At 36.3% G+C, this 72,089-nt stretch overlaps 1 protein-coding gene across 1 annotated transcript; it reads left to right on the plus strand.

Moving 5' to 3' along the window:
• Positions 1-39,150: 39,150 nt before the first annotated feature.
• On the plus strand, positions 39,151-45,843 carry LOC113294978 (protein ALTERED XYLOGLUCAN 4-like; the record flags this gene model as incomplete). The annotated part of the gene is made up of 5 exons (XM_026543342.1): positions 39,151-39,238; positions 39,332-39,760; positions 41,835-41,839; positions 42,018-42,033; positions 45,082-45,843. Coding segments are annotated over 5 exons (1,194 nt in total), but the record flags the coding sequence as incomplete, so codon positions are not given.
• Between the last annotated feature and the right edge of the window lie 26,246 nt (positions 45,844-72,089).

Raw genomic sequence — 72,089 nt, forward strand, 5'->3', positions numbered from 1 at the left:
TATGCTCTAACACAATACATGAATATCGACATATGAAAGACTTAACTTTTGACAAGTTTATCTGTACTTCTTATGAACTCAACACAAATAGAAATTTTAATTGAAAGACACGATCATTCAAGGCTATTGTGCCATAAAAAGTTATTACATCAACAAGACATAAACTTTAAGTCCAACAGTAGAAGTTTAAACAGATAACAACAAAATAGAAATCTACTTAGATAAACAAAGATACTAGATATCAATCACTCCTCCCATAATGGTCTCTAGAAATTTCATAAAATTTCTCAATCAAATTTGGATTTTTTGCTTCAGCATATTCCAACTGCTCTTTCATGCATTCAACTTCATCTTTAAGGCGAGCAAGTTCAGCGGTTGTGGAAGCAGAGGTACTTGCTGGAGTACTGATTGAAGATTGTAACATCTTTTTGATGTTGGCCTTACTCAAAACTTTTGGACCTCCACTCTCAGTTCCAAAAGGAGCAATATTGAAGTGACTGCAAATCCTTGAGATAAGACAAGGAAATCCTGGAGTTTTCTTTGAAGTTTGTATCACACTTATCATATGATTAACAATAAGTCCACAGAAGTCGATATTTTTCTCTTCAACAATATAGCAGATAAATTCAGCAAGAGACCTGGACCAGAGATTGTTGTCTATAGTGCTTGGCATCATGTTAGTCACAATAAGTTTTGCAGCAACTTTGAGTAACAAGCCGGTACCTCCAACAAATATCTTTCCATCTCTCCGAGAAACAACTCTATCAAAGAGACGACTTGACATCACTTGTGGAATCAATCTTTCATTCTCAGGAGGGGGAAACCGAACATTACCCATATGAGTTAAATCTAGCAGGTAAGCAACAACATATCGATCTACAGTGAAGGTATTACCACCAACCATGGTTTTGAACATGCAGTTGGCTGGGTCTGGATCATGAATATTAACATAAAATTGCGCAGTCATCTCAACACGGGCAGTTCTTATAGGTTTATGAATAATACCCCAGCAGTGTTTTTTGAAAAAAATTTAGATAAACCAGGTACCTTAATGTCTGACTCATCATAATATCTTTCAAAAATTGGTGTTTTAATATTATACTCCAAATAGAGTACACGAGCAGCAGGGTTAACAAACCTAGCATAGATACTAGGATCGTAGAACGACTCATCCCTTGCTTGACCACTCGAACTCCCGGAATGACTAACTTTTCTATGTGCCATATTTGATGATAAGTTACAGAGAAAAAAAGTTAGGAAACTTACTTTGTTTAAGAACTGTTCCTAATGGAAGAACACCACTCGATTATCAAACACAAAAACTGCTCTTGACCCAGTATACACGAGCTTCTCCTGAGACCAAAGGTACAAACCAACTTTGATTTGGTTAGGGGGAGAATTTGATGGAGCAAAGGTATGAGAACTGTTTGAGTTTCTCTTGTGTTTTCGAACTGAGAAGAACGAAGAGAAGAGTGATGGAACCAAAGAGATTCTCTTATCTTTTATGTGTCATAGAAACCATTTTGACACGTCCAGAATAGAGATTCGTCCATGAAACGGTTTTGGGTTTGACGTATGCGAACCACACATGTGCAAGTGAAGGACTCTTTTGGTACAAACAAGGAGCAATAGCTCAACATATATTTGTTTTGAGTAATTTTTGTAAGTAAATCTTGCACATCATAACACCAAGAGAGAGCTTCTTTACAACATCTTTCATATTTTCTAGTAGCAAGAGAAATCCAAGAACATGCCTTTAACAGTGTGTCCAAGAGTTTTGAGGAAAAACAAGGAAGTTTGTTTTTCTGATTTTTCTTGTTCCGACTTAAGGAACGTAACTTCAGTATATAGTTTTTAGTACTGTAAGGTGAGACTCTTTTGACAAAAAGTGACAACCTATCTTCTTTATAATAGAAGCTACTACTACTATCTTGATATGAAGTATTAGGGATTGAGTAATGAATCAATTAATCCTTTGAGGTGATGTACTCGGATAACTGAGATTTAGACTCTTCTTGTAATCTGTACAGTTTGTTACAACTAGTTGGATCACTTAGAGGAGGATTATTGCACTCACTGATTAGCAAATCAATATCAACCTCAACATGAATATTATTCATCATAACATGATTTAGCCTGTCAAGAGACTCTTGCTTTTCTTGAAGAAATAGAGCAACATCGGAAGATAGGCTTTCAAGTTTCTTTTCAATTCCTGAAAAAACTTCAAGAGATTTTAAATCTGGTGGAGGTTTAGCCAGAATTTCTTCTATGGATTTAATTAAATCAGACATGGAAGCAACTTCAGGAATCCCTGGATCTGGTGGTGCATTTATTGAGATAGCACTTCTGTCCATAGAGTCAGATCGCTACAAACACAGACTTATAGGGTCTTTAAACGTGTTTGCCTGCTATGATACTAATTGAAAAAGCGGGGGTACAACAACCACACCCAATATTCCGATTAGCAATCTGTATGGACTAAATCCAATATACTTTCAAGAGAATCAGCTAGACTCAATCTTAATAAAGTATATCAAAGAGTTATATCTCTCTTTCTTGATTCAATTCTTAGTCAAGCAAATAGAAATCTGCGAGTCTAATTGGATACAAGAGAAATCACTTTAACGGTACCAAAGACCAATGTTCAAGGATCAATCAATTTGAATCAACAACCAAAGGTCGGATTTCCCAATTGATTGATTCAAGCACAACCTGTGATATTTCAATTATATAACAAAATATAATGCGTAATAGAAATAACAGACACCAGAAGTTTTGTTAACGAGGAAACCACAAATGCAGAAAACCCCGGGACTTAGTCCAGATTTAACACACACTGTATTAAGCCACTACAGACACTAGCCTACTACAAACTAACTTCGGTCTGGACTGTAGTTGAACCCCAATCAATCTCACACTGATCTAAGGTACAATTGCGCCCTTACGTCTCTGATCCCAGCAGGGTACTACGCACTTGATTCCCTTAGATGATCTCACCCACAACTAAGAGTTGCTACGACCCAAAGTCGAAGACTTTAATAAACAAATCTGTATCACACAGAAAAGTCTACGGTAATAGATAAATCTGTCTCCCACAGAAATACTTACGAGTTTTGTTCCATCTTATGATAAATTAAGGTGAACATGAACCAATTGATAACCCGGACTTGTATTCCCAAAGAAAATCCTAGTATTATCAATCACCTCACAATAATCTTAATCGACGCGGCGAAAGAAGATATTGTAGAATCACAAACGATGAGACGAAGATGTTTGTGATTACTTTTATATCTTGCCTATCAGATATATTGAAAAAGCGGAGGTCTAACAACACCACCCAATAATTTGATTAGAAATCTGTATGGACTAACTCCGAAATACTTTGCTAGAGAATTAACTAGGCAGTCAGACTCAATCTAGATAAAAGTATCTCAAGGAGTTAATATCTCAATCTCTCGATTTGATCTTTACTCAAACAAATAGAAATCTGCGAGTCTTTATCAAAGAGAGATAACTTGGATGGTACCAAAGACCAATGTCCAAGGATCAATCAACAACCAAAGGTTGGATTAGAGAAGTTGATGATCTTAACTCACAACCTGTATTATTTCAATTATATAAAATATAATGCGGAAAAGAAATAACACAGACACCAGAATTTTGTTAACGAGGAAAACCGCAAATGAAGAAAAACCCCTGTACCTAGTCCAGATTGAACACACACTGTATTAAGCCGCTACAGACACTAGCCTACAACAAGCTAACTTCGGACTGGACCATAGTTGAACCCCAATCAGTCTCCCACTAATTCAAGGTACAGTTGCACTCCTACGCCTCTGATCCCAACAGGATATTACGTACTTGATCCCTTAGCTGATCTCACCCACAACTAAGAGTTGCTACGACCCAAAATCGCAGGCTTAAACAATAAACAAATCCGGCTCACACAGACAAGTCTATCAAAGGATAAATCTGTCACCCACAGATAAACCCTAAAAGAGTTTGTTCCATCTTTTGATAATAATCAAGGTGAACATGAACCAATTGATAGTCCGGTCTTATATTCCCGAAGAACAACCTAGATTAATCAAGCACCTCACAACAATCCCAATCGACTAGCGAAACAAGATGTTGCGGAATCACAAACAATGAGACGAAGGTGTTTGCAATTACTTTTTATATCTTGCCTATCGAAGAACTCTCACGATCTCTAGCCAATCAAAGATTGTACTCATACGATAGAAGATGCAAGATCAGATCACACAACTACGATAAAAGTAGTATCGGTCTGGCTTCACAATCCCATTGAAGTCTTTAAGTTGTTAACCTAATTTTATAGAAGAAAATAAAAGGTTAATGGAGATCGACTCTAGCTAGCGAACTAGTATCACAGAGACGTGTGGGTATTAAGTTTTTGCTCTAACTATATGTCTCCTATATATAGCCTTCAAATCAGGGTTTTGCCTTGGTTCCAAAGCAATCCATATTCGCCGTTAGATGAAAACCTGATTCAGATTCAAGATAATATTTCTCAACCGTTAGATCGAAAAACATAGCTTGTCATACACACTTGGTAAATGTTTACTGGGTTTGTGAAAACCGTGCCCAAATGTGTACTAGTGTATTGGTTCAACATAGTAACCCAAAAGGTTAACCATATGAGCATTTCATATTAACCTTGTTCTTCTTCACCATAACTAGTTCAATTGACTCAAATGAAATAGTTAAAGAGTTGTTCAACTGCTATGAGATCTTATGTAACTACACAAGACACAATTGAAACAAATATGATTTGATTCGATTGAATCGGCTCACGAACATTATAGCCACGGTTTGCATAAAACATTCCTTAGTAATTTAATGTTTCATGTTCAGAGCACATCTTTAGATCATAACCTCTTAAGCTCATAAACAAGTTCGCGTACTTAAGTAAACCGGCGGAGTTTTCCAAACTCAGCAGAAATTCTCGGGAAGAGAACTTCCGCCAGTTCGCGGACTTGGCAAGCCAATTCCACAATCCTTCCGTTTTCTCTTGATCAACAAAGTTCGAAAACTTCGGTTCAACGAATACATTATTATGTAATCTAAACTCTAATTTTAACCATTGAGACATTCTTAGAGGACGCTATATAACCGTTATTCACAGATCGTTTCACGTCAGAGCAATTCTCAAAGTGATTGAAACTATTCATGAATTTCGTCACTAGGTGAAGATAAACTTGATCAAAGCGAAACGCTTTACCAACACATGATTTAGAGATATAGATATGCGAGATATACTCAGCTCGAAATATCAAATGTGCATTATCTAGTCCATATAGCATACGACTTTTGTCTCATAAGAAGTAGGAGATAGAATAGATAGACTTTTGAGTGATAAATAAGTTCAAGTATTCACATACCCTTTTGTTGGTGAAGTTCCACGGTTCCTTGTGTAGATCTTCGTCGTTGTCGTTGAATCGCCATGAAGTTATTGAGCTCAACTACACTTTTCCTGTCCTAGTCCGAGACTTAGCTAATAGGCTAGAAATCAATACTTATAGTTTTGATCACTAACATTGACAAACATGCTTGATATAGCAACGCATGCGAGGTCGACCGAGCTATGCTCAATCTCCCCCTTTGTCAATTTTAGTGACAAAACTATTAACACATATGGAATACAGAAAAGATAAACTTTAGTGGATCCTATTCCATAGTCTAATCTTCAACGTTCCTTGAAATCTTCGTCCTTCCAAGTACTCCAATTATCCCAAAGGTTGTAAGTTTAGCACCATCGTTGTTGAAGATACGTAGCTATAACAATGAGAGAAATCGAGATTCTCGATCATTATTATACAGTGTCATAGTATCATAATGTAACATCAAAGTCCAATTGTATCACGACTTTAAAAACAATAATATGGTGATATGTATCACTCCCCCTTAGTCAATACTCTATCTCGATCATGGAAACCACTCCTCCTTACACAATGATCCGGAAACCATATGTATTTGTAGTGTGAACTACATTATTTCTCCCCCTTTTTGTCAATAAAATTGGCAAAGGTAAAAGAACGGGATCATAATGAAATTTCCACAAGAGACATTTCATACACCAAAAGAAAAAATACACATCAACTTAATTTAGATGCAATCTTATAGCCGAAGCTAAGAGCATTCATCAAGGAGTTTTAAGATACAAGATAACCCCTATAAAATTCCACAGCCGCACACCCCACAAGATATTACCATTAAGCACAAGTTCAAAAGAACTCTCCCCCATTTGATGTCATTCCCGAAAGAACAACATGAGCGACCTTAATTTCGAAAGAAAAGAAGGATTTTTAGATTGGACACCAAAAACTATAGGAATGATTTTCTATATCCAAAACTCAACCAAATTAATCACAAGTAAACCCATGATTAATTTAATTGGAATACGCAACTAAATCAAACCACAAAAAGTGATCAATTTAATTGATTGTGCTCAACATAAGTAAACTTACGGAGCTACGACTAAGTTAATCACACGGAGATGACTAACTTAACCGTTCATATACTCAACATAAGGAAAACCTTACGGAATGTACGACCACATTAACCACTAGAACATTATTAGTATAGCCATTCATATACTCAACACAAGGACTTGTGGAATATATGAAAACTCAACTAGATTAATTACAAGAGAACCTATAATTAATCTAATTGGAATACAAATAACCAAACTAATCACCGAAGTAATCAATTTAATTATTTTGGGCTCAACACAAGAGAACTTATGGAACCCCGACTAAGTTTATCATAGAACATGACAACCTTAACCGTACATGTACTCAACATAAGAAAGAAGGAAAAGTTATGGAGTACAAACTAAATAACCAAACTAGTTGATTAATTTAGTTCCTAATGCTCAACATATAACATCTTACGGAACAACCAACAAAGCCAACATTCATCGACTTAGTTGTAAGGTGCTCGACATAAGACACACAATGGAGCCTTCACGGTAAACAAAAAATGGATCAACGAAGATCAATACCGTGGATAAACATACAAGGATCCATTCTATTTTCCATCACTATATGCATAACGACATAATAGACTTTATCCTTGCCAACAAAAGATTTCATCCTTTTTTCCATCAAATACATGACTGCATAGGTATAACTTTTGTATTTGTCAAAAGTCCATTCGTCCTTAAACCAATAAATGAATATCGATCATGAACGACTTTACTTTTGACAACAATATGGGACCTTCAAGTTCACGGATGCAAACAATACATATCCCATAAAAATATTGCAATATATCAAACCAAAAATACTGCAATAAAAATCATCCTCCAAATATTTTTAGAATTTTAATACCAAAACCTAAAAAATAACATAAGAAGATGAAACAAAAATATCTATGTGTAGTCACAATCTTCACTATTTAAAACCCTAGTTATTCTTCCAACTAATTCCAAAAAGAAGACATACTAGGTATCTAAACAAAAACATTACTCATTATCTTCATCATCGGACAATTTCTAGGATGCTTGAATTGAATCCAACTCTTCCTTGAGCTCGGGAAACTTGGTTCCAATCAACGACACTTGTTCCTTTAAGCACTTCATTCTTGCATTAACCTTACACATACCCTTGTGAATTTTTTGCATAAGCCTCAAGGTGGTAGGGTCTTCAACATCAAGAGGAGCACCTCTTTGTCGCTTCCGAACATTTTCCCTTATACGCTGGAAGGTACACGGACGGACAAGTTTAGGAACACCAAGAGAATTTCCAATAACATTAAGTCCACGATCATGACAAATTCGGCTAATCAAACATGGGTAGCCTAGCATCTTGATGTGAGAAGTCATAGTCATCATTTTAAAGATGATAAAACCACATATATCAAGATTTGTATTACCGGATACAAGTAGGTAGGCCAACTCCGCAAACTCATAACTCTACCATGAATTTTCAATTGTGGAGGGGCAAAGGTTAGAAATGCGGAGTTTTCCAAAAGAAACTAGAGCAACGCTAAGATCATAAGTTTAAAAATTTCCTTGATTCCAAACAACCTTCTTCCACAAAGTCCAATAGAGAATTCATCATACGTTGGACGTTCATCACTTGGTCTAGGTACCCATACATATCCCAACGATATTTTTGTAATCCTTGAAATTAATTCTCTATCAACAAGGAACCTTTCTCTACCAATCATGGATTTGAATTCCATCTTGTCATAATTGATATCATGAATATTGGCATAGAAAGCCCTTGTGAGAGAATCAAACCCTTGACCAAGTCCATCAAAGATATTTCCAAGCATGAATTTTGAAAAGTATACCAAATCCTCTTCATGTCCACTAGAAAAATCCAATTTCTTTTCTAGAATAAAACCTTTTGAATCAATCCTATCAAACATTCTAGAACAAGAATCATCCACAAACCTGATTCTATTGGAGTCTAGAGGAGGATTCAAGCTAGAGGATTTTGAGCTTTTAGAACTCCTTTTTTTGTTTCTAGGATTCATCATGAATAAGAAAGGATCAAGAGTAAAGTACTTACTTGGACTAAGACTTGAACACCCTTTCTTCCAAATTCTCCAAAGAAGCTTTAATGGAGGAGAAACACAAAACCCTAGAAGTTCACGTACGCGGTCGGGAAGAAGATGACTAGGGTGCGTGAACTTCTTCTTTATAAAGCCGCACATGGGCTTGGGCCCGTTTTTAAACCGCGACCAATGTAAGGAGACTGGGATTTTTCTTTGGCCATTTGTACACTAAAGGTTATGCAACCGGTGACAACAAAAAAGTGACACGGGTGCAATAGAAAGCTAGATGAATTTTTAACAACAAATCTATACACAACACAACCAATTTTTTGCCCCACTATAAGATATATACAAATGGGGAAGTTCCAGTCTTGTTACCAAGAGGCAGAATGTGCAGAGATATTCTCATGCGACATTTATGGTTTATAGGTGTGAACAGTCCCTGTGGTATAATCAAAGTAATGATGATAGTCAGGGCAGTTTGAGCTTTCTATCCTTCGTTTGTTCTGGCCAGAAGAATGATACCTCCGATTTCTGGGTTGTTCAGTATTAACAGAGTTAACACATGCAGACCCCTTTTCGGAATCATTCTTAAACTTAACAGATTTGAGTTTTTCTAAGAATTTAAAAACGTCTTCGAACGCTTTGAACAAATCTTTATCAACTGATTCTTCTCGATGGTAATCCTCAAACAGATCAAGAGTTAATCTATTGAGTTTCCATATCCTTGAGCGTATAGAGCGTTTCTTCGGTATTTCCTTCCTTTTACTTTTTCCTTCTGATTGATTCTTAACATCTAAAAATCCCTTCTTAGATGATAAAAGATTATCATGAGTAACCAGAGGTTTTAGCCATAATAATCTTCGAACAATGTTTAAGGATTTCTGGCGTGCGTTACAGATGCCAAGAGCAAATTTTCCAAAGAAATTTCCCATAGGGCAATTTATAAGGAACGAACAAACACTAACTTATTAGGTTTATAGTGTTTGCCTGCTCTGATACCAATTGAAAAAGCGGGGGTCTAACAACACCACCTAATAATTCGGTTAGCAATATGTATGGACTAACTCCGAAAAACTTTGCTAGAGAATCAACTAGACAGTCAGACTCAATCTAGATAAAAAGTATCTCAAGGAGTTAATATCTCAGTCTCTCGATTTGATCTTTACTCAAGCAAATAGAAATCTGGGAGTCTTTATCAAAGAGAGATAACTTGGACGATACCAAAGACCAATGTCCAAGGATCAATCAACTACAATCAACAACCAAAGGTTGGATTAGAGAAGTTGATGATCTTAACGCACAACCTGTATTATTTAAATTATATAAAATATAATGTGGAAAAGAAATAACACAGACACCAGAATTTTGTTAACGAGGAAAACCGAAAATGCAGAAAAACCCCGGGACCTAGTCCAGATTGAATACACATTGTATTAAGTCGCTACAGACATTAGCCTACTACAAGATAACTTCGGACTGGACCGTGGTTGAACCCCAATAAGTCTCCCACTAATTCAAGGTACAGTTGCGCTCCTAAGCCTCTGATCCCAGCAGGATACTACGTACTTGATTCCCTTAGCTGATCTCACCCACAACTAAGAGTTTCTACGACCCAAAATCGCATGCTTAATAATAAACAAAGTTGTCTCACACAGACAAGTCTATCAAAGGATAAATCTGTCTCCCACAGATAAACCCTAAAAGAGTTTGTTTCGTCTTTTGATAATAATCAAGGTGAAGAGGAACCAATTGATAATCCGGTCTTATATTCCCGAAGAACAGCCTAGATTAATCAATCAGCTCACAACAATCCCAATCGACTAGCGAAACAAGATGTTGCGGAATCACAAACAATGAGACGAAGGTGTTTGCGATTACTTTTTATATCTTGCCTATCGGAGAACTCTCACGATCTCAAGCCAATCAAAGGTTGTACTCATACGATAGAAGATGCAAGATCAGATCACACAACTACGATAAAAGTAGTATCGGTCTGGCTTCACAATCCCAATGAAGTATTTAAGTCGTTAACCTAATTTTAGAGAAGAAAATCAAAGGTTAATAGAGATCGACTTTAGCGAGCGCACTAGTAGCACACAGACGTGTGGGGATTAAGTTTTTGCTCTATCTAGATGTCTCCTATATAAATCTTTCAAATCAGGGTTTTGACTTGGTTGCAAAGCAATCCATATTCACCGTTAGATGAAAACCTGATTTAGATTCAAGATAATATTTCTCAACCGTTAGATTGAAAAACATAGCTTGTCATACACACTTGGTAAACGTTTACTAGTGCCCAAACGTGCCCAAACGTTACTAGTGTATTGGTTCAACATAGTAACCCAAAAGGTTAACCATATGAGCATTTCATATTAACCTTGTTTTTCTTCACCATAAATAGTTCAATTGACTCAAATGAACTAGTTAAAGAGTTGTTCAATTGCTATGAGATCTTATGTAACTACACAAGACACAATTGAAACAAAGATGATTCGATTCGATTGAATCGCCTCATGAACATTATAGCGACGGTTTGCATAAAGTATTCCTTAGTAATTTAATGTTTCATGTTCAGAGCACATCTTTAGATCATAACCTCTTAAGCTCACAAACAAGTTCGCGGACTTAAGTAAACCGACGGAGTTTTCCAAACTCAGCAGAAATTCTCGAGAAGAGAACTTCCGCCAGTTCGCGGACTGGGTTCGCGGACTTAGAACACAAACGAGTTTCGGAAAATCCCAGCAGAAATGCTCGGTCGAGAACTTCCGACAGTTCGCGGACTGCGGACTGGGTTCGCGGACTTGGCAAGCCAATTCCACAATCCTTCCGTTTTCTCTTGATCAACAAAGTTCGAAAACTTCGGTTGAAGGAATACATGGTTATGTAATCTAAACTCTAATTTCAACCATTGAGACATTCTCAGAGGACGCTATATAACCGTTATTCACAGATCGTTTCACGTCAGAACAATTCTCAAAGTGATCAAAACTTTTCACGACTTTCGTCACTAGGTGAAGATAAACTTGATCAAAGCGAAACGCTTTACCAACACATGATTTCGAGATATAGATATGCAAGATATACTCTGCTCGAAATATCAAATGTGTATGATCTAGTCTATATAGCATACGACTTTTGTCTCATAAGAAGTAGGAGATAGAATAGATAGACTTTTGAGTGATAGATAAGTTCCAGTCTTTACATACCTTTTTGTGGATGAAGTTCCACGGTTCCTTGTGTAGATCTTCGTCGTTGTCGTTGAATCGCCATGAAGTTCTTGAGATCAACTACACTTTTCCTATCATAGTCCGAGACTTAGCTAATAGGCTAGAAATCAAGACTTATAGGTTTGATAACTAACATTGACAAACATGCTTGATATAGCAACGCATGCGAGGTCGACCGAGCTATGCTCTAACAGATATCAATCTCAAGCCAATCGTTACGATTGTACTTAATACGATAGAAACAACAAGATCAGATCACACAACTACAAGAAAGCAGTATCGGTCTAGCTTCACAATCCCAGTGAAGTCTTCAAGTCGTTAACCTATAGGGTCTCGGTAGAAACCTAAGGTTAAAGGAGAATCGACTCTAGCTTATACAACTAGTATCACACAGGAGGTGTGGGGATTAGGTATCCCAGTTGCTAGAGTTCTCACTTATATAATCTTTCAAATCAGGGTTTGCAATCAATGTTAGCTTAGTAAGAAAGCATTCAATATTCACCGTTACATGAAAACCTGATTAGATTCAAGCTAATATCTTTCAACCGTTAGATCGAAAACTTAGCTTGTTATACACAAATGAAATGCACGTTTTAGGTTTGTGTAATCGTACCCAAACATGTACATTTGTTGGTTCAACAGTAGTTAACCAAATGGTTAGCAATATGAGCACTTTCATATTAACCTTATTCTTCTTTACCATAACTAGTTCAAATGACTCAAATGAACTAGCTAGAGAGTTGTTCAATTTCTTAGATCTTATAGAAGTATATAAGACACAATCGAAGCAAAAACGATTTGATTCACTCGAATCGATTCATGAAATTTATAGCCACGGTTTTCAAACTTGCATTACTTAGTTAATATAAGTATAAGTTCACGAATAATCATTTTTAGAAAATAACCAACCTAAGTACGCGGACTAGGTACGCGGACTTAAGAACCTGGAATAAGTTTGTAAAAGTTTACAAACTCCAACAGATTTTCTCGGGAAGAGAACCTCTGACAGTACGCGGACTGGGTTCGCGGACTCTGTTCCGGTTTTCCTGAGAAGTAAAGTACGCATACTTTGGTTCAAGGAGTAAGGACTTATACATGTATGTGTTTCCACAAAATGCTTATATAATCTAAACTCTCATTTCAATCATTGAAACATTCTTATATGACGTTATATAGTTGTTATTCACAAACCATTTTTCGTCAAATCCATTTTCAAGTGATTGAAACATAATATGACTTTCGTCACTAGGTAAAGATGAACTTAGCCAAAGCGAAAGCTTACCAACACATATTTCGAGAAATAGATAAGTGTGATAAACTCTGCCGGAAATAGCAAATGTGTATAATCAAAGTCTATATAGGAAAACGACTTTTGTCTCAAGATAGGAGATAGAGTAGATAGACTTTTGAGTGATAGATAAGTTCAAGTCTCCATATACCTTTTAGTCGATGAAGTTCCACCAGTTCCTTGAGTAGTTCTTCGTCTTGTATGATGATCACCATGGAGTTATTGAGCTCAGCTACACTTTCTATCCTAGTCGGAGACTTATCTATAGTATACTAGAAATCAAGACTTATAGTTTTGATCACTAACATTGACAAACATGCTTGAGATAACAACGCATGCGAGTTCGACCGAGCAATGCTCTAAAAACTTTTATGCTAAACCAAAAACGATTCAACATATTGTGACTTTTCACATATTAGTTACAATCGGAACCCCTTATGATCCTTTGATAAAGCCTACCAACATGGGCGAGAACTCAATCCCGCTAAATCAAAATTTCACCCAAACCATAAGGGTTCATACAGTATGAGATCGAATATTAAGGTTATGAAAACCGAAATCAAACATCCCATAAACACATAGCAATAAAATAAAGCATTCAAGCACAGGCTATGTAATCGAAAATTATCACAAGAAAAATTATAAAATAATAATTTTATTCATAAATAATAGATAATTTTATTCAAAATAGACCTTATACAATTATTGAAAGAAATCAAAAACTGGTGTCTATTTTCCCTTGGATTAAGTATTACAACAAATATCTTAATCTTTAGTGGTGCTCTTATTGTTTACTGAAGATTCTTCGGAAATCAGGTTCTTCTGTCTTCTCTTTTCTTTTAGAAGATTGTATCTTCTCTTAAAGAGGTTCACCTCAACGATTAACTTCAAAAGAGTTGATTCAAGCCATTTTTCATTCTTTAAAGAAGCTTTCAATTGTTGTTGAGCAATTTCAAAGTCCCTCATTAAAAAGAACATGAGATCACGAGATATGTGATTCTTCTTGTGTTCCCTTGAGAAATAGCATTTAATCTCAGCGGGAGGACATGTTTCAAGCTTTTGTAATTGTGAACCAATATCAATAATATTTTTATCCATCTTGAACCTCAGCAAAAACTTGAGAAAGGAATCGGTTCTTAAGATGGTTTTTATAAATATCAAATAGAACTTGGTTTCCAAGTTTTACTCATACCTCATCAAGGTATTTTTATTTGATAAATATATACTTACGGAAATAACATTGAGAGTTTTTCCAAATTAATGCAATTAAGAGGTTTTGACATTATCTTGCCCAATTTTGTCATGAATTCTCCAACATCAAAAGTATGTTTCTAAAAATAGAATAAGTATTCCAAATCTAGAAAAATTCTTTAGATATTCATGATACAGGTAGATTGTGTAGTATTTTACCTCATTCATGTTCTTGTGCTCTTTTTAAGAAGTTCCCATTTATTTGAATCGAGCACATCTAGGGAAATTCCGATCACCAACATCAGTTGTTGGAGTGAGCTTGTGATAACTCAAATTTTGTGGAACATGATCCATCATGATATTTTCGAATATCTTTCTTTTTGGGATTATTCCAAGAATAAACTTCTTTTAATAAGTCATAGATGGAGTGATCTGATTTAACAGAATGATCAGTTTGATGAACAGCATCATAAGCGTGACATGAATTCTTTTGAGCCATGAAATAATCAGAACTCTTATATCGACCCAGGAATTTCTTGGAATATGACAACATCATTTGATGAGATTGTTTCCTGGATTCTGTTTTAGACATTTGATCAATAACAAAACAACATGATCTGAAATCATTAGTTTTTGTGCACTTGTGCTGATCTTTTCCTCTGCCTAAGAGATAGTCATTGTCATAATGTATGACAGATAGTCTTGACCGGATATGAGTCATAGGATGACCCCTTGAGACACATCTGTTTTGGTTCTTATAAGCGGTTACACTATTAGAATCATGATGTTGTATGTTAGTTAAGATATTCTGGAGATTAGAATCACATATCCTTGTTTTAACTAATATATCATTTTTTTCTTGAACAAATTCATGTTCCTTAGATTTAGCTTCTTCATGAATCCTAGTTTTTATCAAAGATTCTTTGATAAGCTTCTCAACATAAGGATAATATAAATTATCTTTTAGATTGTATTTTTCAGCAAGTTTTATGAAAAATTTAATCTCATCACTGTCATATTAATCTAACTTGTTTGTCACAAGTATTTGGTTTCTTATTAACACATCATGGTTAATATTTCCTGAGTTGTGTTCAACTAGTGAACTAACAGTACAGAGCTGTTCATCAGGTTTTGAAACCAAACCGCCTTTCTGAAGTATATCATCTTCTTTCTCTAGGTTAAATGAACCAACCATTAGATTCAATTCTTATAGTTTGGATCGCACCAAACACAGATTGTTAGATATTTACGTGTTTGCCCGCTCTGACACCAATTGAAAAGACGAGAGCACCCAAATATACCTCAATCTAAAACTTTTCCACCTATAAGTCCTTTCTCCGAAAGTGATTGTCTATGGACTGAGTCGAGACAATACAACGAATCGGTTCACACTTCGTGTGATCGTCTATGGATACGAGATCGAGACAATATAATAGCGAAGTATGATTACTTGATAATAGGTTCGGACTTAAGAAAACACTATAGGATTGCTATCAAGTAATTAGGAATTAACGTTTGTGTATATTACTTCTAATTATAATAAAACAATTATAGCTGCAGAAATAGAAAAGTAAAAGACAAAGCAAGATTTTGTTAACGAGGAAACCGCAAATGCAGAAAAATCCCGGGACCTTGTCCAGAATTGAATACTCTTAGAATTAAGCCGCTATACAAAATCTAAACCAACTTCGTATAATTGAAACCAAGCAACTAAACCTATAGTTCACCTAGTTCCCTCAGTCTCCCTGCGCCTCCAACTTGTAATAAGTCACGTACTTGGAACAATTCCTTTGGTTCGTATTCCAAACAGTAAAGGAACAACAAATCTGTTCGGTAACAACTCTTTTCAAACAACGTGATATGAGTTTGAGAAAAGGCTCTTCCGTTTATCCCAATAAACTTCTTTGTCGGGTTCTTAGATCTATCTAAAAATACAACTACCAAAGTAGTTGGTTTTAGATGTTGCAATCAATACTCTTAGTCACAAAGACAATATATTGACGCTGATCTACACAACTAATCAATCCAATCTATCAAAAGATAAACCGATTATAGTTGGATCCCCAGACGATCAAGTTTTGTGCACACCAAAGATTATGAACTCAAATAAGAAATCTTCTTTGTCTTAAAATCTTCTTAGATATTCAATAAACACCTGCACACAAACAACTTGAATCTCTTGTGATCAATCACATACATAATGGAGTCTGTTAACGATGGATTATCACAAGACGTCTTTAGATCTACAAACAGTCTAAAGATCCTCATCGATACTTCGATCTAGTTTGAGTGAATCTTATATCAGAATAGAAGATTCTCAAGCATAAAGAAACTAGGTGCAATTAAAGTTCAACGAATGTTAGTCAATCGAATCAATCGAAAACTACAATTATCTAGTTTCCCACCAACGGTACTCATAGAGCTTCTCAATCCAAAAGAAGTCTTTAAAACGACCGGTCGTAAGAGATTTCGCCTAATTAGGGTACTTTCCTCTCCGAATAGACGGCTCCACCAGTAACAACACAACTAGGTAGTTTTGCTGGCTCTGAGGATTAGTTTGCTCGAAATGCAAACTTCAATATTTATAGACCAAGGAAGTTTGGACACCAAGGAATTTCGGAAACTGAATATTCTCAAAGATATGCAATAAAGCCAAAATCGTTTTTCATAATTCCTGGAAATGCACTGTCCAAAAATTGACCGAAATCTCAGTAGAAAATGCACATTACCAATTTTTATTTTCTAAAGATATGCATTTAATTGCTGGAAATTAAAAGCATATAAAAACTAAAAAGCTTAATTAAAAGATATTCAATTTATTTCGATCTGGGATTCTCCTTTCGTTATTAAGGAATATCTTTGAACAATAATAGATATGAATTACTACACATGTTCAAAGTATGTCGACATCTTTACTTTGTAAATCCTTTTTCATATCTACAATCTTGGAACTGATTTTCCACACTTCCAAACAAGTTTAGAATTGGTTCATCTGACTTCCAACAACTATGTGATTGATTATCCTATCAAATCACCATTAATGAGTTTCACGGTGCTACCAAAACACAAAGCTTCGGCTCTACCTCCATGTGGGTACTAGGATCGGTCACACTAGATTTCCAAAAATTAGTTTACTAGGTACTAGGACCGGTTACCACATTATTATGGTATTTACTTGTGAGCGGTTGCACTTCTTACTAGGATCGGTTACCCAATGTCTAGAGTTGGTCATACCAATTCCAAAATATCGATCATACCATCTCAGGTGATTACTTAAGATCGATTGCACTAATAAAAGTCATACCAACACAAAATTCAGGCATTGTGAATAGTTTTACCAAGATACATAAACAAGTTATGAGCGGTTATAATAAACACACATATTAGTAATCCAAAGATTTGTAATGAATAACAATACCAATAAGCCTAGCGATTTCCCTTTAGGTTCACAAAACAAGTTTATGAATTGTACTTCCTTTAAACGAATGTAAAACATTGTTTCCTAGGAAAAAATCTTCACCCTTACCCATACATAATCACAATAGCATTCATACGATTAAGTCGATGTCTTATATACGAAGTTCAAAAAATAGACGTTATAATTCGTATTATAATTCCTTAATACTATGTCTAACTAGAGTATAATCATTCACAGCTTCGCAGTTATGTTTTCAATATGCACGACTTGAAAGATACGTTAGGAATGAAACAGTTCAAGTCAAATATTACTAACCTCAAGAGGAAGGATGATGTCGTCGTTGTAGCCCTTTACTTCTTCACATTCTTCAAGTCTTCGAGTAATACTTGTCTGTCTCATATCCTAATAACTTTCTAGCTAACCTATACGAAGTTGACTCTAGTAAATAATCAAGCGACTCTTTAAATGAGTTTTGGTTTACTAAAATATGACAACCAAACTTGACATACCAACGCTTGATGGGTTCAACCGAGCTATGCTCTGACAATAAGGATGTCTCTCCATGCTGGTTGATTTCGTTGTTATGAAGTATATTTATTTGTCAATTGTTATGAGGGAACAAAAAAGACTCTGAGAAGTAGCCAATGAAGATGTTAATGAGTATCCATACATCATCATCCGTATAATTCAGACATGGAGAAAAGTTCAAGTCGTGTCAATGGGTATATGAGATTTTTGGAAAGACTGCAATAACACAATTGGTGTATAAAGACGATTGAATCGAGAAAAAACTTTGAACTAAGAATCCATGTAAAAACTTGGCTTTGTGTATCAGATTGTTTTGACATCTATGGGATCTTAACATAGTACAATTTAATTCATAACACGAACAAATTGCGATGATATGTCAAATATGGAAGTCTTAGGAGGTAATGTTCATGAAAAATTGAGCTTGAAGAGATATTTATTATTGCTAGACGATATGTGTAACTAGAACGCGACCACAAACTTCATGTCAAAGTTCATGTTAGGATAAAAGAGACCAAAGGGTAACTCCTATGGAACAAAAAATCATCCATATCTTTGTGATGATCCACATTTTATGGACCAAAAAGTACGACCATGGGTGAATTTACCATCCACGTCTTTATGAAATCTAGATGCTACCCCTGAAATTTAAGAGGGTGATTGTAGATAATCCATAAGATCATTGGATGACCGGATATGACAAAAGGTCATCCAATAATCATATATACATATATATATATATATATATATATATATTATTTTATTTCTTTAATTATTTCCCATCCAGTCACTCAATGGCCGGATATAGATATATTATTTCCATTTTTTTCATCTGATAATAGATTGACAATGGTAAAAAATAAATTAGTACTTTGATATAATAACAACAAATAAGAAATATGTGGGTCCTTATTAGTGGATATTTAAATCTCCGTAGTAGGATAAATTAATTTCCATAAAATTATGATCGTCCCTATTTATAGGGATTTTCCTTGAGATGTGGATGTTTTAACATCCATATTATAAGAGTTGCCTTAAGGTAATGACATAATTTCTTTTTTTTATTATCCATCCTTAAAGGGAGCATACTTTAACCTCTAAATTTGTGTTGCAAGATAAAATAAAATACTATAAACAATTTGATACTCTGTGCATCCACTCTGGATAAGAAGGAACTTTAATTATTGGGTCTTCAACTGAATAGGATTTTGAGTTGCACGGGATTTTAGTATCAAAAAAGTGGATAGGGGAAGACCTAATGTGTCTAAAAAAAATCAGATTTAGGCTTAATCATTAAACTAATTAAATGAAATCCTAAAATTAATCTAAACCTAAAACTAATTAAAATCAGATTTACTATCACACTCTCGTATTCTTCTTTTCAGATACAAAACCCAACCTATCCAAAAACTCGTGTTCCCTTTTCTCCATCGATTCTCTTCAACAAGTCTTTTTGATCCTCCAAACAACTGACATTAATTATCAAGATGACAACAAAGATCAAGAGTTACAAGATCATGCCGATCGAATCCTCATTCTGAAATAGGCCAAGTTGTTAATGTATATAATGGAGATTTGGTGATTGAATCTGTTTAAACACCAGTGAGTCCTCCAGAAATGGCTCCTACTAGGTAAGAATCGAAAAAATCTGTTCATTTATTTTAGCTTTAGATTGGATAAGTAGGTTAGATTGATGAGGTTAGGGTTCTCAAAATTGGTTTTCTGAAACGAGTATAACTAAGTGTTCTTATCGACCTAGCCGAGAAATACTAGTTACAGTTGGGACAATAAAAAATACCAAACATAATGCTAAAAAAATGCGAAATCCCAACTGTAATGCTCAGTTTAGAATAAATGAGAAAGCTCTCAGAAGAGGGAAAAAGAATACATTCTAAGATTTTCTTTAAGATCTTTTGGCTCCAATTTTATCATGAATATTCCGAGTTATTTCATGCTTTCTTAAATTAGCTACTTGTAATATTATACAAGTTAACTCTATAATAACATTGGTTTAAATTCGAGATAATAGGAAAATTCATGATAAATATACATACAAGATATCTTCACTAATCGAATTCCCAATTTTATTTCCACTTTACCTAGTTTAGGTATCAATCAAATACTGATTATTCTTGGTATTTCAGAAACTTGAATTTCAGGGTTCTCACTTGATATATAATCTCTTGAACAGATTATTTTTTCTCCCAAAATTTGTTCAAGATGGTTGAAGAAATTGTTGATATTGATTCTCAATTACAAAGGCTTGAGACATATTTTCCAATTGAAATTAAGTGTTATTTTTTAAAAGAACATAATTTAGATCAGTTGTCTCTTGAACTTACGTGCATGCTTCTGCGTGACTCGGAGATTGTGAAAACGCAGGGGATACCAGATGCACCTAACTTTTTCATTCTGCAACTTTTATAGACAAAAACTTAATACAATATCAAGTAGATCAACTGAATGACCCTTGAAAATATGTATATAGAGTTTATATCTCAACCTCTACTGAATCAATATATATATAGTATCCAAGATCAATCTAGTCGTATCTAAAATAATCCAATCGGAATTATGCCAAGTGGTTAAACTTGTTATCTATCTTTTAAGATACGAATTCTACAAGAAACTAGTTTTGTAATCGATTACAATTAAGGAGACATATTTACTTAAATTGAATACATACAAACCTGTGTAAATCCAATTATAAATATGAACAATATAATGCGGAAAGGGAAAAACACAAGACACCAGAAATTTGTTAACGAGGAAACTGCAATAGCAGAAAACCTCGGGACCTCATCCATATTGAAAACCATAATGTATTAAGATGCTACAAACACTAGTCTAGTATCAGACTTCGGACTGGGATGCTATTCAGACCGAACCCACACTCCAAGTGATTTAGTTACAGTCGCGCTCCTTACGTCTCTTGAACCTCGCAGGGTTCTACGCACTTGATTCCCTTAGACGACGTCTTTTACAACCTAAGAGTTTCTTAAGCCGAAGTGAAGACTTTTGATACCAATATGCCTCTAACAGATAAGACTATTTGATTTCCGTTTAGATCAAGAGATCAAGGTGTGTGGAAATCTGTTTGCAATAGACAAAGCTAGCAAACCTCACAATCCATAACACTTACACTCACTTAAATGAGAAGCCAATATCTTTTACCACTTTTCAACAAAAATCGAAGAAAGATCAATTAAGACCAATCTTTAGATATCTATCTTGAGGAATCACAAAATCTGAGATGAAGAGAACTCTGCGATTTCTATCTATTTTTCCTGAAAGAGATTACGAAAACCTTAGTAACAGCAAAAAAAGATCAGGATACACGAACTATCAAGGTAAAGATAGTTGGACCTGGCTTCACGAATCCCCAAAGCGAAGTCTTTTAGTCGTAGATCTAATTATGTTTCTCAGAAGAAACCTATGTCAATAGACGACGACTCTAGAATCAACTAGGACACAAAGTGCCAGGGATTGAATTTTCCAGTTGAAAGAGCTTCTCTATTTATAGTTTTCAAATACAAGAGTTAGCTTAGAATCAAGTTAAGATAAATTGAGAACCAAGTAAACACTTTTAGGTATTCAAAATACAATAGAAGAGTATACATAAAAGTTCGGTTACTGTACCGTGTATAATGAATGTTCGGTTTTGGCAAGTTAGCCAAAGAACTGAAAGCTATTTGATGTTCATTCAAACACTTAAGAATTAAATCATGACTCACACACATAAGTGTTTAAGTGATCAATGAAGTCTTAGAAGCGTTTAAGAAAGTTCTATCAATACTAAACATATTAAAATAATAAGTCTTTAAGCATCTGCTAAACATGTCTAGACAGTTGGTTCAAGGTTCATGAACCGCAGGTCTTGTTCACGAGTCAGGGTGCAACGGTTCGTGAACCGATTTCGCTAACCCTACCAAACTCCGGAACTCAATTGACTTCATTCGTGAACTGGGTTCGCCAACTGCTAGCCAATTTGTATCCAACTTAAATTTCAGTTCACCATGGTTTGCCAACCGGGTTCGTGAACTGTATCCGAGTGAACTTGCAGTTCGCCAACCTTCCCTTATTTCTGCAAATCAATATATTTATGGTTTGCGAACTGGTTCGCCAACCTACCCTGAGTATAAATATCAGTAAGTTCATATTTCTCTATTATGATGTTTGAAACATTCCCATGTGACAAATCATTTGGATGGGAAACTTTCAATTGATCCACAAATTCATTCATAGAACTAATATTATTAAAGGACCATTGTACATCTAATTGCTAAATAATATTTCAAGATTTTCACAGGATAAGCTAGACTCGAAACTTCTTTTTTGTAGCTGCTCTACCACAAGTCATACGACATAGTCTCAATAGATAGAATAATTGTATAGTGAGTAAAATAAAATGGTTCAGTCGTCACATACCTGATACAGAAGTTCTCCAAATGTCTTCGCCGAACTTCATTCTTCAAGGGTGATCTCTTATACTCAACTACAATTATAACCCAGTCTGAGACTTGACTTGGTAGACTAGAAACCAAGATATAGTTTTGATCATCTAATATTGATAGCAAGCTTGAGAGAGCAAAATTTGTGGGTTCAACCGCGCAATGCTGTAATCCTCCCGTGTCAATTTTAGTGAAAAACTATTCAATACATTTGGATAAATAAATAAACTTTTCAAATCAATCCACTATGCTTGATTTACTTGGTTCTTCAACATACTACTTGAATTCTTCGTACTTCAAGTTCTTTCAATATTCTGCATGTGTTCGTTCAACTCTTTGTTATTGAAGATCCGTAGCAATAACAACTTATGAGAATGCTTGATAAGAGTTTTTATAGAATGTGATTGATACACTCTACTTATATAGAAAAATGGTATTGTTACATTCCTCAAAATTTAATTACACCACAATTTTGAAGCAATACTATGGTGATATGTTCTCCCCCTTAGTCAATACATACTACCTTTTCAAAATTGGTAAAACCTATAGATAATAATCCACTCCTCCTTACATGATGCTCCGTAAAGCCATATGTAATGTAGTAAGATACTACTTAATGATTCTCTCCCTTTTTGTCAACAAAATTGGCAAAGGCAAAAAACGGATAATAATGAATTAATCAAAAGAGTTTCAAGACTTGAGAACACATACCAACTTTTAGTTTGGACGATTTCAACCAAGAAATCTCGCTCTGCGTCAAGGAGATAAAAGGCGCAAGCATCTCCTACAATTCCATATTCGTTCTACCCACAAAGATATTACCATTAAGCACAAGTTCAAGAAAACTTTCCCCCATATATGCCATTCCCGAAAGAACGACATGAGCAACCTTACTCTAATCACAAGAGAAGGATATTCTTGGACTTTAAATTTAATAGGCTAGTTACGAACAAATTAAATTTGTATCCAATATTTTTCTCTCTTCTTGCCAGTTACGAACAAAGAAGTTAAAAACAACGATCTTAATGTTAGAGGTACTAAGATACAATATTTTCGTGAGAAAAATCATCAACACAAATTATTCTCGGGAAAATTAATAAACTAACCAGTTTCCATCCATATATTTAATAAACCGGCCAAAAAATTTAAAACTTTCATAAACTGACCTTTCCGTTAATTATTTCACTTGGTCCCACCAAATTGGTCCAACATGTGGACTTAGTCAATTTTTAGGCCCTAAATTACTACCATATCCTTAATATTCTCTTCCTCCTTCATTAACCTGCGGCAATGGGTGTTCTTCAATGGTTGTTCTTACAAGATAACTCGATCAATTTGTACCCAAACCATTCCCGTTTCTCCGCTGACCATTTAACATCAACCATTTCTTATTCTCTGTTCCTCCAACTCTTTCTTCGACCACCAAAAATACTCTTGATTGGGGTAAAAAGGTAACGGTAAGCTTTTAATCCAGTATTTCTTTCTACTGATTCAAGTCTTCTATCTGAGAATCGAATTAAACTCTGAAGGATTTGATCATGGTGATAACAAAAACCACTGAAGTTGGAACAATTTTTTTTTGAAATAGGAACTAATTAGGGTTTGTTTCTGTTGATTTCAATGATTATTCTTTCTGGGTTTCTAAGTTTGCTGGTTTATGTTGTGATTGAACAATTGATTAATGAATAATTGAAATCTGATTAATTTGATTAAGTTTTTCAATTGAGTTTTTATTGATTGTTAATTTGTCTCTCTTGTTTGCGTTTTATCAGTTAGGGTTCATAATTGTTCGTTTCTCAGATGACCTTGTTTTTTTTCTTTAATTAAGATAGGTTAATTTGATGGATGTATACAAATTTTGGTAATGATTCGTTGAATTTGATTGGATTTCAATAATTTGTTAGGGTTCCACGAGAATGAAAAAATCACAGGAGAAGAACATAAGAAGATGAAGAAGAAGATGAGTCGACTCGTGAGTTGACTAGGATGTAAAAGGTCTACAATACCCCTGAGTCGTGTTAAATTAACTGTCGTTACTGTTTTTTTGAATAAAACGGGACAGAAAAGTCTAACTCGGCCATTTTATAAAAGAATTCAAAAAAAAAAACGACCACTTTCTTAATTATATGTCAAAAAGGTGGTCACTTTATTAAAAAACCCATTATTCTCTACTCCAGTTACGAACAAGAGAACAACTAGTGCGATATGACTCAACATAAAAATTATAACATCTCTAGCCATGTACTTATTCAGCACTTATTCCCTGGTGGCAAGGAAGTAAGTCGATCCCTAAAGAACATCTTACGGAATCCTGTAGCAATTTATTTACAGAAGAGTAATCATCAAAACTGCAATTCTCAAAATAGTTTTCTCCTCTTTTTCAAGAGTAAAAGACATAACCTATGAGAAAATATGAGATATATTCTAATCACCAAAGAATGATAGCAAAGAACAAATCTCACGAAATAAGCAATACATATATATAATCTATGAAGAATTAGGTACTGCAAGTCATCTTCCAAAATAAAATTTAATTAAATAAACTTTAAGCATGCAAGATAATATTTGGAATAGCTAATGTATTACATAAAAACTACTCCAAAACCTAGTATTCCTCCTGAAATAATAAGAACAAAATTCCTACAAGGAGTTAACTAGTGCAAAGAAAAACAGATAAAACATGTTAGCGAATTGCTTGGTTGAAACCACTAGCGTTGGTATGTCAAGTTAATTTTCCAATTTAGTTGCCAAAACGCATTCTTAATATAGTATACTAAAGTTATTTTTGGACTAGATTAGGTCTAAGAAGTGGAGTACAGAATCAAAGCTATCCTTGAAGAATGGAGACTGAAGCCTATAAGAAGACATCCATGAAGAACTTCAATAAAGGTTAGTAACAAATACTTGATTCTCTTGTTCACTCTACCTCTTTATCTATCGAAACAAGTGCTCACTCTATGTTATTCAATTTTTTTTTTGATTAAGTAGGAGTCTTTTGAGGATTTATTTTTAACATTTTTAAAAATCAACCACCTATTATGATGAAGCATATCCTCAAAATACTCTAGGGAACCTTATATTTTTAGGATTTTGTTGATTCAAACCCTTAACATCCATCAGAAATCTGATTTTTTTAGCATTTACGGCTGAGAAATAACGTCGATCCCGCTGTAATTGCAGTTCACTGTTGGGAATAACATAAAGTCTGAGCTGTATGTCATATTCACGGCTGGGAAATGAAGAACTCCTACACGTAAGCTCATTCCATAATCACATGAGTATGCATTATGATTTTTTTCTTCAAATCCGTTAAAGTATGCAAAATTTAGACTTTTTCCACTATTTACGGCTAGGAAACTAGTGCAAAATAACCGGAACCAACACTTTACATGGGGTAAATAAAAAACTCCCAGCCGAAAATGTTTTTTTTTTTAATTTTTTTTATTTTCAGAACAACGTACGACTATAAACTATAGTGCCACTACTTGGGGCCTGTAAGGATTTTAAAAACCATGAACAAGACATGCAAGTCTTCTAATTCAACCCGTGAAGAACTAAAAAGGATTAAATGTCATCAACAAACTGTAAGTGTGAGGCCATTATACCACCACTTGCGACCTGAAAACCTCCAAACATTTGAATCCTAACAGCTTCATTCAACTACTTTCTTAAGATTTCAATCACTAAACAGAAAAGGTGAAAGAGTGTCACCTTGCCTAATGCTTTTATATGTATTCATTATTTTAGTTGGACTTCCATCTACTAAAACTGAGAATTGGGCACTTTCAAATATCAACATATCAAACTAAACCATCTGTCTTTAAAATCATTCTTCTTCAATAAAGCAAAGAAAGTTCCATTTATATTGTCAAATGAGTTTTCCATGTTTATCTTGCACAATAATCCAGGAAATTTCAATTTGAGCTTGTTATCAGTGCATATCTGTGACAAATTCACCCTTACGATAAAACATTGCTCGATGGAAGTCACAAAACGTTGGTATGTCAAGCTCGGTTGTTAAGTTTAGTTCGAATTGCTTGAGTATATTACTAAAATCAACTTTGTTAGGTTACACTAGGGACATAAAAATACCGAGACTTGTCTAGTGGATCATGAAGATCTGAAGACGTGTTGACGACAACAAACACAACATCCTTCAATTTAGAGTTAGTAACTATATACTTGACTTGTTCTATTTTTGTATTTTTCTTTCAAGTATTTATTCAACGAAAACATAACATGCGAAGTTAAGTTTATTATAACGACTTTAATATTAGTGACTTGGTCATTATACTTTTTTCTTTTTTTGAATCAACTTTATAAAAAAAAGTCAAAAGAAAAGAAAAAAGAGTGAATCGAAGCCTGACCTCTAAAGAAAAGAGAAGAGAGAAAACCTAAAAAGAAAAGAAATACATGTTACATATTATCTAAAGAACCCACAATTGGGGGATATCAAAACAATTGGGAGATATAGCTACATGACAAAATAGGGATCCAATTTTCAAAGTTGGGTCACCCCTTATGTAATTAATTTTTTAATTCCTAATCTAGTCCTCACTAATCACGTTTAGTGGTTAATAATGATTAGTAAAATCTTAAGTATTTGGGGATAAATTAGTGTGTATTTTTACTTGAATTTGTGTGAGTGAGGTGAGAGTAGAAGGAGGGAAAAAATATTTGAGAGGGAACGTTTTTTGGTGAAAATGGAGGATGATTGTGAAGAGAGATCAATTGCTGATAAGAGGTTGAAATTTTGTTTTTTTTATTTGAATCCACCATTTTTGCAGCTGAAAAAGCTCGGTGCCGACATGGTATTCAACCAAAAAACCATGCCGAAATTTGTTGGAAATTTTCATAAATGTTTGCCAAATTTTGTGGTTTTGATCTTCAAAACCTATTTTTTTTGGTTTTAATCAGTCCATTTCCGGCACAGTTTCATAATTATCGAGCATGCCGGTACTGTTTCCGGCATGGTATATTGCTTGAATTTCTATGCCGGCACATGATGTAAAGTATCCAGAAACTTGAATTTTTTTTCACTTGAGTATCGGCATTGATAAATTTCTATCGAGCATGTCGGCACTATTTTCCGACATGGTATTCATCAATTCCGGTGATGTAAAAAAATTATTTTCGGCATGGTATTCATCACTTCCGGCATGGTCTTCATCCCTTCCGGCATGGTCTTCATCATTTCCGGCATGGTATTCATCACTTCCGGCATGGTCTTCATCATTTCCGGTATGATATTCATCAATTCCGGCATGGTATTCATCACTTCCGGCATGGTCTTCATCATTTCTGGCATGGTATTCATCACTTCCGGCATGGTCTTCATCATTTCCGGTATGATATTCATCAATTCCGACATGGTATTCATCACTTCCGGCATGGTCTTCATCACTTCCGGTATGTACAAAAAAATTCGATTTCAAAGAGAGGAGCCGGCATAGAAGGAGAAGACAATTTGAAAGGGAGGGGGGAAAATTTAGAATTTGAAAGGGAACGGGAATATTTAGGTTTCAAATCCTTACCCCTAAAAGAGATTAATAAGAGGTGAAGATGGAAATGGGGGATATGATTTTGTTTTTTGATTTTGATTTTGAGAGAAGGGTATTTTAGTATTTTTGCCCTCAAAAACACCCCTTGAGAGACACTATTGGTTGGGGGAAGTAATTCATATCCCCCAATTAGTTTCCATATCCCCCAATTGTGGGTTCAATCTAAAAGGATAGCAGGATATACTTGATCTATCACTTCCCAAAGCAGCACGAATGAACTGCGGTGGCTCACTCCACCATTAAGAGCCAGTAAAGGGTCATTTTTTATGCTAAAAAATCTGCTACTGAGTTACCCTCTTTGTAAGTGTGAGAATATCACAAAGAAGATGTGTGAAACAGTAAGTATACGTTGTGCACTAAGTGGTTTGCCAAGGAACAATGCTTAGGTAGTTCTTGAATCGACAAGCTTAAGTTGGAGTTTAAATATCACAAGTCTAAATCAATTTGTGAACTGTCAAAACAGTTTTTAATCTCAAAGTCTTCTCGTAACTTAGGAACATTTTGAAATTGACAAGTCCCTGAACTGTCAAAACAATTTGTATACTTGAAAACAAAAGGTGTACAAGAAACATTCAATACTAACCATTTCCAAACTGCATAAATCAGTTCGTGCATTATTGAATTAAAAAGTATCCATGATTATCTAAAAAATCGACTAGTGAACAGTTTGTGAACTTTAACTAACTTGACTATTCCGTATTGCTTGAATTTTATTTGGAATGTCATCATATTACTAAATTCATACAGCATGTATCAGTAGATAAAATAATATATAATGTGAGTAAATAGGGTAGTCAATCTTTATATACCTTTGTTGATGAAGTTTTCGTTGTCGTCGATGTTATTCAATCTTCAATCTTCAAGGTCAATTGAATAATTCTGATATACCATGCTTTATTCCTAGTCCAGGATGATTTTAGTAGACTTTATATAAAGTTATAGTTTCAATTACTTAACTAAATATAACAATAAGCTTGATTTACCAAAACTTGTGAGTTTGACCGAGCAATTCTCTAACATAGGGATATGTGAAGGACTGAGTAACGAGGGATGTTTACTTAGTCTCAACTATACTAAATTTTGGTAGTCAATTTGTATAGCGGCCTAATTCTGAGAGTATTCAAAAGGGGACTACGCCTCGGGGTTTTCTGCCAAGAAATTTTCCTCGTTAACAAAATCTTGTGTGTCATGTCATTACTTAACTTTCTGCGTTATGGTTGTCACTTGTACGTTAATCATATCTTGGTAAAGGTTCAATAATTAATTCGAATATAACTTTGATTATTAATAAGATCGCCTTATTGAATAGTCTTGAGGTCGTTATTGTTACGATAAGATTATATAATGCAGGTGAGTTTGCATAGACTGACGTCGAAAAGATTGTGGTGTACTTGATACCTTTGTTATTTTACTTAACATTTTATATCACTCCTGACATCACTACTTTCATTCTTTATGTTAAAAGTTTGGAAAAAAATTTATAACAATCAAGTTAAGTCATATAATCTTTGACAGTTGCAGAATCTTCCTTCTTAGTAACTCACCCGATCAAATGACACAATAAAAAACTAATTTTAAATACATTTTCCCGAATGAGTTATATTTTTTTTTTTAAATTCACTTTATAGTTTTTATCATCTTAGTGTTATTTAGTATAAAAATGTAGTTGGTTAAACAAATATGGAAAGGATCCAATGACATGGTTGAAAAGACATCGTGATGCCATTCTTTTCTTAAAATTCAAAGGCCACTGGCTTTTGAGTTAATTTTTTGGTGAGATGTTCCTATTATAATACTTTAACTCCTATAAACAAATAATCACATTCGGAGATATGAAACATCACCAGACACATGTTTTAATTTTAACCGTCAATCTTGAGTGCTTATTTTTCAAACTAGTGGATTGTGGACATATATGTCCCGAACAAAACTCATTTTTGGTAAAAATATATAGCTTTACAAGAAAAGTGTCATCATAAAATTATCAATAGGTTTATTGACGTTTGAGTTTTATAAAAAAAAATGGTGCCAAAAGATAACTATGTTGTTGGATCTTTCCCCAAACATAAGCAGTAAACTATGAAAACATAATTCACCTTACAAAAAACAAGGAATTTAAAATAGAATGATTTTTTGGGCACCACTCCATTTTGAAGGGGGGCCATGATTTTTTTTTTAGTAGGTCATTTGGAAATAAAGTAAAACACCCTTTATACAAATATTTATCTTAATGCTAAAATTACCCTTTCTAATTAAGTTAGTGTAATGATTAGTGAGTTAAGTTAAGGTAAGATAAGCTAATTAATGATTAGTGAGATTAAATTAATTAGTTGATTTTTTTTAAAGGAAGAATTATTGAGAGGGAGAAGAAGAAGATGGTTTTGTAAAAAACAAATAGATCTTTTTTAACGAGCCACAACCAGAGTACGATGTTTTGCGTACCGAGGGATACTTCAAATTTAGTTAATGATGCTCGAATTGACCGAAACATTCCTAAAAATAAAAAATTTACAAATTGATTTCGGTTAGGTTAAAACAGTTTGGCTACAACATCCAAAGAACATGTAGCTGAACTTATATGTAAATGTAGTTCGACTAATTTTTCAGTTATCGCTGGTAGCCGAACTAAGATTTAATCGAGTTTTCGCCACCTGACTATTAAGTTCAGTTACCTTTTTCGCCTCGAGCTTTGGAAGATATTTGTTCGCCTTGTTCGCAAATTTGCCTATATAGCCTAACTTTCTATTTGGTTTAGTTGAAAAAATATCGACTTAATCGAACTCAACATTCGCTTATACAAGGAGGAGTTTTGTTAAGAGAAAAAACTACGACTCCACCGAACCCGACATTTTCCTGTACATAAAGGAGTTCGGTTAAGAAAAAAAATTTGCGAGTCAACCGAACTCCTAAGTTAGGTTAGGAACAATTTTTTTTTTAATCGAAGTGTTCTTTGTGTTCTTCATCTACGAAAGTTCGGTTAGCAAAACTAGGGTTTTCTAATAAATCTCTTAACGAACTACTATCTATATCTTCCGTCTTCACCCTATTTTGATGATTACTATTCAAATTTTATGATCAAAAACGAATTAGAAGTATTGGGTTTGCGGGAAAAAATTTTCAAACTCAGAAAATTGGCGACGACGAGTAGCGACTGAAAGAGAGAAGAAGAAAAGAAGATGAGAATATCTTTTTCAAACTTAATAATTGGGAAGACCGAAGGGAGTCCCTTCTATACTTTCACTAGGGAAGCTAAATTGTAGTTCTTTGTGACGTTTTTTATTTTTATTTTTCATCGCCAAAATTAGACGAAAATTCGCACTTAATCCTCGATTACGGTTAGGCGCAATCCAAACAATGCAAAGTCGAACCAATTAACGGTCATGATGCCATAATATCAAGATAATATCATTCTAAGTCAGATTCTTTTGCAAACAAAAAATACAGTGGTATTATGAATACACAATAATATATGCACGTGCTCCGATCAATGTCTAACAAAACATATGAAGTTGGAGCACATTAGTTAGGTCACACCTTAGTGTACTCGATTACACCATAACCTCACATGCATGTGCAACAGGTGGAAAAATAATTGGGCATTTAGGTCAATTACTCGACTTATCTGCATAACTAAGGATATCTTCGATCTTCTACCTCCTCCATCGCTGGTGCTTGATTTTCTCCTCCCAAATTCTTCTTCTGTTTTTTTTTTTTAATTGGTAATATTTAGTTTATAGATTTTGTTATCTCTTTATTTGATGGTGATTGAAGAAATTAATAGAAGAATGGTCGATTCCACACTAAGATTGCAGTGAAGATAGATTTCAATTTCATGTATTTGCTACTGCAATTTATGGAATTCGACAACACTGGTGGAATTTCCCAAAAGATGATAACTCTTGGCTTTAATTTTTTTTTAATTTCACTGAGGATGGTATAGTTTTTGGCTTTAATTTTGATTTTGAATATGGAGAACATGGTTGTTTGTTGGGTAATAATATGTAAATTTTATTACAATCACAGTAAATCTAATAGACTTTAATAATTGGGGTAATAGGGTTGTTGGCTTAGAAATTGTCTGATTCTGTTCTAACATGGCTGTTTTTTTGGCTCAAAAATTGTCTGATTCTGATCTAACAGGGTTGTTTTTTGGCTTAGAAATTTTGATTCTGATCAAGAGATTTTTGATGGGTATGATTTTAAACTCCGTAAAATTACCTTTCTATCCACATTTAATTATAGAATGGTAAGATGAAAAAGTAAATCCGAGGGTAAATTCGGAAAACGTTTTTTGCAGCTTCACTTGCTACAGTAAGGGGAGTTCCCCTTATATAAGAATCCTATTATTGGGGCTTAAGAAGGGTGGGTTTTCGGGGGATTTTTGGGTCATGAAATAACAACCTATATGACCCCTTATCTATATTTTTCGCTAATGTCTAATCTACCCTTAATTTGATTAGTGCTAATTAAATTGATTAAGCTAACTAATCAGTCTTAGTGAATCGATTAGACTAATCCAAACATTAATTTTTTGCAAATCTAAACTTCATTTTTTTGAGTTTTAAAGAAGGAAAAATGGTGATTTTGGTGAAATTTTTTTGACAAATTTTGAAGACAAATGACGAAACCCTTCATCACAAAACTCAAGATACCCTTATAATCAACTCCCAACATCAATTTTATTGGTTCAAATCCATCGAAAATCTGAAAAAAAAATTTAGAATTTTCTGCTGTAACGGCTGGGTAAACTTTTCGACCCGGCCGAAAATCAACACAACGGTTGGGATATTAGAAATTCCCAGACGTAACACCATAAAACGGTTGGGAAATCAGGAACTCCCAGCCGTGATTATAAAAAACGGACAGGAATTTACGAACTTCTGACCATTATTCTTCCCTGAATAACCTGAGTCTGCAAAACGGTCGGGTTTACAAAACATTCTCGGCCGTAATTAGATTTGAAAGTTGAGAAATTTTTTGATTCGAAATGAATTCTTAATACGATTGAAAATTACTAATACTTTCATTAACTAGACCACAATAAAACTCATTACATGCTTAATATATCCCCATTACAAAGTTGGTTTTAATAACATTCCTTCCGATGTATCAAGAAATCTTTGACGATGGTTATTTGAGCTTCGAAGTTGAAATTATAACCTTTCCATTTTCTCCATTCCTTGTTATCTTGAGCTACGAATTCTTCATCAGTATCACCTCTAAGTCGAAGTTGTTTGCACATACGAAGTAAATCCATATACTCTGCCACTTTTTTGCGTATGTTTTAGAATCGAAGATACAATTTAATCTCATCGCGGTTGTTAGGGTTACCTGTTTCACTACAAAAAATTTCAAAAATCGTCTTCCAATAAGATTGACTTGGTACACCACCATTCCTTCGTTCTTCTCCCTTCTTTGGATAATATAACACAAAATTTTGACAAAGAGATAAGTCTTCATCCAAATTAAAGTCGGGATTATCCTTTGAGTACATTGCGTTGAGTTATTAAGAGTTTTACTAGAGCTTGTAGGTGTGATTTTGATTTGGAATGAGTGGTTATATGGAGAACAAGTTATTTCAAGTTTACATAGGTGGTTGAACAGCTAGAACCTTCTATAGATTAGTCTTCAAACGGATATATTTTTCAAAATTCAAAAAACTAGCCGATTTGAAGTGGTACAAGTGAAATTATAGAGCATTATGGCTGGGAAATGCTAGATATACCAAGCCGTAATTCAGTATGACATGCAGAGTTGGTGGTCTGTCAGAGTTACGGTTGGGATTCCTGGCCGTAATCCTGATTTTTTTCTTTTAGCCAGAAAAATGGCTGGGATTCCTGTCCGTGCAGGAAATTACGGCTTGGATATGCAGCCGTTTCTAGGAGACTTTTTTTTTTGGTTTACCAGAGTACTATACGGCTAGGAATGTCCCAAACGTAAACCTTCTCGGATGGGTTTCCGAACCGTTCCCCACACAACGGCTAGGAAGTATCTAGGTCGACCTAGACGTAAATTCATTTACGGATATAAGACCTAACCGTGATTTCAACAAGGCTTGGATATCTAGCTGTAAACATGACTCACTGTAGTTCAGGGAATTTAGACCAAACAATGGCTAGGTTTTTCCCAACCGTGAACAGGACGCGGACGGGTTTCCTAACCTTGGAGCAATTTACGGCTGACAGTTTCTAACCGTTTTCAATTTTACGGCTATGAAAGCTTATTTTTCAACATTTATAGGCATTTTCGGCTAGGTTTTGTGAAGCAACGACCTAGCCTAAAATGCCTGAAAAAAAGCAATGATGTTGTTTTTTTCCTCATTTTTCTTAGATTAAACACATTGAAAGGCTAACATTAATTCATAGATGCAAAGTTATAAAAATCCATCCATCTCAATCCTTAACCAAAGAACGAAAAAAGTAAAATGTCAAAGGCTTAGATAACAAAATATTCATGAAGTAAAATACTAAAAAGTGAGTAGATTGTCATTCACTTGATTCACTTGATTCCTCCCCAGAAGACTCTTGTAAAAACGCATCCAAATCGTCCTCTTGGTCCCGTTCAACAACCGGTTCTACAACTCTAGCCTTTTTACCTCCTTTTCCCTTACCAGCTTGAGTGTGAGTCTTTTTACCTGCACCACGTCCACCTCGAGCAGCACTTGTTCCACCACGCCCTTCTTTTTTTCCACCTCGATCACTTGTTCCAGCACGACCACCTTTTTTGCCGCCTCTTCCTTGCTTTGATGGAGCTTGCTCACGGGGGGAGTATCCGAGTCGTCGCTAGAAGAAAGAGATCTAGCCCTCTTATTTCTCCTTGATCGGTCATCTTCTTGAGGACATAAACCTCCTTTGTCAGGGAATATTATGCCTTGGACTCGATTCCGAAGTGTGATGTCCTTGGACACCCAATTAACTCGTTCAACCTATTTTTCATATCAAATACACTTATTCATAGCTAATCAACAAAAAAAAACATTTATAAACATAATTAGTAGTATACGTACCACCATCTTCTCCCATTCATTTTGTTCATTTATCTCTTCTGCTGATTTTGAACTCTCTTTCGCCGCCTTCTTCAAATATCTCCGCGTCTCGGGATCCAAATTTTCCACATAAGGATGAGCCCACTCTAGATTCCATTTCATGTAATTCGCATCCGCTTCGGATGTACCATGAGCAGCTTCAAGCTCTCTTCTACTCATTTGGTTTTCCGGTTGGAACGAGCATTCCAATCTTCGACCGACGGAGCTATTGCTGTTGCATAGTTCAATTTGACATCTTTGTCCTTAAATATGGAGTTGTCTACGCTCAATGGAAAATGAGATTCTTGAGGTACAATTTTCTGGATAATACCAATTTAGCGGAGCGTTCTACGAGGATCCAAAATGACGAACCCGGTTGAATGAAACAAAGGTCCCGTATAGGTCGCCACATTAGAAAATATTCTATCACCAACTTCCTCATCTCCATCCTCATCAAGTTTCAAATATGGATCAAAATTCACATCATTAATTGTCAAAGCATCCAATTTTCTCCTCATTTCGACCATTTCGTTCTCTTTATCCTTGTGTTGGGTCCCGTGAAATGGGTATCTTCCTCCTATAGGTTTCTCTAGATGCCATTTTTTGTCCCGAGTAGGCCTCAAGGATTTGAAATGGTCGTAAACCCATGACTACGGAACAAAAATTAATCAATTAACACAAAAGTAAAATAAAAGTAAAATAAACCAACATTTTTTTACAAAACACAAAAATATACCTGGATAAGAGCAACACATCCTGTAATTTGTGTTATGTTCCACCTAGAAGCTTTACAAAGATTCTCCATCACACTAGCAAGGAGGGCGGCACCCCACGAGTACCTAGGGACCTCGTTTGTTTCCGGATCGAGACTGAGAGTTTTTAACTACTGCAAATAACAAGCATTTACCTTATTTCCTGAGAAATCGGGAAAAAAAGACGGTCCCAAGAGCGTGCAACAAGTAAGCTATAGCCTTAAGTCTAGCTCTTTCTGCGTCCATCACGATCTCTTCATTCTTGGTCTTACGGTCAGAATCCTCAAACTGCTCCCTCAGACGAACCAGGTTAATCTTCCTTGACATATTAACTGTTTCACGACGTTCACCCGGTTGTTTAAATCCCCTTTTAGCTCTGGGCGGGGCTCCATAACCAATCTCAAACTCTTCTTCCGCTTGATCTTTGCTTCATCCAAGACAGTGGTTAGCCAAGACATAAAGCTCATCATAAGGTAGAGTATTGTTGAAATCCTCATACACAGCCTTTCCTTCCAAAGCAAGACCGGTGATTTCCTTTGCATCATCCGAAGTCATAGTCATCTCGCCGAATGAGAGTTGGAAAGTCATGGTTTCGTACCAGAATCTTTCTCTAAAATTACAAACTGTCACAACATTATACGACTTCTGAAGCGCCTCGATTCCGGACCATAACCCTGAAGCTTTTACCAAAGCTACGACATCTGGGTGCTCACCCTCCAACGGCCAAAACCTTGGTTGTTGGTGCTTTAGTTTAGGAACCGCTTTATCGGGAAACTACAAATAATATAAAATTTTGGTTGTTACGATTGAATATCCATAATAAATGAAAACAACATATATTAAGTTTGATTTATTACCTTTGCGTCACAGACTCTAGCAGCCCATTATGACTCGTAACCAATCAAGACGGAACGATCTCTTGGCAAACCCCAAGGTATCTCATTCTTCTTTTTAGGTAAAAACTCCATAGCATCAATGATGTCTCTTGCACTATCCTTTGGTGCATACTTCTTCTTTCCATCCTTCTTATTCTCCTCAACCACTGCTTTACCTTTATCAAGAGCAGCACCACTAGAACTACCAACTTCAGTAATCGCAAATACACCTTGATTTCATCCACCTTCATTTCCTCCAGTAACAGCAACACCATCATTTCCTCCAGTAACAACAACATCATCATTTCCTCCACCTTCATTTCCAGTAACAACAACATCATCATTTCCTCCACCTTCATTTCCTCCAGTAACAACATCATCATCATTTCCTCCACCTTCATTTCCTCCAGTAAGAGAAACACCATCATTGCCTCCAGTAATAGCAGCAAGTACACCTTCACTTGTATTCCTTGCGTTTTCACCCAATGGTTTTCCGTGACGGGGTTGCGGAGTGGGCATACCAGAAGGTGTTACTTCTACTGATCTTCTCTTCCTCTTTTCTTCTTTTCTGTTCAAAGACAAACCAGACCAAAATGCAAAAGAAGATAAGTCACAACGGCTGGGAAATCTAGGCAAAACCTAGCCGAAAACAAAAACACGGCTAGGATGTGTACAAAGTTCCAGACGAAAACATAATTACAGATGGGATATTTATCCAAAGTCCAAGACGTAAATAAAAAACGTCTAGGATAAATAGAAAATCCCAGCCGCAAATATAATAACAGATGGGAAGTTGATTTATCGACCAAGCCGTAAAAACCATAACGACTGGGATTCTTTTTGTTTTCATTGCTTTCTCATATTACGGATAGGAGGACCTAGCCGCCTAATAAAATCGGCTAGGAAACTATTATTTACGGTTTGAAAAACCAATTACGGACAACAAAAACTAGGCGTTACCACTACCGCTGAAACATGCATTCGAACTTAGAGACATATACGGCCAGGAAAGTCTCAGCCGTGATTCAGTCTTTGCGGATGGGAATATTCTATCTCGTACGCATCGACCAGAATTACGGCTGGGTATTCAACAAATTCCCATCCGTGAAAATTAAAACGGCTGGGAGTTCTGATATCTCCCAATCGTGTTACAATTAAACGGCTGGGTATACAACATATCCCAACCGTGATACCTATTTACGGCTGGGAATCAAAGAACTCCCAGCCATAATCAAATTCTGAAACTGTTTTTTCAGACCTAAAATCTTCGAAACCAACTGAAAGATCGAGAAATAACTTAAATAAACATTGGGTATTTCGATTCATACCTTATTGCTGTCATCTCAGGAGTCTGGGAGGCTGGTCCATCTCGTTCATTCAGTTCCTCTTCATCTTCACTTACCACTTCATTAGTTGGAGTTGGTTTCTCTGCTTCAATAGGAGGTTGATTCGACGAAGAATGACCTAATTTTTCCTTTGCTTTCATGCTTTTATACAACGAGTTTAATCGACGACGATTTTTTTTTGAATCGACGATTAATCGTTGATGAACGAAGAAGAATGGAAGTAGAAGAAGAAGAAGAAGAATAGAAAAAGAGGGGCGGAGAAGAAGAAAGGGAATGAAAATGAAAGGGGGCATTTTTTTCTCTTTTAATTCTTTGATTTTCAGTTTCTTTTTTACATTTAATGAAAATAAGTTAATGAAAAAGTAGAAGTGTCTTAAATGAAAATATATGAAGGTGTTTTTGAACTTTCGCATAAATCTAATCTAAATCTAATCTGCCCCTATACCATTTAGTCTCCACCTAGCATTTTAAGCCCCAAAATCACACCCCTGAAACCCCATAATAGGATTCTTATATAATAGAATAGGTAATTCCGCAATAGAACAATATAAAAACAAGAAAACTAGTCATAAAGAGAAAGAAATAAAGTATATTATTGGGCTCTAGCAGGCCACTTCCCAAGTACTCCGAACCAAACCAAACAGTATGAGCTTCACGATGCTGTTTTTGTATTTGTGTTTTTGACTAAATCATCTCTCCTCCACTCACCATCTCTCTCCAATATAAAAGAAGAAACCCATTTTTCCAGGAACCACACTAGTCCTCTCTGTACATCTAATTCTTTATTTTCTCTGTGTAGTCGAAGAAAACTAAAACAAGAAAACAGAAGAAATGGGTTCAACAAGCCCATTTAAAGATCATCATCACCACCAGCAACAACAATCATATCCAATCACAAAAAAGCTGTTACCTTGGGCATTGTATGCTCTTCCTCCTTAAGCTATCTTTAGATTATATTGACACCCTCTTGATTTATTTTCTGAAAATGAAGTAATAACTAAAGATCTTAAAAATAAACCTATCATCGTCAACACAGCTCCTAAACCAGGTATGTCAACTCTTTGATCAGTAAACACAAAACCCTTTTCCTCGGGTATATACAATTTGTTCTCATAGCTTTTGTTTGTTTGAATTTGGGCAGTTGAAGAAGTGAGGAATGATTGTGATTATAGTAATGGAGAATGGGTTCAAGATAAGACGGGTCCTCTATACAATGGCACTACCTGTGGTACAATCAAAGATGGTCAGAACTGTATGGCTCATGGTAGACCAGATTCAGGTTATCTATATTGGAGATGGAAGCCTAGTCAATGCCAATTACCGAGGTTTGAACCAACAAAATTTCTTAGTTTACTTGAAAACAAGCATCTAGCTTTTGTTGGTGATTCAATGGCTAGAAACCAATTGGAATCTCTACTTTGCTTACTTTCTAGTGTGTCACCTCCTGATCTTGTCTATACAAATGGTGAGGACAACAAATTCAGAAGATGGCATTTTCCTTCACACAATGTGAATGTATCAGTTTACTGGTCACCGTTTCTTGTTAAGGGGATTGAGAAATCAAACACTGGTTTAACAAGTTGTTTCTGGATTCGGTTGATAATTATTAAGGAAAGTGATATATTAGGAAAGTGTCGTAATATCTTTCCAAGACCGTAGTGGTCAGTCTATGGAAAGTATTGTCCATGTAAGTCACGGATTTGAGACTAATAAGGAAAGTGATATATTAGGAAAGTGTCGTAGTATTTCCAAGACTGTAGTTATTAAGGAAAGTGATATATTAGGAAAGTGTCGTAATATCTTTCCAAGACCGTAGTGGTCAGTCTATGGAAAGTATTGTCCATGTAAGTCAGGAATTTGAGACTAATAAGGAAAGTGATATATTAGGAAAGTGTCGTAGTATTTCCAAGACTGTAGTGGTCAGTCTATGGAAAGTATTGTTCTTGTAAGTCACGAATTTGAGTCACATAAGGAAAGTCTCAAATTCGTGCTTTAGGAAGGTTTGCTCTCCAAGTTTGAGTCATGTATAAATATCTACGGCATTTCTATGAAAAAGAGAAGAAATGGATTTACCAAAGTTTTGACATGGCATCATAGCCAGTTGAAAACCCTAAAAAAAAAAAAAAAAAAAAAAAAAAAAAAAAAAAAAAAAAAAAAAAAAAAAAAAAAAAAAAAAAAAAAAAAAAGGGAAGAAAAGAAAATCGTTGAGAATGGGTGGTGACGAAGAATCAAGCAAAGACAAGAATATAGAATATGATACGCAGAGGAAGAATCCAGTATATCACCTAGGATCAAGTGATGGTCCAGGTATTATTATCACACCGGTTGTTCTAAAATGACATAACTATGATGAATGGGCTAGAGCCATAAGAAGTTCATTAATAGCTAAGAGGAAGTTTGGTTTCATTGATGGAACAATCCAAGAAGCTAAAGAAAGTGAATAGTTGGAAGAATGGGTTGCAATTCAGTCGATGCTTGTCTCCTGGATCAGCAACACATTGGAGCCATCACTCAGATCGAGTTTGGGAGACTATGATGATGCCAACTTGTTGTGGAACCACTTGAAGAGACGGTTTTGTGTTGTAAGTGGAACACGGACATGCCAGCTAAAGACATCTTTAAGTGAGTGTAAACAAAAGCAAACAGAAAGTGTGGCTGTTTATTTTGGAAGATTGAATAAGATATGGGATGAGATGATCACATATATGAAGGTACCAACGTGTAGGTGTGGCAAGTGCGAGTGTGATATTGCAACACAGGTTAGTACTTTGAGAGAAGAAGATTTACTACATTATTTCTTAATTGGACTAGATGTTGTCTATGGTTCCTTGCGTGAACAATTGTTGGCAAGAGATCCACTGCCTTCAATAGATGTAGCATATCAAACAATGATAAACTCGGAACGTCTCAGAATAGGAGATGGAGCTGCCACAACAGAAGTTCATGACAATGTAATGGCGTTCAAGGTACAATCTGATCAGCGTACTCTCAGTAACACATATGATCCTAACAAATATTGCAAGCATTGTAGCAGACAAGGACACTCGGATGAAGGTTGTTTTCAGCTTATTGGATACCCTGAATGGTGGGGAGATAAACCTAGAAGTGGAAGAGGATATGGTCGAGGTGGAAGAACCGGTGGTAGAGGTCGTGGTGGATTTGCGAATGGCAGAGGAGGTAGAGGACAAGGAACTGGCAACCAGGTACGAGCACATAATCTAAATATATCAGAGACAAAGCAGTCAAATGGTACATATTCCTCAGACGGCTCAGATTTGATGGGAGTAACCGCAACACAACTCAGACAGGTGCTTGAGTTTTTGAATGCAAAGAAAAATACGTCCCAACTTCAAGGTAAGCAAACTAAACCGACTTGGATTATTGACACGGGAGCTACAAATCATGTCACGTGTAGAAGAGATGACATGATTGATGTGAAAGATATTGTGAAGTGTACTGTTGGACTCCCAGATGGAAAATATGCACAATCTGAGAAAATAGGGACTATTATTCTGCAGGGCGGTTTGAAACTTGATAATGTGCTTTATGTGCCTCAAATAACTTGTAACCTAATTTCAGTCACACAACTTATTGATGAGTTAGTATGTACGGTACAATGTACTAACATTTTATGTCTTATACAGGACCGGTTGACGAGGAAGGTGATTGGAATGGGTGAACGACAAGGTGGACTATATATTTTCTGTGGTGTGCCTCAAGTTGAAGTTATGGCAGTCAATGGAGAATCATACGAGCTGTGGCATCGAGGAATGGGACATCCATCAGAAAAAGTATTGCAAAGGTTGCCGGGTGTGAGTAGATTAAAGAAGCATAATGAAGTTTGTGACATTTTTCCAAGAGCGAAACAACATAGAAGTAGTTTTGCTAGTAGTCTCAGTAAATCCAGTTGTATTTTTGAGTTGATTCATATAGATTTATGGGGTCCTTATAGGGCTACATCGTCTTGTGGAGCACAGTATTTTTTGACAATAGTAGATGATTTTTCAAGAGGTTTGTGGATTCATTTGCTTCAAAATAAAACTGCAGTTGAACGAACGTTTCTTGATTTTATTGCTCTTTTGAAACGACAATTTGATAAAGATATCAAAATTGTTAGAAGTGATAATGGTACCGAGTTTAATTCATTGCGTGGATATTTTAAGACTAATGGGATAGTTTTTGAAACATCGTGTGTTGGCACTCCGCAACAAAATGGAAGAGTGGAGAGAAAGCATCAACATATATTGAATGTGGCAAGGGCCTTGAGATTTCAAGGCAACTTGCCAATACGGTTTTGGGGAGAATGCGCATTGACAGCTACGTATTTGATTAATCGTACTCCTACACCTATTCTGAAAAATAAAACGCCATATGAAATATTTTTTTGGAAAGCAACCTCCGTATAATCAGTTGAAGGTGTTTGGATGCATGTGCTATGTGCATGATCAAAGTAATAAAGGGAATAAATTTGCAAGTAGAGGAAGGAGGTGTGTTTTTCTTGGTTATCCGTTTGGTAAAAAGGCATGGCAAGTATATGACTTGGATGAAAGAAAATTTCTAGTGTCAAGAGACGTCCAATTTTGTGAGAATAGTTTCCCATATAAGAACGAAGCATATGTGTCGCAGCAGACAATAGTTTCGACTCGCACCGAGACTGATCAGCCTGGTCATTCTATTGAGACTGAGGTGACTGGTGTATCAGCTGAGACTGATCAGTTGAGTCCAGCGTTTGACTGGAGTGATGATGAAGATGTAACAGCGACAGAAGGAGAAAGTGTAGCAGTTCAAGAGCGATCTGCTGAGCTTGTGAGTCCGGGCAATGACGTTGCAGTAGAAAGTGATATGGGTAAAGGAAAGCGTACGAAGATTCCATCGAGTAGGCTTAAGGGATTTTGACGCACACCATTCGAGAAAATAGTCCATCTCATCTTCATTCATCACAATCATCCTCCTCAGGTACGCCGTATCCTTTGACATATTATGTTAGTTGTGATAAATTTTCTACACCGTATAAGAAATTTCTTGCAGCTATAACTGCGGGTTCTGCACCTCGCAACTTTAAAGAAGCTATGAAACATCCAGGATGGCGAAAAGCCATGGAAGAAGAAATACGAGCACTAGAAGAACAAGGTACCTGGGATTTGCAAGAATTGCCGGAGGGCAAGAGGGCACTAGGAAGTAAATAGATATATACAGAGAAGTATGATGAAAATGGGAATTTGGTTCGTTTAAAAGCAAGATTGGTGATCTTTGGAAATCATCAAGTAGAAGGATTAGATTACAAAGAGACTTTTGCACCTGTAGCAAAAATGACAACAGTGCGCACTTTTCTAGCTGTTGCAGCTGTTAAAAATTGGGAAGTACATCAGATGGATGTACACAATGCGTTTCTACATGGAGATTTTGAGGAAGAGGTGTATATGAAAATACCACCCGGATTTGCGAAAGGTAATCCTAATATGGTATGTAAAATGAAGAAATCGTTGTATGGTTTGAAACAGGCTCCACGTTGTTGGTTTGCAAAACTATCAACAGCTTTGAAGAATTATGGTTTTCGGCAATCTTACTCAGATTATTCTCTTTTCACTATGATCAAAGGAAAGATGCAACTTAATGTTTTGGTGTATGTGGATGATTTGATTGTTGCAGGAAATAATATAGTGGAGCTTAATAAATTTAAAACATATTTGGGTCAGTGTTTCAAGATGAAAGACTTGGGAAAATTGAAATATTTTCTGGGCTTGGAGATAGCTCGCAGTAAGCAAGGCATTTATGTTTGTCAAAGGAAATATGCATTGGACATTATTATGGAGACGGGGTTATTAGGAGCAAAACCAGCAGAGTTTCCGATGGAAACTAATCATCGTCTAGCTTTGGCAACAGGGTCGTTGCTGGGTGATGCAGAAAAGTATCGTCGACTGATAGGAAGATTGATTTATCTGGCTGTGACTAGACCAGATCTAGCTTATTCTGTGCATATTTTGTCACAGTTTATGCAACATCCAAGACAAGAACATTGGGAAGCTGTACTTCGGGTGGTTAGATATTTGAAAAAGAATCCTGGGCATGGAATTCTGTTGCGCTCTGATAGTAGTCTAAGTTTAAAAGGCTGGTGTGATTCAGATTGGGCAAGCTGTCCTTTGACTAGAAAATCATTGACAGGGTGGTTTGTGCTTCTTGGAGATTCACCAGTGTCTTGGAAGACCAAAAAGCAGTACACAGTTTCTCGGAGTTCAGCTGAAGCAGAATACAGATCTATGGCTGCAGCTACTTGTGAATTGAAGTGGTTGAAGCAATTACTAGGTGATTTGGGAGTTTGTCATACACAGGGAATGAGTCTTCTTTGTGATAGTCAGTCGGCATTGTATATTGCTCAGAATCCCGTTTTTCACGAAAGAACCAAACATATAGAGGTGGATTGTCATCTCATCAGGGATGCGATAGTACAGAAAATTATTTCACCCTCTTATACGCCTACGGAGTTGCAGTTGGCGGATATCTTCACAAAATCATTAGGCCGAGCTCAGTTTCAAGGTCTTTTGTCCAAGATGGGCATTTGTGACCTGCATGCTCCGTCTTGAGGGGGGTATTAAGGAAAGTGATATATTAGGAAAGTGTCGTAATATCTTTCCAAGACCGTAGTGGTCAGTCTATGGAAAGTATTGTCCATGTAAGTCACAGATTTGAGACTAATAAGGAAAGTGATATATTAGGAAAGTGTCGTAGTATTTCCAAGACTGTAGTGGTCAGTCTATGGAAAGTATTGTTCTTGTAAGTCACGAATTTGAGTCCCATAAGGAAAGTCTCAAATTCGTGCTTTAGGAAGGTTTGCTCTCCAAGTTTGAGTCATGTATAAATATCTACGACATTTTTATGAAAAAGAGAAGAAAGGGATTTACCAAAGTTTTGACAATAATCGATGGGCATTAGATCTGGAACAAATCGATATGCTAGTTTTGTCGATGGGTCATTGGTTCCTTCATCCAGCGGTTTATTATGAGAATGATTCGGTTCTTGGTTGTCATGCCTGTGAAGGTCTTAACCATACTGAGATTGGATTTTTCGACGTGTTAAGGAAAGCTGTAAAGACTACCCTCAAGGCCATAACTGATAAGAGTATTACGGACGGAAACGAGATTGATGTGATTCTTACGACATTTTCGCCTGCGCGTTTCGAAGGCAAATGGGATAAAAATGGAGCATGCTCTAGAGAGAAGCCATTTGAAGAAGGTGAAAAGGCTTTGGAAGGAATGGATGTTGTTATGAGGAACATTGAGGTAGAAGAGATTGAGGAATCTAAGAACAAGGTGCTCCAAGTAGACAGATTAAGGATTGAAGCACTAGATGTGACCAAGATAGCATTCATGAGACCGGACGGACACCCGGGTCCTTACATGTACCCAAATCCGTTCGCCGACGGAGTTAAGGATGGCGTACAAAATGATTGTGTTCATTGGTGCTTACCTGGACCTATTGATACATGGAATGAGATATTGCTACAAGTTGTGAGACAGTGGGAAGCTGAATCAATGAAGAGAAGAGGTTGAGGGGTAATTTTTGCTACTAGCTAGGTGAATTAATACTGTTCCGAAGAGTTACAATCATAATTATAAAGTATTAAATTTTTGTTGTATAAGATTTAGTTTAGTTCAATGTAAAATCTATTTGAAATTATGTTGCAGAATAAAATTAAATTTATAGCTCCAGTGAAGTAAGCTCTTTCTTTTTAAAGAAAACTTAGGCAAGGCCTAGGGACATAGATTGATTGTAGTGCTAGTGGTGTCGTTATTTAGGCAAACATCAGACCCACTACTATAGTTCTTACATATAATAGCCAAGTTTAAGGCTTGGAGATTTTATGTTCTCTGTTAAAACAAAAGTTACAGGATTAATGCTTAAAACTGAAGAGGCACTCAATAACTGTTTTTCCCTATGGTAGTTTCTGCTAAATCTTCCTTTGATTGCTTTGATGTAGAGAGCATTGAAGTGTTCCAGGATGTCAGTGGTTTCAGCATGTATTTCAATGTTCATGTGCTGCTTGTCCTCTGCCCATGCAAATGCCAAGTCTGCTCCTCCTGCTCCCCATTAGCCTGTGTGTCCTCTGCTATCAACATAGTTGCCTGCAAAATCAGTTATAGTCAGAGCTGAAAAGTACTGAGAACTGTTAGGATCCTGGATAGTGCAGATTTTGATTAAGTAACCATAATTCTGCTGTTGTGGGTAAACCCAAACATGGATTCTTGTTGGTGTTATCTGAGGATCAATATCATAATTTTGGCCCCGGGTATTCAGAGCATGATGGTGCAGGTTGTGAACTATGTTATATTCACAAATATGTTGTTTGATGCTGAGAGAAGTATTCTTAGCAATAAGAGTGATGTTTTGGAATACCATGTCACATCTGGCCTTCCAAATGAACCAGCAGGTGGTTGCATAAGTGCAATTATTTCCATTATTACTTGGATTGTGGAACCAAGTATTAAACCAATCCATGAAGCGAGTGTGATGATCAAAGAGACCATGATTTTCACCTAGCATTTGATGCCAAACCTCAACCGCAGCAGGGAAATTGAGGAACAAGTGTGTCATTGTTTCCTCCCCACTATTGCAAATTTTGCATATGGGATCTATATAGTGTAGAATGCTTGCAGTTTTAGCATTAGTTGGGAGGATTTCATGAGCACATTTCCAGAGGAAGATTTTGATAGCTGGTGCCACTTCCATGTTCCAAATAGAACTCCAATTTCTTGTGTTGAGATCATTCCTGTACAGGTTCTCTATTTTGGCTTTGTACAAAGCTTTGACGGAGAATTTTCCTGTACTGTTGAGATTTCAGTGTATGTTGTCTTCTTCCCTGGGGTGGATAGCTAGATTAATGATGGCTTGAGCAATGTCAGGGCTGAAGAGTTGCTGGATAAACTGCAGATTCCATTCCTTTTGGTATGTCATTAAATGAGCTAGAAATTGAGTATTATTTGGGAAGTTGCAGGTTTTGAAAGCTTGTCTTTTGAGTTGGGTAGCCAGAGGTCTTCCCAAATATTAATTTTGTTGCCATTGCCTATCCTCCAGACACAATGTTGTTGAATGTTTTGGATACCTTTTAGAATTCCTTTCCATATCCAGGAGTCTCCATCTTTGGCTTTGGTATCCATGTTGAGTACATTTCTTCCCAGTAAATACTTGACATCCATCAATTGGTATTATAGAGAGTCCTTATCTTGTTCCAGCCTCCACCCTATTTTTGTTATCATGGCACTATTGAAGAGTTCCATGTTCATGAATCCAAGACCACCAATATCTTTTGGTTTAAATATAGTTGTCCAAGCTTTTGGATAGTAACCTGTGGGATTTTCTAAGTTTTTACCCCAGAAGAAGTCTCTTTGAAGCTTGTTCATATCTTGGCAAATTTGCTTTGGAATTCTGAAGCAATTCATTTGGTAGATGCTGGCTGTGGAAGTAACATATTTGATGACAACCTCTCTTCCAGCTGGGTTTAAGGGGGAGTTCTTCCAACTTGACAGATTTATCTTCATCTTTTCTACACCTGACTTGAAAGATTGAATTTTGCTTTTATGAGTAAAGAGAGGAGATCCTAAATACTTGTCATTTATATGAAGAGCTTGAACTCCTAGAAGATTTAAGTAAGCACGATTCGCTCACTTATGTAACAATTTTTTGATTTTTTTTATTTCGTTCCAAGATTAGGAAACATGGTAGCAGACACTTTAGCAAAAGTTGTTAGATCCTTAAATTCAATTGTTTATGGGATACCATTCCCTTTTCGTATTCTCTTTTTTTTTTTTTTTTTTTTTGCTGAAAACCACACCACTACATTAACTTAAAAGGAAATTACAAACATCATCCAACAGCTATTTCCTCAACAAGCTGTCCAAAAAAGGAGGAAAAGAAGCCCAAATAGTTTTCAGACAGAACTTTCTAGCCCGTCGTGCAAGCCGGTCAGCAAGTTTGTTTTTAGGACGCTTAGTATATACAGCATTGAAACTAACATAACTAGAAAGGGAAATCCGACAGTCTTTTAAAAGATCACAACAGCGCTAATCCACTTCACCCTTGCCTATATTCATAATCCACCAATTGAAGGCAATCACTCACAAACAGGACTTTAGGAAGATTCATCTCCACTGCCCAAGAGATAGCCAAAAATAGGGTCGTTGCCTCAGCACCAATAACACATGTAATCAATCCAAAGTCCGCTCTAGAAAGTATTACTCTTCCTGCATTGTCAAAGAGAATAATTCCAATCCCCATATTAAGATCCTTGAAAGAGTCGTCAAGAAACATAATATAATCAACAGTCTGAATTGAAGTTTTAACATCCAATCTGCTAGAATTTTTAATCAAAGAAGGAGTAATATAAGTGTTAATTAGTCTTCTAGCATCCATAATAACTCTGTCCAGGTTTATTGGAGTACTTCTAAAAACTACATCACATCTAAATTTCCAGACAGACCACATAACAATATCTCCAATGCTTGGCCAATTAACATCATAAGGAGAGACACCTAAAGCTTTATTAAACCACCTCTGAAAAATATCCTCAATCCAATCATAATCAATAATGACCAAATGTTGCAGAGAAAGGGCAAACCAAATATGTGAAGCAATAGGACAAAGAAAGAATAGGTGCATAACATATTCCACATCATTTTTGGACAAAGCGCAGCAGTTGTCCACAGCAGGATTATAGATCATGAGAATAGAATTTACTGGTAACATCTGAGCAAAAAATTTCCACATGAAGAATTTGATCTTTGGAAGAAAATCTAAAGACCAAACTTTCTTCCAAAAAGAAGCTTCTTCAGCTGAACTAGACTCATTCATATATACTTTGTAAGCAATCTCAATAGAAAAATTATCATTCCTAGTATGAGCCCACATAATACTATCAGTTTCATTGATATTAATTCTTAGAGATGTAATCTTAGTAACATCATCCGGAAAAAACAAAGAAGTTAAAAGACCAATATTCCAAGTGTTATTCTGAGTATCAATAAGTTCACTAACAAGGGTGTAACTATTAAAATTTGTACTAATCGAAATAGGTGGTGAATTACTTAAAGGTAACCAATTTGAAGTCCAGATTCTTGTAGAATTACCATCATTAATCTTATTCACAATATTATCTTTTAAGAAAACCAAACCTTTAACTATACCTTTCCAGATCCAAGAAGAACTATCTGCAGCTTTATCTATTTCCAACAAATTTTGATTAGGAAAGTACTTATCTTTTAAAAACCTAGAAACCAAATTACCTGGATTTTTACAAATTCTCCAACCAATTTTAGCAATAAAAACCTTGTTAGTTGACAAGAGTTTCTAATTCCAAGGCCCCCACTTAATTTTGACTTACCAATATCACTCCAAGAACGAAAACAAGCAGCGCCCCTTGGGTTTTTCTTCGACCACCAAAATGTTCTCTGAATTGAATCAATTTTTCATGTAATCGTTTTAGGAAAAGGGAAGCACGAAATATGATAGACATCTAATCTATAAAGAACATTCTTTGTAACAATTGTTCTTCCAGCACCATTCAGATTAGTTTTCTTATAGTTACTCAATCTAGCATAAAACTTATCAATAAGAAATTGGAAAGATTTTGTCTTATCACTTTTAACAAATAAAGGAGTTCCAAGGAAATTTTCAGAGGTACTCAGAAATTTTATCCTCAGAGTTTTTGAAAGTAACTTAACATGTTTATGATGCATCTTATTACTAGTGAAAAAACCTGATTTTTCAAAATTAATTGCCTGACCTGAGGCCTTCACAAAGGTGTTTATAATCTTCATAAGATTTCTCGCATAAGTCAAGGAAGCTTTTGAAAATGGCATGCAGTCATCTGCAAAAAAACAAATGAGAAATCGGGGGACTATTTTTCCTCAATTTGAATCCCTGAATTATTTTGTCATTTTCACCTTTCAACAAAAGTTGAGATAAAGTTTCCATATAAATGATAAAAATATAAGGAGATAGGCAACGCCCCTTCCTAATCCCTCTAGTAGGGAAAAAATTCTCTTCAGGCGATCCATTAACCAAAGCAGAATATGACACCGTACTAATACATTGAAATATCAGCTGGCACCAATCCTCAGAGAAACCAAGCTTTTTAAAAACAGATAAAATAAAAGGCCATTCAAGTTGATCAAAAGATTTTATAGATCTAACTTGATAGCCATAAAACTACTTTTATTGTGTTTTTTCTTTCTAGTTTTAAAAGAATGTAAGATTTCATGACTGATTATGATATTATGTTGAATATGTCTGTTAGCAATAAAGGCAGATTGATAAGGTGAAATAAGGGAATCAAGAATAGGTTTTAAACGATTTGTTAAAATTTTTGAAATAATTTTATAAACAGTATTAGTTAAACTAATAGGTCTAAAGTCATTCGGAGAGGAAGGGTTATTAACCTTAGGGATCAGAACAATGAAAGCATGGTTTAACTTCTTAAGAAGAAAGTTATTGCGAAAGAAGTATTGAACATTATTTATAACTTCAAATAAAACTTCATCCCAGTTATCTCTGGAAAAAACCCCTGGAAAACCATCAGGACCCGGCGATTTCCAAGGACCCATATTGTTAACAGCAGAATGAATTTCTTGAATAGTAGGAATTGCTACTAAGTCGACATTCATATATTCTGTAATAATAGGCTGGACATCTTTGAGAACTTCTTCAGTATCAACATTACTTGGCATTGAAGAAGTATAAATACCTTTAAAATGATTCGTAAGAAGAGAAACAACTTGTTATCTGCTTTCCAACCAGTTACCTTGACCGTCTTTTAAAGTATGTATATTGTTATACATATTCCTGAGTTTAACTGAATTATGAAAAAAGTTCGTATTCTTATCATAGTGAGTAAAGTAGTCAACTCTTGATTTTTGTTTATAAAATGAGTTTTCAGTCTCATACCAGTAATCCAGCTGCTTCGAGTAATTTAAGATATAGGAACCTATCGAAGGAGTGTATGGTATAAATTGAAGCTTCTCAATTTCTGTATTTAATTTACCTATAGTAGTTTTAATATGACCAAAAGAATTTAAGTTCCAGTTGCTAAGATCCTTCTTAAGATTCTTAAGCTTACCATCAACAACATAACTCGGCGAACCAATAACTCTTTTGTCCCAGGAATTAATAAGAACACTTTTAAAATCAGGACTCATCTGCCAACATTTAAAGAATTTATACGGAATATAAAGACCTTGCTCTTGATGAAAACACTTTAGTAAGATAGGACCGTGATCATAGAAAACCCTTCCTAGATTCGTAACTCTAGTATGAGGTAGAACCGAGACCCATTTATCATTCAGAAACCCCCTATCTAGTTTTTCAAAGATCAACTCATTAGGATTTTTGAATCTTCGATTACACCATGTGAATGGATTACCAAAGGAGAACATTCATTTTTAATTGAGTTAAATTATTTCTAACGAAATCTGGTGGAAAAGAATTATCAGGATTACCACCCTGCTTCTCTGATGCATGCAATATAAAGTTAAAATCACCTAATAACATCCAAGGCCTATTACTATCTTCACACATTTTATGTAAATAATTCCATTGATTCCTCACACCCAAAACATTCAGAGAACCATGAATGAAAGAGACCAAACAATTCTTGAAAACAATATAATTCATTTTAAAGGCATTACCTACAACTTCAATGTTTGAGTTTGCAAAGTAACCTAAAGCTAAACCCCCAGATTTACCAACAACAGGCACCACATACCATGAATCAAAAGGAATATGGTGATTAAACTTATTAACAGTTTCATGATCTACCATAGTTTCTAACAGACAAATTGCATTAGGTTTAAATTTTCTATAAAAGTTCCGCAGATGTAGCCATTTTTTGTCTGAACAACAGTAATTCATGTTCCAACAAAGAAATTTCATGGTTCTAAACTAAAGAAAAAAACAACAGCAAGTAAAGTTTTAACAAATGAAAGCTTACTGAATAAAAAATCCAAAAAAACTTACAGTTTATGAGCAGAGGCAGGCTCAGCATCCATAGAGTCAATTGGATCCACCATCATGAGATTAACTTCATTTAAAAATTCTTTGTTAGAGCATTGCTCGGTTGAACCACCAAGCGTTGGTATGTCAAGTTTGGTTGTCATATTTTAGTGAACCAAAACTCATGTTAAGAGTCGCTTGATTATGTACTAGAGTTAAACTTCGTATAGGTTATCTTGAAAGTATTAGGATATGAGACATTACAAGTATTGCGAAGTCTTGAAGATGTGAAGAATAGAGGAGCTACAACAACTACAATCATCCTTCCACTTGAGGTTAGTGATATTTGACTTGAACTGTTTTATTCCTTAACGTATCTTTCAAGTCGTGCATGTTGAAAACATAACTGCGAAACATGTTGAACTCTAGATAGACATAGTATTAAGGAATACAATACGAGGTTTATTGCTAAACCATTAAACTTTGTATATAAGACATCGCCATAATCATTTGAATGCTATTGTGATTATGTATGGGCATAAGGTGAGGTTTTCATCCTAGGGAACAATGTTTACATGTGTTCTAAGGAAGTAAGTTCATAAACTTGTTTTGTGAACCGAAAAGGAAATTGCCAGGCGTTATTGGTTTTGTTATTCATTGCATATCTTATGAACAACCAATATGTGTGATAGAGTATAACCGCTCACAACTTGTTGTGTTCTTGGTAGAACTATTCACAAATTCCTGACTTTTGTATTGGTAGAACTTTTATTAGTAAAACCAATCTTAAGTAATCACCTTGGGATGTATCGGTTTTGTGACTGTCATGGGAAGTAAGGGGTGCAGTGCAATAGGGAACAGATCCTTGTATGGGGTGCAACAAATTTACAGAAGAAAAGGGAACTGATCCTGTGAAGGGGTGCAACACATATAAGTTAGATACCATATATATGTGGGGAACCATCCTAGTACCTAGTCAACCATATCTTTGGTAAGCTAGTGTGACTATGCTTAGTACTCACATGGAGGTATAACCGAAACTTGTTTTGGTAGAACCGCAAACACATGAGTGTGATTAAATGTTTGGTTTGATCAATCACATAGTTCTTGAAAGTCAGATGAACCAACTCTAAACTTGTTTGGAAGTGTGGCAAATCGGTTTCAAGGTTGTAAGTGTGAAGAGAACTTATAAAGTAAATATGTCGACAAACTTTGAACACGTGTTGAGAATGTTTATTTCTATAATTGTTCAAAGATATTCCTTAAAGCTAAATGGAAGAGAATCCCAGAATCGAAACATAAGTAAGTTAAGAATCTTTTAATTAAGGTTATTAATTTATCTTGGAAGGAAAATATTGGAATTAGTAATGTGCATTTGCTAATTAAAATTTTTCAAGAGATTTCGATTATATTTTGGACAGAGCATTTCCAGGAATTATGAAAACCGAATTTGGAATATATTGAGTATCTTGAGAATATTTTCGATTTTGGAAATTCCTTGGTGTCCAAACTTCCTTGTCTATAAATACACGAAGTTTGCCTTTCTAGCAAACTAATCCTTCGTAACAATTTGACTTCCTCTTTTGTCATTGTTACTGGTGTAGCCGCCTATCGTAGAGGAGAGTAATCTAATTAGGTGAAATCTCTTACGGCCGCTCGTTTTAAAGTCTTCTTTGGGATTGAGAAGCTCTAGCGCGACCCGTTGGTGGGAAACTAGATAATTGCGGCTTATCTTTGTTTTCGATTGATTTGATTGACTAACGGTGGTTGAAATCTGGTTGCACCTAGTTTGTTTATTCTTGAGAATCTTCTCTTCTGATATAAGATTCACTCAAACTATATCAGAGTTTCGACAGGAATCTTTAGACTGTTAAAGACGATCTTGTGATAATCCATTGTTAACCGACTCTGTTATGTGCGTGATTGATCACAAGAGATTCAAGTGATTGTGTGAAGGTTTTTATTGAAGATTAAAGAAGATTTGAAGACAAAGAAGATATTGAAGATCTTACGTGGGTTTATAATCTTTGGTGTGCACAATACTTGTATGGAAAAAGAGGATCCAATTAATAATCGGTTTATCTTTGTGGTAGATTGGATTGATTAATTGAGTAGGTCGGCATCAACACGGTTCCTTTGAGATTAAAGGTGTTGTTGGCTTAATCTTAAACCGATTACCTTAGGGTGATTGAATATAAGATAGATCTAGACCCGACAAAGGAGTTTATGTTAAGATAAACGGAAGAGCCTTTGTCTGACTCATATCACTTGGTTGAAGAGAGTTGATACCAAACAGATTTCTTGTTCCTTTACTGTTTGGAATACAAACCAAAAGATTGTTCCAAGTACGTGACGTATTTATAAGTTGGAGGCGTGGGAATACAGACGGAACTAGGTATACTATAGAGTTAGGTACTTGGTCTCAACTATATGAAGTTAGGTGTAATTTTGTGTAGCGGCTTAATCCTGAGAGTATTCAATTCTGGACAAGGTCCCGGGGTTTTTCTGAATTTTCGGTTTCCTCGTTAACAAAATCTTGTTGTGTCATTTACTTTTATTTTCCGCATTATAATTGTTTATTATAATTAAAGTAAATTACACAAGCGTTAATATCCTATTTACTTGATAAGAAATCCTATTGTTTTTGGTTAAGTCCGAACCCTTATATCAAGTAAACACACTTTGTTGTCGTATTATCTCGATATCGTATCCATAGACGATCACACGAAGTGTGGACCGATTAGTTGTATTGTCTCGATCTCTTATCCATAGATAATCACTTTCGGGGAAAGGACTTATAGGTCAGAAAAGTTTTAGCTTGAGGTATATTTGGGTACCATCGCTTTTTCAATTGGTATCAGATCATGCAAACACGAAAAGATCTAACAATATGTGTTTGGTGCGATCCAACCTATAAGAATTGAAGACTGATTCAGTTAACGTGTCGCAAGGTCTGAAAAGAACTAGACCTAGATTTAATTTCCAAAAATTCTCGGAAGGGATGTCTTCTACAAGATCCTTGTGCTCTTCTGAAAACATGTATGTATGTTCTTAAGAAGAGGTTAAGTTAAGCCCTGTACTCACACTCGATGAGTCTGATTCTGGATCGAGCGATGATGAAGAAGAAGTTGATTATGTAAGCATAAAAACATCCCAGCTTGATGAATTAAAGAAAGAATTTCTTTCCTGTGCAACTGATCTCACTCTTGCACTAAAAAGAGAAAGAAAACTTCTTAATAACTTAGGTTACATGAATGTCGAGAATGATCAGCTCAAACGAGACTTGTTTTCGTGTAAAGATGACCTAGAATCATGCAAGGTCAATTACTCCTGTAAGATCAATCTTTTAGAAACTAAGTTGAAGAAAAGTATTGATCAAGAAAATAAAACTGAGTTATTAAGAAAAACAACAGTTAATGACTACAATACCCTAAAATTCTCATATGAAACTGAGATAAAGACTGTCACTGAACATGTCAACAAACTTAAGGATGACGTGCTCATTAATGTCTGAAAAACAGATGGATTCTCCCATCTCTAAATCCAAGGTTTCTGGATTGTATCGCCCTCCAGGAGGAAACAAGAATATCAACCTTAAGGGTGGTCAAAAGAATGTTCATGTGTGTAGAAAGGATTTGGCCTCAACAGGAACAAAGAAAATGAACTATTCTCATCAAAAATCCCCACATCATCTTTCACATCGTGATAGAAGATGTTTTCATTGTGGAAACAAAGGTCATGTAATTAAGGACTGCCATCATATTTCATACTCAAATCCCAGTCCAAGGCATAATACAAGGACTCTGTCTAGAGCCGGCATGCATAAACATGACCATCTAGAATCTAAGGATTCACGAAAGATTTTTCCAACAATTTATCACAAAAGGAAGGAGAATCAGAAAGCTACGAGATCCAGGAAGTGGATACCAAAGAAGGTGATGAATGTGGCAAAGAAAGAGGTTGATAAAGTTTCCAGATCAAAGGTAACTCCTAAATATCTTGATGATAGTAATTTCTATGATAAATTTGGTTCATTGTCAAAAAGAGTTAGGGTTCTTAGTAAATATGGGAAGAAGAATGTCTCTGACAATCATGAAAAACCTTATCAGTCTCATTCAGATACTTAGTATCCGTAAGAAACGCACTGACTCATGGAGTGCTCAAACTGTGTTTGATGAGTTCAGTGTATCTTTGGAAAAGTTCAAAGACTTGGGAGATTTATGAAAATATTCACAGGATTGCACTTTCCTAAAATCCTTAATATTAAAATTTTTGATTTTTCTATTAAGGGAGAATATTTGTTTTCCATAATCAATGAACAAGTTTCTAGTAACTATTGATTTATATAAGGTTTGGTCTTATGTGTTTCGGTCCTGTGCTTGAAACCTGGAATCATGGAGAAATCAGATTTGTATACAAAGCTATCTTCAAAAGTGTCTGAAAGGTATGCTGAAAAATTGGCTAGTGACTCCTTTGGTCATATAAATTTCAATGGGAACGGTTTCGCTTCCCATATGAATATGAATCCTTCATCGAGTATGATCGATTATGAAAAAGAATATTACAAGTTGGCTCGACTTGTGCTGAAACCAAATTAGAGGTTTTGATGTTAAAACGAAGTCTTGAAAATTCTTTATTAGTTCAAGCTCAAACTCTTAAGCAACTGGATTTACTCACCAAAAGAGTAAACGAGGAGGAATCCAATTTTCATAAGGCTGAGAAATTGGTCTTCAATCAAGGATCGCTTCAGGGAATCAGGAGAATCATTCCTATCAAGCGCAAGAGATCTCAAGATTTTTGATGAACTCTGAAAATCCAGTTTAATAGACATCAATTTGTGATTTCTTTCATTGATTGTATTGGTCTATTATGAATAAAACTAATATGAATAAAATTATTTGTTTTGAGTAATTTTCTTGTGATAGTTTTTGGTTTACATAGCTTGTGCTTTATTGCTTTTATCTTATTGTTATGTATGATTATGAGATGTATGTTTTCGGTTTTACTACCTTAATATTCGATCTCATTTGTGTGAACCCTCATGGTTTGGGTGACTTTTTGATTTAGCGGGATTAAGTTCCAACCCAAGTAGGTAGGCTTTATCAAAGGATTATGAGGGGTTCTGATAGAAACAGTATGTGAAAAAGTCACAATATGTTGAATCGGTTTTGGTTTAGCATAAAAGCATATGTCTTTTGACGATTTTCAACTTTTGCTTGCAATAGTTAAAACCGGTTTTCAACCTTTCTCTGGTAAAGGTTGAGGTATGTTGTTATTCTTTATGTTTACGCATAAGGATGACAACGAGGGAAATTTCGATCTCAATTATCCCTGGACGAAGATGCTATAATATTGGAGGAGTGGATGCGAAATTGAGGTAACAATGTTGTTAGTTAATTGTTTTCCTGTTTAAGAAAAGCATGAGTTTATATTATATATATGTATTGCTTTTGCTTAACGAAATTTAGGTGCAATTGATTTTTATTCCATGATGTGTGTGTGGATGTGTGTTTTAATTGATTCCTGTTAAGAAAAACTATTGTTATCTTACTTTATTGTGTGGTATCAATCGTTTAGGCTTACAAAATTGTGGTACAATTGATGGGTGTGATGATTCAATTGGTTCCAGTTAAGATAAACTATTGTCATCTTACTTTTGTATGGTTACAATGGTTTAGGCTTACAAAAGGTGCGGTACAATTGATGTGTGTGTGATTCAATTGGTTTCGGTTAAAAAAAAAAAACCTTTGGTATTTTGCTTTGGTATTGTATCAATGGTTTAGGATTACAAAATTACGGTGCAATTGCGGTGCTTATAACGTCTTATGTTGATTCAATTGCTTCCGGTTGAGGTGAATAATTTTGCAAGTTGATTGGTTTGTATGAATTATTTATGGCTTAACGAAATAATATGTGTACGGGATGAGTTGTTTAGTCCAATTCTATTCCGGATAAGAAACTAAGTTAATTCTGATCTTAGTTTGTCTTATCAAAATGAGGTTTCGGTTATTCAAGTCTAATCGAATGCCTAAACAAAGAAATACTAGTTAATTAACCTAGTATTTGGTTTGTTTAAAATTGAAAGGTCTAAGTATATGGATAAATAGAACCTGATGAGAGAAATGGAGTTTATACTTTATTTTGGTCTTATCGAATTAAGCGGTTGTTCTTGGACAATCGGTTTAGCAAAGGAACTAATGTGATTAGTCGTTTTGGGTTTGCTAAAATAAATGGGGAAAATTGTTTCGGGAAATTGTTTCCTTGGTAACACATCAAAATAAAACTACTTGTAGTTTCGGTTTTGATGTTGGTTATCAGAACGTGATGTGTGGAACCCTCGTGCCTAACTCTACAGGTTTGCAAGTCTATTTCTGAGATTTGTAAGATTCTTTTCGTGTTGTCCTTTCTTTGTCATTTTTGTGACAAAAAGGGGGAGAAATATATGGAGTAAACAGGTGATACTGGCATTATTTTATCTTACTTGGTATATATCAATTGGTATCGCTAGGGAAAAGAACATTGGTGCTTAAATGTTATATCTAACGAAAGAGTGAAAGCACAGACTAAGGGGGAGTAACATGTCATATTGAGTGTATAACAAAGCCGTGCAGATTGAATATCTACTTATCTTCCTTAGGGGGAGTATTTGCTTTGTTATTATGATGTCAACAACGACATTTTCAAGGATTGAATGTAAGCAGGTTTACTGTGCTGTTGAATCGGGAATCAAGCGGTGTAATGAATTCTTGTAATTTGTTTATCCATATGATGTAAGAGTTTTGTCACTAAAATTGACAAAGGGGGAGATTGTTAGAGCATTGCTCGGTTGAACCCACCAAGCGTTGGTATGTCAAGTTTGGTTGTCATATTTTAGTGAACTAAAACTCATGTTAAGAGTCGCTTGATTATGTACTAGAGTTAAACTTCGTATAGGTTAGCTTGAAAGCATTAGGATATGAGACATTACAAGTATTGCGAAGTCTTGAAGATGTGAAGAAGCGAGGAGCTACAACAACTACAATCATCCTTCCACTTGAGGTTAGTGATATTTGACTTGAACTGTTTCATTCCCTAACATATCTTTCAAGTCGTGCATATTGAAAACATAACTGCGAAGCATGTTGAACTCTAGATAGACATGGTATTAAGGAATACAATACGAGGTTTATTGCTTAACCGTTAAACTTTGTAGATAAGACATCGCCATAATCATTTGAATGCTATTGTGATTATGTATGGGTATAAGGTGAGGATTTCATCCTAGGGAACAATGTTTACATGTGTTCTAAGGAAATAAGTTCATAAACTTGTTTTGTGAACCGAAAAGGAAATTGCCAGGCGTTATTGGTTTTGTTATTCATTGCATATCTTATGAACAACCAATATGTGTGATAGAGTATAACCGCTCACAACTTGTTGTGTTCTTGGTAGAACTATTCACAAAGTCCTGACTTTTTTGTATTGGTAGAACTTTTATTAGTAAAACCAACCTTAAGTAATCACCTTGGTATGTATCGGTTTTGTGACTGCCATGGGAAGTAAGGGGTGCAGTGCAATAGGGAACTGATCCTTGTATGGGGTGCAACAAATTTACAGAAGAAAGAGGAACCGATCCTGTGAAGGGGTGCAATACATATGCGTAGTACTCACATGGAGGTATAACCGAAACTTATTTTGGTAGAACCGTAAACCCATGATTGTGATTGAATGTTGGTTTGATCAATCACATAGTTATTGAAAGTCAGATGAACCAATTCTAAACTTGTTTGGAAGTGTGGCAAATCGGTTTCAAGGTTTAAGTGTGAAAGAAAACTTACAAAGTAAAGATGTCAACAAACTTTGAACACGTGCTGAGAATGTTTATTTCTATAACTGTTCAAAGATATTCCTTAAAGGTTAAATGGAAGAGAATCCCATAATCAAAACATAAGTAAGTTAAAAATCTTTTAATTAAGGTTATTAATTTATCTTGGAAGGAAAATATTGGAATTAGTAATGTGCATTAGCTAATTAAGATTTTCCAAGAGATTTCGATTATATTTTTGGACAGAGCATTTCCAGGAATATGAAACCGAATTTGGAATATATTGAGTATCTTGAGAATGTTTTCGGTTTTGGAAATTCCTTGGTGTCCAAACTTCCTTGTCTATAAATACACGAAGTTTTCCTTTCTAGCAAACTAATCCTTCGTAACAATTCGACTTCCTCTTTTGTCATTGTTACTGGTGTAGCCGCCTATCGGAGAGGAGAGTAATCTAATTAGGTGAAATCTCTTACGACTGCTCGTTTTAAAGTCTTCTTTAGGATTGAAAAGCTCTAGCGCGACCCATTGGTGGGAAACTAGATAATTGCGGTTTATCTTTGTTTTCGATTGATTTGATTGACTAACGGTGGTTGAAATCTGGTTGCACCTAGTTTGTTTATTCTTGAGAATCTTCTCTTCTGATATAAGATTCACTCAAACCATATCAGAGTTTCGACAGGGATCTTTAGACTGTTGTTAGTTCTAAAGACGATCTTGTGATAATCCATTGTTAACAGACTCTGTTCTTTGCGTGATTGATCACAAGAGATTCAAGTGATTGTCAACCGAATTTTCGGAAAGCTAGTGTGACTATGCACAGTACTCAATGGAGGTAGAACCAAAACTTTTTTTGGTAGAACCGTTAAACCCATGATTGTGATTGAATGTTATTTGATCAATCACATAGTTCTTGAAAGTCAAATGAACCAATTCTAAACTTGTTTGGAAGTGTGGCAAATCGATTTCAAGGTTGTAAGTGTGAAATAGAACTTACAAAGTAAGGATGACGACATACTTTGAACACGTGCTATGAATGTTTATTTCTTTAATTGTTAAAATTTATTCCTTAATAGCTAAGTGAAGATAATCCTAGGATCGAAACATAAATAAGTTAAGAATCTTTTAATTAAGGTTATTAATTTCATTTTGTAGGGAAATACAAGAATTATTAATGTGCATTTACTAATTAGATTTTCCGAGAGATTTCGATCATTATTTTTGGACAGAGCATTTCTAGGAATTATGGAAACCGAAATTGTGCTTTAATGAATATCTTGAGAATATTTTCGTTTTTGAAAATTCCTTGGTGTCCAAACTTCCTTGTCTATAAATACTTGAAGTTTGTCTTTCTAGCAAACTAATCCTTCGTAACAACAGACTTCCTCTTTTGTTGTTGTTATTGGTGTAGCCGCCTATTCGGAGAGGAGAGTAACCTAATTAGGCGAAATCTCTTACGACCGCTCAATTTAAAGTCTTCTTTGGTATTGAGAAACTCTAGCGTGTACCGTTGGTGGGAAACTAGATAATTGTGGTTTATCTTTTGTTTTCGATTGATTTGACTGACTAACGGTGATTGAAATCTGATTGCACCTAGTTTGTTTATGCTTGAGAATCTTCTCTTATGATATAAGATTCACTCAAACTAGTTAGACTGTTGTTAGTTCTAAAGACGATCTTGTGATAATCCATTATTAACAGACTCCGCTTTGTGCGTGATTGACCACAAGAGATTCAAGTGATTGTGTGCAGGTTTATATTGAAGATCTAAGAAGATTTGAAGACAAAGAAGATATTGAAGATATTGATTTGTGGGTTCATAATCTTTGGTGTGAACAATACTTGTTTCGGTAAAAGAGGATCCAATTAATAATCAGTTTATCCTTGTGATAGATTGGATTGATTAATTGAATAGATTGACATCAACATAATTCTTTGGATTAAGAGTGTTGTTGGATTAATCTTAACGATTACTTCAATAATTGAACATAAGATAGATCTAAGGACCTGACGAATGAGTTTATGTTAAGATAAACAGAAGAGCCTTTGTCCGACTCATATCACTTGGTTGAAGAGAGTTGATACCAAACAGATTTGTTGTTCCTTTACTGTTTGGAATACGAACCAAAGGAATTGTTCCAAGTACGTGACTTATGTATAAGTTGGAGGCGTGGGAATACAAACGGAACTAGGTGAACTATATGTTTAGTTGCTTGGTCTCAACTATACGAAGTTAGGTGTAATTTTGTGTAGCGACTTAATCCTGAGAGTATTCAATTCTGGACAAGGTCCCGGGGTTTTTCTGCATTTGCGGTTTCCTCGTTAACAAAATCTTGCTATGTCATTTACTTTATATTTCCTATTTACTAACGTAAATTACACAAACGTTAATTCATATTTACTTGATAAGTGAATCCTACTGTGTTTGGTTAAGTCCGACCTTTTTATCAAGTAACATACTTCGTTGTTGTATTGTCTCGATCTCGTATCCATAGACGATCACACGAAGTGTGAACCGATTAGTTGTATTCTCTCGACTCAGTCTATAGATAATCATTTTCGGAAAAAAGGACTTATAGGTAGGAAAAATTTTAGCTTGAGATATATTTGGGTACCTTCGCCTTTTCACGAACCCTATGAAGCTTCCTACCTCAAATCATAACCTAATCAGAAAAAAATAAAAAGTTAGGAAATAGTTTAAAATAAGATTAACAACACTCTAGAAATTTAAAAACGAATTCAATAAAACAAGTTTGGAAATCATTAAAAAGATAAAAAGAAAAGGAAGAAAGGGATTGAATTGATTTGACTAGACCATTACAAACTAGGGTTTGGAAATCAAAACAGATGAAAAGAAATTAGGCTAACTATTAAATCAATCAATGCATTGAACAGATCAGGATTTGGATAAAAACATATAATCAGAATAGAAGAACAAATCGAGATGGAAAAAGAGGAACTAATCGAAGAAGATGATGGAAATTTTTGAAATTGACTAAGTCAGCGTCGCCTGACCAATCGCCGAAAAATCGGCAGAGCTCACATATATTTAATCTTTCACCATTTTTTTGTTGTATTCAACATCATCTATTAGTAGATAAATCCAATATAAAAAAAATCCTCCAATGGATTGATATTAGATGGCTCTATGTAATTCAGGCTCCTCCGAGGTCTTAGTTTGTTTAATGAAATGCCTTATATATATAAAAAAAAAAAAAGTAAGCTCGAGGCATTAGTATAAGAAAACTCACATCCAATGTCTCGTCGGTGCAGAGAACATTGTGTTGGCCGGAGAGACAACAACTATTCCTTTACCATTAAATTTGAGAGTGCATATGCATTTATTTTCTCTGTGGTAACAATATCAAATTCCATACCAACAAAAACTTTGCTTGGTCATCGTGACATAAGCAAGTTTCCATTATTCCTCCTTGAATATGTAGTTTCCTAGTCATGAACTATCCTTAAACTCAACTTGGTCATCATGACATAAACAAGTCTCTATTCTTCCTCTTTGAATATGTAATTTCATGGTCATGAATTATCCACAAACTCAACTCATTAACACGTTAATCATCAAATTGTTCATCTATGTTTTTCAGTTTCTTAGCAAGATCCACATACCCAATAACTCAATTTTTCCATATTTTCAAAATCAAAGATCAAAATAGCCTAAGCAATAACCACTAAAATTATTAGAGTTTCCAGTTTGATTTCCAACATAACTCTCAAACCAAATCTAACTTAACATTCCAGTATTTTATTTATCCCATCAAACACTTACACATTTCGTATTCCAAAATTTACAAATTCAAAATCCACAATTTTACACCAAAATTTGAATTTACAACCACGAAACAAATACAAAACAACATACCTACTACCACTAAGATTACTACCACTTAAATCTTTCCGACATACCATCATAAACATCAAAAACTGCTTGTTTGCATCTCCAACAATACTAACAACTTCTTTCCAACACCAACAAAAACCAACATGATTACTATCACGTAGACTGAGGACATTGAGATACTAAGTACCTTTATCGATTTCAACAACTATAAGAATAAGAAGAACCCCTGCATATTTTCACGAAGGAGTCCGACTTCCTCCTCCAAGAGTGCTTCTCATCCTCTTCAGATGATTACCACCGATCATCAGCGTATCGTATTCGAAATCTTTAACCTCATAATAAAAGTCTTGGACGTCGTCGCTACTGGTTGAAGCATCTGATCCATAAGATTCTTCTTCGTATTCTTCCTCATTTCCATCAGTTCCTTCAGCATCTTATTCCATGGTACCATTATTAGCCTATAAAGTCACGGGATTTCCTTCAATATCTAACCCGAGTATTTCCTCACCGTCAAAATATATGTATAAGGCTTCTGACATGGTCCGAGCAAAAATCCTAGGCAGTTTCTTCTTTGTTAAATAACATCGATACATCATATCTTCAGCATGCTTCTGTCTTTCAACCTCTATCGCGACCTCCTCGGGATCAATTGATGATTCACTCCTATCTCCTTCATCTTCAATTACGTCTGCATTTTCTCTTTTTTATTCTTCTTCTCTATAAATCTTTGTTGCACTTCTCGTCATTCTCCAATAACACCTTCTATTATCCAGTATTGCTTGTCTCTCCCTTGCCTTTCGCGCACCTCTTGCGTCGTTCTTCCTCACCCATTACTGAAATTCCTCATTATTCTCAATCTTCAGACGCTCGTGTTCTTCTTGCTCTCTCTTTTTCTCCAACTCTTCATTCAAAAAAGGAATTAGTCTCTCAATCTCAAGACTTGATAACTCCCCAACTCCTCTCTTTCCATTATAGATTTATGGTGAAACAGTTGGTTGATCTTCAATATCTTCATTCACTGCATTGTTACCCAATTCATCCATCTCTAAAATTTCTAACCTCCGGAGAATTCATTCCCTATTTGGGTATAATTAACGCTAATGGTGATATTATCTCTATATATTTATTTTATAGAGTGGGTAGATTAACCATAAATATCCATTAAGGCGCATGGTTAAACGTCTCGTCCCTTGGCAGACCACGTTAATTTAAATTCAGACATAATTTTTCAAAAATCAGCATTACTCTTCGCCAATTCCCACTCTCAAAGTGTATTTAGACACTTACCATCGTTTATATTTCCATGGCAATGCCATTAAGAGGAGTTTTAGTTGGTTACATACTTGCATGGCCTTAAATATAGCATTAATGATCTTAATTTATTTTTTACAGATTCAAAGAAGACAATACTTGTTGAGATACATTATGGTTCTCTATGGTTTATACGTCTGGTTCATGCATTATGCCATTATTCAAAGCCCCCATCATATCACTATACACCCGATCATATCACTATACACCCGGCTAAGATTTATTCAACTCAGTATATAGGCTACCAAATATGATCACTACATATTCCTTATTTCTTCTCTTTCCTTTACATTTATGAATGTTTTCTTGAGCAGATCAATTATTTGGCTATAAAAAAACAACCATTATAACGTTCTTCTACCCTGTATGACATGCACCATACTTCCCCTGACACAAAAATAATATTTGTTTATAATACTAAGTCACCGTTTAAAAGAGAGAAACACATGCCTTCATCAGTAATAGATGTGGACATCTCATATTTGACCCATGTGCTCCATTCAGGGTCAATGCTTAGCATATCCAAAGCAATATTCGTTACAGTAAGGAAAAAATTGTCCTCCAAAGCTCTAGTCATCGTACCACACAAAAGAAATTTCTCCTTTGTTGATGGTGGATTTTCGTTTAAGGCTAAAATTATAAAAGCCAAACTTAATACGCTGACATCCTGCAAAGGATAAAGCTATTTAACAAGTGATGAATACTTCTTCACTTTACTAGTTTACCTAGAATGGAGCATGTGGCAACAATCCCAAATATTCTGTGAATTAAATACACAAAATTCATCCAGGATGAAGCATGTAGCAACAATCCCAAGTACCCTGTGAATTTATAGCATTATTAATTAATGCGTGATTAGCCTTGTATTTCATGTGTTGTTCTCGCACAACTCTCATTATTGGTGCGGTATGACAACTGAGTGTTGCTCTCAGCAGAGTAACACGAATATCCAAGTGTCAATAGTGAGGCATGCACGAAATACCCGTACAGTCTACATCTCTCGGTGTGTTATACTAGCCCGATTGAGCATATTTCTCTCGGTGTGTTATACTAACCCGATTGAGCATATTCCCTAAGGGAAACCTGGACTTCCCATGTCAGTCTCAGGAATGATCACGACCATGCAGGTTGGACGCATGATTTAACCAGCCTAGACGATCCTCAGCAAAAGCAGGCTACCATCACAATGACCACCAGCAGGCCCGTTTATGCCTTGGTCGGTCGAACACATGCCACGCTCCCAGAAAGCCGCCAAACGCCAGCCTTGAAGAAGGAAGGTCGAGCTAGTATGGAGTGGCTTATACGCGCAAGACTGCCAATGTCAGTCTCAAACAGATCGCGGTCGTCCAACTTCGCCGGTCTAGTTGGACGGCATAGATCATCCGGTCGCTGATCGGTCAAGTGTTGTTATACACTCTGGCGGGCCCACTCTCTACCTACCTGACTGACTCTCTCATAGCCAAGTCATGGAGCAACCAACTCTTGCTCAAAGTATGGTCGACGTGATATTTAAAGGTCGCGGAAAAGTCCCCTAGTGTCTTAAATCGATCACGACCATCCAACTTCGCAAGCATGGTTGGATGGCTCAAATTACACCTAAGGCCACAAGACAGGTATGGATATGCTCACCGCCGGCCCAACGTGCGCCCCACATGATCGGCCTCCTCAAAGGAGGAGTGTGGCTTGCTAAACCGATCAGATGAAGTTGCACGGGCGTGAACTATACAAAACCCTAATTAGGGTTTGCGGCATGTTACATGTGTCTTTAATCGATCATGAGCGTCCATCTTCGCCATCTTGGATGAAGGGTGCATGAATAGACTAAGGAAGTCCAGAGAGTATCAACGTGATCACTATGGGCCCATCTATCTCTATGTCCGACCGACCAAGATAAACCATGTCCGGATGCCTCGATTCTTGTGCCTTGAAGGTGGCATTCCGCTCCCATTTAAGAATCCTTTGCGGCATAGGATTCCTGTCGAAAATCGATCTCGGACACTCCTCTTTACCGGTCAAATTGAGTGGCCTAGATTGCACCTTCATGAGACAGTGAGGTACGGACATGTACAACGGCAAGCCGTCTACACGCATGCCCGGTCGGTCCTGCCAAAAACACCTCCCATGATTTGTTTCGACCAAGCTAAAGAGTGATGCTTGCGCACCTCTTCAAAACCCTAAAACTTCATCAACGGTCGCAGATGAGCGTCATAGATCATCTCGTCCGTCCAACTCTACCATCTTGGATAGGCAGCCCAGGCTAGGAGTTAAATGGCCAATAAGGTGTCGTGGTGATTACCATCCGTCACTCTACCACATCATGTGATCGGCCAGGGAGGGCTTGCCTATGCAGCCTCCAAACTATCATTCGAATATAGCTAGGCATGCATCTGTTTTAAGACGCTTAAACCGTGACTTACTCCGTTAAGCTTTAAAACAACGATGCTTTATACACATTGATTATATTCGATGCATTACATGCATAGAATACACACGATAGTTCATAAATATCGATTTATCAAATAACTTAGTTATTTAACCTGGCACCGTATGCTACTTCCTGTGGGTCCCACGATCTACATAATCGAGACATCAAGCATGTCACAAACCGGGGGATACTTACTGGGGTACTGGTCTGGCGGTTTACAGTGTGCAGCGTGCAACGCGCCATCACAAGAACGTGTCAGGAAGACATGGACGGTTGCGATGATGAGAGAAGTGGGACAAGACGTGATCGTGCAATCACTCACACACGACCCCACTACTCCATCACTCCACTTCCTACGAGAGACGAGGTTTGTGCTTTATGACTTGTATAAATAGGTCCATCACCTATTTCCAAACAATGCACAGACAAGTACACAAAAACCAAGTGTTGTCATTCGTATCCTGAAAACACCAGAACTGGTAGCTTACATTATTGCAAGCCAGTTCAACTTTCTGATACAAGTCATAAACAACCAACACCTTCACAGTCTCAACACCTTCTTCGCTTCCCTCCCTAAGATCAACCCCATCTCCTTCACTTTGTGGCCGAAGCAAGTCTGGAAAGGCCATTTCTTAGTTTAGTCCATAATTGCACAGACTGATCTCTCGAATCAAAAGCACTCCCGTACAGTGCATTTGTTTAGGGTTTAGATTCATTTCTCATGCACACACCCCAAATTACCAAAAATAGCATAAATAGTTTTCACCCATAAATAATTGGCAACCACAGTGGGAGATTAATCTCTCGGTTGTGAAGTCAATTTCTTCAATACCCAATCTCATTCGATTGATTTCAAGATGGTTGGTCTTAGGACTGCCTCAACAGCCTCAAATCCTGGTGATTCCTCCAATAGAGATGCCCCTCCTCCCAATGGCGTATCTGACGGTGTAATCAGGAGACTTCCAACATTGAGTGAGCTAGCACGGGTGCAGGAGATTTACACGAAGAACATGGAGCTAATTAAAGAAGCGATAAACGGCATACCCTATCTCCTCGTCAAGATAACATCAGAGATGAGCGGTACGGAGACTTCAACACCGGGGACTGGTCCCTCTCAAATCAACAGCTTCACTACGAACGGAGGCCAGTGGATCAGGAAGCGGCTTCTCTAGTAGAAAGTTTGTGTGAACTTTTACACCTCTCGAAGAATCAGTGAGCGGAGACGTTTGCTGCAATTAACCAGATATCCCTGGACGTGCACCTGGATCCTACACGTCCGGAGGTCTTAAACGCATCAGAAACATCTGTGAATAATGTTACATTTACAGAGGACGACATGATGGCGGAGGAAGGTCACAGTCGGGCCTTACATGTTACTGCACGCATAAAGGATTCAGAGTTCAAGAGGTCCCTCATCGACACGGGAGCGTCTTCGAATGTGATTACCCTCAAGACTCTCAGGACAGCCAAAGTTCGCCCATGCAAGATCGTATGGCAGCCTACCACAATGACAGACTTTGAAGGAAACCAGACCAGCACATACGGGTATGTCAATCTGAATTTATCAGTAGGGCCCGTTCAGTCAAAAGTAAAATTCGAAGTCATAGAGAAGGAGTCGGACTATCATATGATACTAGGGAGGCCATGGCTTCATGACAATAGGATCGTCCATTCAACGTACCACCAGTGCCTGAAGACTATGCTGAATTAAGAATTCGTTCGTATTCCTGCATCATTGTCTCCTTACGCACCAATATGTGAAGTGGAACTGTTCGAACCAAGGGAAGCTCCGCGGGAAGGATCAGACAAAGTCCATTACATCCCACTCCCCACGTGGGTGTCAATCCAGGAGGAGGGCCGACTTGCATCATTGAGGGTTAAGCCCCACGACGCACCTTTGCTGACGAGGCATTCCTCTTTATCCGGTGAAGCCGCAACCCATGTTCACACCAAGAGGGAATGAGATTTTGTGGCAAGCCGTGACCAGAAAGGGAAAACGATATATCGACGCCGCTATTAGTAATTAGCAGGAGATACTGGTACCCAGTCTCTCCGCCCAGTTGAATGATACAAAAACGACGAGCCACAAGAAGAAGTTCTAGATGCTCCACGACAGTTGCAAGATGGCACCAACTCCACAACTGATGAGGTTGAAATTGTTAAGGAATCTCCTAGGCCTATCTCCATCAGCTCAACCTTGTGTACGGATGAACGCACGAAGCTCGTGGGATTTCTCAAAGAGTATCAGGACATATTCGTTTGGAGGTATAAATAAATGCCAGGTTTAGATGAAAAATTGGTCACCCACCATGTACATGTCATACCTGGATCCAAGCCGGTTAAACAGTCTCCGAGGCAGTTCAGACACGAGAAAAATGGACAGATCAGGTGCTGCGTGGATTTCAAAGACTTGAAAAGATGCTGCCCCAAAGACGATTTTCCTCTACCTAACATCGACATGTTAGTAGATGCAACCAGCGGACACGGCATGTTCTCCTTCATAGATGGACACGACGTCTACAATCAGATAAGGATGTATGAGCATGAAGCAAGTAAGAAAGCTTTTCGAACTCCTCTCGGAAATCTTTATTATGTTGTAATGCCATTTGGTTTAAAGAATGCCGGTGCCACGTATCAACGCGCTATGATGTCAATCTTCCACTGGAGCCGACACTTTAAGGGAGCAGCCTCAGGAAGATAACGATGTCCGTGCACGAGAAAGAATCCGGATGAATCACTCTGTCAGACAATGCATGTCTATCATTCCATGTTGGAGAATCTGCGCTTTTGGTCATCGTCTGGTCTTCGTGAAGCTGTTGAACGCTCATCTACAACAACATCTTCCCTGTTAGAAAGAACCAGGCCTGCCGGTAATGAAGAGCCTCATAATGTTCATGGAAGCATATATCTCACCAACAGGCGATACAACCTTCAGCCTTCTGTAAGCAGTTTCCCTGAAGCAGCAAGAGGAAAACCACCGAGATACAACATCATGCGCGTCCAAAATCGCCAACTCCAACTCCAGTACCACATGCACGACTGCCACAATGATGAAACAACGTCCAAGATATTCCATGTATGTCTCGACGACGGCAACATCAATAAGGGACACTTTCAAAATTTCATCTCTCGTAAAAGAAGTACTTGCATTACCAAAGGAGATTGCATCTTGGACTTAAGAGAGAGATGCAAGAATGCTATCATTCTAAGATGTCCAAACACGAGGATATACTCAAGAGAGCAGATGTATTGTCGAAGGCCAGTGATATTCCTGGACGTCTATGAAACGCTACGCAGACGTAAAGACGGCCTCATGAACCCAGCGTGACAATATCTATCAAGTCGAAGGATCAGTAGATACTCGTGGGCAGGGGACTGTCTCTCTCTTTTCCGTTCCATGAGGAAGCATGAAGGAATCTATCGGTTTCATCATTAGTTTTTCCTTCTAATGACGAGACAAGCTCTACCACTATATGAAGACTACCAAGTTCGTGCCCGTAGCTATCACGCCTCTCCCTGCCAGTCTCTTCTGATCAAAGCTGCTGCTAAGAACCGTTGTTCGTTTTCTGATACCAGTGCCTGAACTTCACTATAGAAACAACCACTACCGACATAGGTAATCCAAACTTTTTCATATTTTATTTTCCCATGGATAAGGAATAGAGTCACGGAGGAAAGATAGCGATATCTTTATTATGGTAAGATCATCGACCATGTAAGATAAAACCATATAAGTCATGCTTGGGGACTGAGGCTCAGCACGAGATTCCTTCGCCATCAGTCAAGGACTTCTTCAACACAAGAGATGGTCAATCTAGAAGCATGTAAAGGGAAAACCAAACTGAAGAAGGAGTCGCTTCAACGCTCTCTCCAAGAGCCGCCTCCGGTTCGCTCCAAAAGCCGCTTCAACGCTCCCCGGACCTGCTTGCTTCAAAAGCTGCTTCGACGCTCTCTCCAGGACTCACATTTGCGTTCGAGCACACAAGGTTCATTTTTGAGCAAAGCAAGCACGCGATGGGTCCCATGTTCGAGCGAAGCAGGCAGCAAGGCCGGTGTTTGGTCAAGATAACAGGGTCGGTATTTGGTCGAAGTGGCAAGGATGACGCTCGAGCAAGCACATCAACCGTACGGAAAAATCAGGCACGGGACAGGGACGACGTTTGAAACATGTACACGGTAGACCTGTGTTTGATCGAAGCATGCACAACAGCCCATGTTTGAAGCAAGCGTACTCACATAGGGTCCCACATTCGACCGATGCAGGCACGCAGTGGACCCACGTCTAACCGAAGCAGGCACGGCAATCCCACGTTCGATCAAGCAGGCGCATGATGAGTCCCACGGTTGAGCGAAGTAGGCGGACCCACATGCCTATCAAACAGGTGCAACAGGGTGACGTTTGGTCGAAGCATATACATGGTGGGGTCCACATTCTTCCAGGGTTACATGCACGGTTTTATATGGGAAGAGGAGCATACAAGTTCTATTCCCTTCTTGGCTCAAATAACCAAAGGAGAAAACCGGTCCCA

This window comes from Papaver somniferum, chromosome 7, assembly GCF_003573695.1.
Source record: "Papaver somniferum cultivar HN1 chromosome 7, ASM357369v1, whole genome shotgun sequence".
NCBI lineage: Eukaryota > Viridiplantae > Streptophyta > Magnoliopsida > Ranunculales > Papaveraceae > Papaver > Papaver somniferum.